This window comes from Syngnathus floridae, chromosome 10, assembly GCF_059516105.1.
Source record: "Syngnathus floridae isolate MCC-2025c chromosome 10, RoL_Sflo_1.0, whole genome shotgun sequence".
Classification (NCBI taxonomy): domain Eukaryota; kingdom Metazoa; phylum Chordata; class Actinopteri; order Syngnathiformes; family Syngnathidae; genus Syngnathus; species Syngnathus floridae.
The window spans coordinates 13,388,371-13,458,940 of NC_142422.1; the positions used below are offsets into that span (position 1 = coordinate 13,388,371).

The following is a 70,570-nucleotide window of genomic DNA, read 5'->3' on the forward strand; positions in this document are numbered from 1 at the left end:
TAGCGACGATGAAGACGAATTTTGAACTCTATGTACCGGCAATCACTTTATAATTATAATTTGTTGTTTCTTAACTAAAAATAAACCAGTTTCTAAGAGTGTTCATTGTTGTTAGTCTCTCTCGGCGCGTAATATTACAGGGTCATGAAGTAAATAATATTTAAAATGGCGTATAGATCGCTCGCTACAAACTCGCGAATTTGAACAAATTTCGTCAATAAATTTCGCATATTTCTGATTGAATTTTGAAGTTTAATATAATGCAACAATTGAGCTCGACTTATACAAAGGATATATCATAAAATCGTAAATTTCCGTCGAGTTTTAGGGGGTCGACTTATACACCGAGTCGACTTATACACCAGCAAATACGGTATTTGTCATTTTTCACATGTCCTGAGTGTTGTTAGTCACCTAAATCAGCCATGTCCAAAGTCCGGCCCACGGGCCAAATCTGGCCCCCGGTCATATTTCATACGGCCCACAGCTTCGGTCTTATAATGTATTATTCATGGCTCGCCTGCACTGTCAAACTGAATTAAAAAAAATCATGAAACTTGAAACTGTAATTCCTCCTCCTACTACCAAAAGGTGGCAGCACCAGCCCTCTCCGCTCATTTCTGCCATGGCGACTGCAAAGAAAACGAGGAAAGTTGACATTCAGGGCCATCGCTTTCAAGAGAAATGGGAATTACAATACTTCTTCACTGAAAATCAAGGCAATTGTGTTTGTCTAATTCGTAAAGAGACTGTCGCCTTGTTTAAGGATTTCAACCTAAAGAGACACCATCAGACTAAACATGCTAACACATACGACAAGCTAACAGGGAGTGACCGCGCTGATAAAGTGAAGCAGCTCCAAGCTGAACTGGCATCACAACAACGATTCATCACGTGGGGCTGTGAGTCAAAAGTAAATCAAAAGTAAAAATTACTTAATATTAAATATTACGAAGTGGCCATGTTAATACTGTTGAAGTTATGAACCTGTAGATGTGACACAAACTATTACTTTCTCAAAAATATTGTAAATGACAAGAGCAAATTCACTTGTTTTAAGTTTTAATAATAACAGACAACTTTGCATTACTTATAACTCCTGTTTAAAATGTTCATGAGGCAAAAATAATTTCAAACTCTTGTAAATTATTTCATACAGTTTGTTCAATGTTATCTGACTCTTCAGATATGAATGAAAGGCAGAATTTGTGTTTTTAAAGTTGTTCACATCTGCTTGAGTGGATTATATTTGGTTATTTTGTCATTTAAAAAATTAAGACAATTGGGACAATGAAATTTGTTTCATAACAGTATGTATTTGCATGAAATTTCTGTAGTTAAAAAATGTCTGAAAAAAGTATTGGCCCCCGGGCCTCTTCACTATCAAATCTGGTGCTCCTTGCAAAAAGTTTGGACGCCCCGACCTAAATGTTGAACAGAAGCTGTGATGTACCAAAGTCAAATTCCTTGTTTGGCACGCTCAAACATGGCGAATAAAAACTCTTGAATAATCCAGTGCGCCTTATGGTGCGGAAAGTACGGTAATTATAATTTATTTTTTATTTTAAGGAAAAGTGATGCACTTTGAATCTGTTCTGTGACAGACTAAAAAAACAATGTTATTAATAAAGTTGTTCTTTATTGTAAGTTTTTTGTTTGCTTTGAGGTTAATAACATGGAGGGGCGTGAAATGTTTTCTTCTCCCTAGGGGGGCATCACAGAAAATAATTGAGAAGCACTGCCCTATAGTGACAAATAAACCTGTTTGCGTTTTGTGCTCACCAATGGTGTCCAGGAAATATGCTGAAGTGATACATTTGGACCGAGAGGTAAGCCCGGGAAGTAACCAAGTTCCACATGCATCTATCTTCACTTTAAACAATTAAAATCACAATTGGGGGTCAATTACTGGCAGACTTTTGCTATGCGTGGCAGGACTCAATCCCTATGACGAGATTACATATTGTATAGTACAGTGGTGCCTCGAGAAACGAATGGCTAAACTTGTATCTCAAGGCCACCACTATATATGTATATTTTAAGCAATTAAAAAAAACTCAGATTAACAGATTAAGGGTTACCACACCTTTATTAATTTTATTAGTCCTCACTTATATTATTTTAGTATTGTTCAACAGCATGAATTGTTGACAAGCCTTATTTTCTTTAAACACAAATTTTCTAGGAAATCTTTTTTTTTTTTTTAAAGCATAATTACAGTTACAAAAAAACAAAGAAACAACAACCTTTTGTCTGGGCCTACAGAGTCCAGCCCTTTAGCCCAGGCTGGTCTTGTCGTTCTAGTGGTTTCCGTACGAAAGCGTTATTGATCGGGGCCTTCGAGTGAAGTCCCAGCATTAGTTCCAGCAGGGTGACCAGACAGCGTTCTGTCAAAGACACTCTCGCGGGGATGATCGTGGCTCAGATGTGCGCTCTTTGGATTTTGATCTCCTCGACATCACTCATATTGAGCGACACACTGTTGTGTCTTGTACCCGTTTGACTTGCCGAGCACTGGAAGCTCTCATGCGCGCACACACACACATCTGAAATTATCATCTGGGCTGCTGCGATGACTTGTCGGCCAAAGCCGGAAGCTAATCGACCATGTCATCTGCTGACCACTGACCACAGCATTCACAAGTTGCGGGGTTATCTTCTTAGGACAATCCGGGATTCCCCTATCTTATCTTAAGAGGACGCGTTTTGCTGTCACCAAAGTTAAGACGCAAAGATGAGTTTTTCTTGTCTGGCTTTTCCACTTCAAAAATATTACAGCAAGGTGACAAAATTGTATCCGTGCGGAAAATGTGGCCAGCATTCAAACTCGAGGACCGCAGCAAAGAAGAGATTGTGTATGATAAACTAAGGGTGAGATTCTGAAGCAAAACAAAAAAACTCTTTCAACTCATCTTGGTTTCCCAGTCCCCAAAAATTACCGTAAGACAAACTTTACCCACAGGGAGACTGTGGGCAACAGGAATAATAAGGTGCGTGTTAAGTACAACACTGTACTGGCCAGAGTTCCACTTTAGAACTGTGACGTCTTCATCCAAGAAGAAACTGGGCAGCAGAAAATGGAGCCTGTAGTTTTATCCTGCAGCGACTACAAAGTTCTCATAGTTTAGAGCTCAAAGTTTGATTTGCAAACTAATTCGATTTTGAAAGAACAAATTTTGCAGCAGTCTCCGAAGTTTTGTCACACACCTCAAAATAATGAAAAACTTGCTGCTGCAGGTTTTCCCCTCCTTAAGCATTTTGAATGGATCCCTTTTGTGAACGCTCAACTGGCCTTTATTCCATTGCGACTCGGGTTAAGCGGGGCTTACCAGTGTCCCTTTGTTGGTTCCGCTCTGCCTCGTCCTAACTTGTTGCTTTCTGCTGCCCTACACAGTAGCACCTGGACGTGAATTCAAATGCAAATCAAAAGCATTTGTGGTCTCAACTCAAAAACCAAGGTTCAAGGCTTACTGTCAGTGGCGCTTGCTGCCATCTAGCGGCTGCTAGAGGTATCACATGAAAGCAAAAGCCTGCCATTTTTATGCACGTCAATGTGGTATAATAAAAAGTCCACCTACACACCTCGGCGATCGTCTTTGTCCACCACTGGTGGCGCCCCGCCGGCCCTCAGGAGCCGGCGGCCTTCCTCGTAGTCATCTTGGTCTACGCTGATGAGCAGCCGCACGCCCTCGGAGCCTGCCGCCTCCCTCAGCGAGTCGGTGATGAAGACCCCCTTGAGGGCCTCCAGCAGCGCCCCGCTTAGGTAGTCTACCCAGAAGGCTTCCAGGTTGTCAAGCTCGGTGAACTTGATGTCGCACACAACGGCGCCCAGGTCGCGGGCGCGTAGCAGCGAGTCAGCCTGCCGGAACAGCTCGAACTGGCGCTCCAGAGGTTGCCGCTTGTCCGAAGACACGCCATTGCGCAGCGCTGCCTCGTGCTCCAGGTACTCGGCACGCACCCTCAGGCGGATGTCTGAGTAGAGCGTGGTCATGGTGAGGGAGGACAAATCCGGTAGTGTGGAAGGAAGGCAATCGAAACAAAGGGGAAGAGAAACAGGCACAGGAATCAGACACATCATACTGGCAACCGAGGCTGCCATTTTGCACGGCACAGTACCGGCTTGGCTCTGCTCAGTTTTACACAAATCTTTGCACAAGCGTCGAGAAAACATGCTGTATCCAATGCGCTGTGTCAATCCACAGCAAAATTATTACATTTGGCTAAAATGAACTAAGATAGTCAACACATTTTGAAAATAAAAATTATATTTTACCTTTAAAGTAACTTAGAAGTATAGCAAAAATGTTCTTTGCTGTAGTCTGAGTCAAATAATTTCATGCAAAAGCTTTTGTGGTTTCTTTCAAATGGTTTTCTTTCACTTTTACTTTATGACCGTTCAAAAGAAACCCTAATAAATAAATAAATAAATAAATAAATAAATAAATAAATAAATAAATAAATAAATAAACCATTGTCTTACGACCAATCTGCTGTACCAGTGAGTGACCGGTAGAGCCTTACGTACGGAACCAAGGCAGACTGTGAGAAATTTTCCCTGTTTTTTAAAGTGGATTTGCGTCAACATGGAGAGCAGAGCCAAGTTTGGCTCGATCGTACGCGGTGGGAAAAACTGAAGCCTTCATTGATCAATCACACAGCAGCACCAAATCACAGAAAAGTAACTGAATCCAAGAGCAGTTTCTCCCAAAAAAACGAGCTTGCAACCGAGTAAGCAGAGCACCAACTGGACCGGAACGTACACGTGGTCGTTCTCGATTGAGCTTTTGCTAAAAGCGGTACAAAGGTTGCCAAGAACCAGAAGAAAAAAAAAGGCGCACTCAGGTGGAGCAAAGTGGCTGTTTTAGCCAACCGGCAACGATAAATACTGCTGCCACGGAACCGGTTGACTTGGACACGGTGCCAGCTGCACACTCAGCAAAACGCCTGGTAGACTTAGCAGCGTGCAGCTCAGGAATTGTCTTGCTTTCTTTCTTTCTTTCTAGGTTCAAGCTCAAGTGTAAAATCTGCTTGGAAGAGAATTGGCGGTCATGCAACAGCGCAGCGAGGAAGATCAGAGGATACATACTGTACTGAGCACGAGCACCGCCGACAGACAGAGCGTCCCCCCCGTGTCGCTATTCCAGAAGTGCGCAGTGGAAAGCGGCTGCTTGGTGACTTTGGCTGCAACAGAAACTCATCTCGCCCCCTCCAAAGCGCGCTTTAGTGTGGAACAACACTGGTGGAAACTCTTCCACCAGAAACAACACATCCTCCACGCTTAGTATAGGGGAAAAACAGGACAATTTAGGGCTGCGACTAAAAATGACTCAAGAGGTCTGTCAAGGAATCGATGAATCGGCTTAAAAAAAAAAAACGCTCAGAAACGAGACATGATTTCAGAAAAAGCACACGCGTCAATTGATTAAGTTTTAGGTACAGATTCCGTCCGTAACGTGTCAGAAAAAGCAGCAAAAACGGTTGAGTCTTGTTTTCCAAAGCAAAGCAGATGCAAATCTCTTTACTGAATTAATGAAGGACAATTAATCTGCTTTCGCGATGTCTGACAATATCAATTGGTGAGAAGCGGGAACAAATTATTTCAGAAATAGATTTCTAAGCACTGTTTTCTGATTAATCTCATTTTGTGTTCTACTGCCACTAGCTGTCGATTGAAAAAGACATCTCGAGGCTGCCAGACGCGGCTCACCCGTTTTCAGATTCGCAAGCTGAGCCACCATTGGTCGTCACCGCAATGTCATTTTTGCTCGACGGCGAGTGACAAAATGGCTGCCCGAGATGGATTTGCCATTTTGTCTGCCTTATTCAACTTCCACAAATGCAATTAGATTTTGGAGTAACAGGTTTAGACCAGTGGTGCTGCAGTTCTGACTTGACTTGCCTACAAACAATGTATGATTTAGTTCGTTTGACAATCCTGACTTGAGTTGCCTCTAAATAATGTACAATTCTAAAAGTAGTTTGTTTGACAATCAATGAATGGCTAAAGGTTCAAATGGAGGACAAAGGTCCGTTTGAAGAGTTGGAACGCCATCATGGAGTCTGGTTAATCATTCTGCCGCTAACGAGTGTTTAAAGTAAACAAGGAGCTCCCCTCATCTGTGTGGGCCCGCGCGAGGCTCCAGAGGGGCAACGTTTGCAAAATGCCAACATCTGAAAGGCAAATGTCAAATTCGGGCATCGATTCTCGCATCGCTTAACATTTGTGCAAAAGAGCAAAGCGCTTTAACGAGGGCTGTAATTACACCGATGGAAAAACAATTTGGCGCGCTCACAGTGAATCCATCGGAATGAGTGCAAGACGGTCACTCAAACGTCTGATGCAAATTCTATCGCTATCAGGATCCATTCGATGATGATTCGGATTGGAGTTACTTCTTGCACGAGTAGCAAGAAAAGCTAAACAAATGCTACCCTGAAGATCTAAAATTATACAACATGAAGGGTCACAGGTCAAATGGAGAGAAGAAAGTGCTTTACCGTACAGAAGGACGTGAGCAGCGCTTTTAGGAAAGGCGTCAAGACCTGTGTGAAATGTTAGGACAAGAAGAGTGCACCCATCGCAAACAGAATACAAAAATAAACATTTGACTTTGTCCAGAGCTTGACCGTGGAAAACAAACAACAACAACAAAGTTACTTCAACTTCGTTTACAAGGAGTTGCTTGGCCCAGCAGCGTCAACTTAATCGCTCCTCATTTCTGGTCGGCGAACGAACAAGAGAGCCATGAGGCAAAAAGCAAAGAACTCCCTGCGCTGTGCTTCGCACACTTTTGTGCATTACGAGTTCTCCCTCTGATCGTGCGTGATGGAACGCTTTTGTCGGTCTGTTTACAACTGCAAAGACAAGGGGAGAAGGAGAGAAAGAGAGAGACAAGGGGGTTGAACATGTGCTGACCGGCCGCTTCACTAGCATAACAAACCCAAGCAGTCGCCGCCGAGGGTGGAACTTCGGGGCGGCTGACATTAGACGCGACTTTGCTTGAGGTTGCCCAAACAAAATTTTTACCGTCTGTCGCTGTCACATCAAGTCCATTTGAGCACAATTTAGCGTGGCAAACACAAACAACTGGCGTGGGGAATTCTGGACAGAGACTTTCTGCGTCAAGACATGATGTAAAATAGGCACAAAGGTGAACAACATTTGTGTGGCACGTCCAATTTACAATTCCCACTTTAATTGGCCATTCAAAAGTCAAGCCCCTTTGAACGCGGTTGCCGACCAAAACAGCAGCAGCCATCAAGGCACGGAAACCTTCAAATATCGAGTTGTTGGATTGTCTCGTATTTCGGCGAACTATTTCTAACAAATACCTGATGATATACAGGACTGTCTCAGAAAATTATAATTATAATAATGGTAGTTCTTTATTTTCTGTAATGCAATTAAAAGAACGAAAATGTCATACATTCTGGATCCATTACAAATCAACTGAAATATTGCAAGCCTTCTATTATTTTAATATTGGTGATTATGGCATACAGCTTAAGAAAACTCAAATATCCTCTCTCAAAATATTAGAATATCATGAAAAAGAATATCCATCCATCTTCTTCCGCTTATCCGGGGTCGGGTCGCGGGGGCAGCAGCTTTAGGAGGGACTCCCAGACTTCCCTCTCCCCAGCCACTTCATCCAGCTCATCCCGGGGGATCCCAAGGCGTTCCCAGGCCAGCTGAGAGACATAGTCTCTCCAGCGCATCCTGGGTCGTCCCCGGGGTCTCCTACCGGTGGGACATGCCCGGAACACCTCCCCAGGGAGGCGTCCAGGAGGCATCCTGATAAGATGCCCGAGCCACCTCATCTGGCTCCTCTCAACGTGGAGGAGTAGCGACTCTACTCCGAGTCTCTCCCGGATGACCGAGCTTCTCACCCTATCTCTAAGGGAGAGCCCGGACATCCTGCGGAGAAAACTCATTTCGGCCGCTTGTATCCGAGATCTCGTTCTTTCGGTCACGACCCATAGCTCGTGACTCCCCTCCGCGAGTCGTCACCTTATCGTGGTGGAGGGGTTTGCGTGCCCCTATGATCCTAGGAGCCATGTTGTCGGGGGCTTCATGCCCCTGGTAGGGTCACCCATGGCAAACGGGTCCTAGGTGAGGGGTCAGACAAAGCACGGCTCACCCAAGCCCCTTATGATGAAAACCATAAATGGACTTTGTTTTCCCTCGCCCGGACGCGGGTCACCGGGGCCCCCCTCTGGAGCCAGGCCTGGAGGCGGGGCTCGAAGGCGAGCGTCTGGTGGCCGGGCCTTCGCCAATGGGGTCCGGCCGGGCATAGCCCGAAATGGAAACGTGGGTCCCCCTTCCCATGGGCTCACCACCTGTGGGAGGGGCCGAAGGGGTCGGGTGCAATGTGAGCTGGGCGGCAGCCAAAGGCAGGGACCTTGGCGGTCTGATCCCCGGCTGCAGAAGCTGGCTCTTGGGACATGGAATGTCACCTCTCTGGCTGGAAAGGAGCCCGAGCTGGTGTGCGAGGCAGAAAGATTCCGACTAGATATAGTCGGACTAGCCTCCACACACAGTTTGGGTTCCGGTACAAGCCCTCTCGAGAGGGGCTGGACTCTCTTCCACTCTGGAGTTGCCCACGGTGAGAGGCGTCGAGCAGGTGTGGGTATACTTATTGCCCCCCGGCTGGGCGCCTGCACATTGGGGTTCACCCCGGTGAACGAGAGGGTAGCCTCCCTTCGGGTGGGGGGACGGGTCCTGACTGTTGTTTGTGTCTATGCATCAAACAGCAGCTCAGAGTACCCACCCTTCTTGGGGTCCCTGGAGGAAGTGCTGGAGAGCGCTCCTTCTGGGGACTCTATCGTTCTACTGGGTGACTTCAATGCTCACGTGGGCAATGACAGTGAGACCTGGAAGGGCGTGATTGGGAGGAACGGCCCCCCTGATCTGAACCCGAGCGGTGTTCTATTGTTGGACTTCTGTGCTCGACACGGATTTTCAATAATGAACACCATGTTCAAACATAAGGGTGTCCATGTGTGCACTTGGCACCAGGACACCCTAGGCCGCAGTTCGATGATCGACTTTGTAGTCGTGTCATCGGATTTGCGGCCGCATGTTTTGGACACTCGGGTGAAGAGAGGGGCGGAGCTGTCAACTGATCACCACCTGGTGGTGGGTTGGCTCCGATGGTGGGGGAAGATGCCGGTCCGACCTGGCAGACCCAAACGCTCTGTGAGGGTCTGCTGGGAACGTCTGGCAGAATCTCCTGTCAGGAAGAGCTTCAACTCCCACCTCCGGCAGAGCTTTTCCCACGTCCCGGGGGAGGCGGGGGACATTGAGTCTGAGTGGACCATGTTCCGCGCCTCCATTGTTGAGGCGGCTGACCGGAGCTGTGGCCGTAAGGTCGTTGGTGCCTGTCGTGGCGGCAATCCCCGAACCCGCTGGTGGACACCGGCGGTAAGGGATGCCGTCAAGCTGAAGAAGGAGTCCTATCGGGCCGTTTTGGCCTGCGGGACTCCGGAGGCAGCTGACAGGTACCGGATGGCCAAGCGGAACGCGGCTTCGGCGGTTGCTGAGGCAAAAACCCGGGCGTGGGAGGAGTTCGGTGAGGCCATGGAGAATGACTTTCGGACGGCTTCGAGGAAATTCTGGTCCACCATCCGGCGTCTCAGGAGGGGGAAGCAGTGCAACGTCAACACTGTTTACAGTGGGGATGGCGTGCTGCTGACCTCGACTCGGGACGTCGTGAGTCGGTGGGGAGAATACTTCGAAGACCTCCTCAATTCCACCTACACGCCTTCCATTGAGGAAGCAGGGCCTGGAGACTCTGAGGCGGATTCTCCAATCTCTGGGGTCAAAGTCACTGCGGTAGTCAAAAAACTCCTCGGTGGCAAGGCCCCGGGGGTGGATGAGATCCGGCCGGAGTTCTTAAAGGCTCTGGATGTTGTGGGGCTGTCATGGCTGACACGCCTCTACAACGTTGCGTGGACATCGGGGACAGTGCCTCTGGATTGGCAGACTGGGGTGGTGGTCCCCCTCTTTAAGAAGGGGGACCGGAGGGTGTGTTCCAATTACAGGGGAATCACACTCCTCAGCCTCCCTGGTAAGGTCTATTCAGGGGTGTTGGAGAGGAGGGTCCGTCGGGAGGTCGAACCTCGGATTCAGGAGGAGCAGTGTGGCTTTCGTCCTGGCCGTGGAACAGTGGACCAGCTCTACACCCTCGGCAGGATCCTCGAGGGTGCATGGGAGTTCGCCCAACCAGTCCACATGTGTTTTGTGGACTTGGAGAAGGCGTTCGACCGTGTCCCTCGGGAGGTTCTGTGGAGGGTGCTTCGGGAGTACGGGGTGCCGAGCCAACTGATAAGGGCGGTTCGGTCCCTGTATCACCGATGCCAGAGTCTGGTCCGCATTTCCGGCAGTAAGACGGATTCGTTCCCAGTGAGGGTTGGACTCCGCCAAGGCTGCCCTTTGTCACCGATTCTGTTCATAATTTTTATGGACAGAATTTCTAGGCGCAGCCGAGGCGTTGAGGGGGTCCGGTTTGGGGACCTCAGCATCGCGTCTCTGCTTTTTGCAGATGACGTGGTGCTGTTGGCTTCTTCAGGCCGTGATCTCCAGCTCTCGCTGGAACGATTCGCAGCCGAGTGTGAAGCGGTCGGGATGAGGGTCAGCACCTCCAAATCCGAGTCCATGGTCCTCGATCGGAAAAGGGTGGAATGCCCTCTCCGGATCGGGGATGAGATCCTGCCCCAAGTGGAGGAGTTCAAGTATCTTGGAGTCTTGTTCACGAGTGAGGGGAGGATGGAGCGTGAGATCGACAGGCGGATCGGTGCAGCGTCGGCAGTAATGCGGACCCTGTACCGGTCCGTTGTGGTGAAGAGAGAGCTGAGCCAAAAGGCAAAGCTCTCAATTTACCGGTCGATTTACGCTCCTACCCTCACCTATGGTCATGAAAAAGAATACTAGTAGGGTATTCACTTGAATTGTCTAATTAACTCGAAACACCTGCTAGGGTTTCCTGAGCCTTGAAAAACACTCAGCTTGGTTCAGTAAACTAAATCACAAGTATGGGGAAGACTGCTGATCTGACTGCTGTCTTGAGGACCATCATTGACACCCTCCATTAGGAGGGTAAGACACAAAAAGAAATTTCTCAAAGCAAGGTGTTCACAGAGTGCAGTTTCAAAGCACATCCACAAAAAGTCTGTTGGAAGGGAGAAATGTGGCAGGAAACGCTGCACAACCAAGAAAGATGACCGCAGCCTTGTGAAGAAGAGTCGCTTCCAGAATTTGGGGGAGCTTCAAAGACTGAAGGTGGAGTCCAGGTATCAAATGCCACTGTTCACAGACGTGTCCGGTCAAGCCATTTCTGAACTCAAGACAACAGAAGAAGCGTCTGACTTGGGCTATGGAAAAGAAGCACTGGACAGTTGCAGAGTGGTCCAAAGTCCTCTTTTCAGACGAAAGCACATTTTGTATTTCATTTGGAAGTCAAGGCACCAGAGTCTGGAGAAAGGCTGGAGAGGAGCAAAATCCAAGTTGCTTGAAATCCAGTGTGAAGTTCCCACAGACAGCGATGGTTTGGGGAGCCATGTCAGCTGCTGGTGTTGGTCCACTGTGTCTCATCAAGTCCAGAGTAAACGCAGCTGTGTACCAAGAGATTTTAGAGCACTGCATGCTTCCGTCTGCTGAAAAGCTCTATGGAGATGATGATTTCATTTTCCAGCATGATCTGGCACCTGCCCACAGTGCCAAAACCACCAGTAAATGGTGTACTTGACTATGGCATTACTGTCCTCGAATGGCCTGCCAATTGCCCTGACCTGAACCCCATTAGAGAATTTGTGGGGTATTTTGAAGAAGAAGCTGAAAGACACCAGGCCCAACAATGCAAATGAGCTAAAGGCCGCTATTGAAGCATCCTGGCCATCCATAACACCTCAGCAATGCCACAGGCTGATTGCCTCCATGCCACACCGCATTGGTTGCGTGCAAAAGGATCACCAACCAAGTACTGAGTGCATTAATGGACATTTTCAAATGTTTGATTTTGTTTTGTTGTTTTAAATCTTTTTTTTTTTACTTGGTCTGAGGAAATATTCTAATATTTGGAGTTAGGATATTTGAGTTTTCTTAAGCTGTATGCCATAATCAGGAATATTATAATAATAAAAGGCTTGCAATATTTCAGTTGATTTGTAATGAATCCAGAATGTATGACATTTTTGTTTTTTTAATTGCATTACAGAAAATAAAGAACTTTAATCACAGTATTCAAATTTTCTGAGACCGTCCTGTATTTCTACATTTCAAATCTCAGAATAGTCTTGATCCGCTAGCGTCGGTTTCAAAGGAAAAACCTACTCGACGAATGGAATTACGTTTGCTTGGCTTTTCACAATTACTTGGAGAATGTGTTGCAAAGCAAGAGAGACGGCCGAGTTGGGCAGTGAGCAGCGACAGCATTTCGGGGTACACAGACACCCACCGCTTGAGTTGCGCCTCTTTTACCTTTCAGGCATGGGCCCAGACTGTTTTGTTTTTGTTTTGCTCTTCAGTCTGCCTGCCTGAGTCCGTCATCCTATTGAGGCACAATCATGAGTCAACCTGCTGGAATCAAATGCGCAGTCAGGACAGCAGCAACATGTTCACAGTCACATCACTCGCGCCCTGGAAAAAAAACTCATCCGACTTTTGTCATCAATCGAGGCGGGAAACGGTGACCATTGTTTCGAGTCTGCGAGGTGAGCGGCAAATTCAATTGTGGCAATAGAGCAGCTTTGCACAAGACAATGTGGCTTCTTTACTTTTCTTTTCGCGGCCGCTTGTGTGCAAACGAAGAGGATGAAAATCAAAGTTTGAAGTTGCATTTCGGTGTCCTGGATTTCTGCTCTGACTTAATTGAAAACATCTACAGCGGTACGGGGAGTTACTGAGAGGCTCAAATAAGTTCTGCGCTGATCGCGCCGGCCCTCGTTTGCTCGTACTCCCGTTATTGGGTGGACAACAGACGTTGACGTTGGCCACTTGTTGGGGTAGGACTCCATCCCAAGCCTTTCCAAAAGAAACCAAAGGATGCGACTAGCGCTTCAGAGTTCAGAGGCAGCCCCAACGCGGTGGAAAAGAAAAGGAGTGGAAAATGAAATGCAGGTAGACGGAGCCAAACTAGGGATGGGCGTTTGCTTTTTTTATACGACACTGTGAATGTTCTGAACTCCTGAATATTCTTAAAAGACAAACTAGTCTGGCCGTCCCCAATCCCGACACGATTTGTCCCATGCAGAACAGATGAGCAATGACACTCAACGACAAGCTAAGCGAACATGACATTCAAGTTTCAACTTGCCTTGAATTGCACGCCACCGCAACATTCAAATGAGAGATGTAATTGAATCATGAAGTGCGTCCGACCTTGAGCGTGCTTTGGACGGAGGCGAGGCCAAACAAAGCGTTTGAAAGCACTCACGATTGCGGATCGGCTTCCTGACGTACAAGTGCGCCCGTTCAAAGACAAGAAGGTCTTAGACCGCAAAAGTTTGATGTACTTCATCACGGCCGCAGCATAGCACAGTTTGGGGGCGCGCCATGGAGAAGGCAAAAAGAAAGTTTCAAAGCAAATGTGTGAGATTGGAGCAAAATGATAACCATGGACTATTAGAGATGGAGCATGCGGCTCTTACTGCATGACGCTTTTTGAGGCGGCGTCGGCAGTGGCAGCCGTTGGCACGGCCTGCCGGTCTTCTTGGGCTTGCAACTCCAGCCGTGCCCTCTCTTTCTTCTTCTCTGCCTCGGCACGGAGGCTCCGCTCGCCATGGGGTCGTAATCTACCACGGAACGTGCAAAATGAGTTAGCCCCTGGATTTAACTAGCAAGTTGCATTTCGATGCTACGGAAGAAGATTAGGACTGTAAAGAGAAAAAAAAAAAGAGGGGGTGACAGGATTCTGCGTTTTTTTCTCACTTCAAAGTGAGAATTCTGACTTTATTTTCAGAATTCTCCCTCTAAAGCAGTCCTTCTCAAATAGTGGGGGGGCACGGCACGTTGCCAAGGAGGGGCTCGTGTGACACCAGGGAACATGCTTTTCTTTTGGCTGTACTAGATTAAAGGGTAATTAGACATTCACTGCAGTAGGTGGGCGTGGCGGTATCACTGTAAGAGTGTGCGCAAGGAGTATTCGCTCTACAGTGTAGAGCGCACGGAACATACGCTTACACATCACAGAGCAGGCGATAAAAAGTGCAGTGGGACACCATGGAAAAATATTTAACAGGGCTGAAAAGAACGGCGGAGAGCGACGGAGATAAGAGAATTGAGAGTCACACGAAATCTACAGTGCCTTGCGAAAGTATTCGGCCCCTTTGAACCTTTCAACATTTCAGGCATAAAGATATAAAATTTTAACTTTTTGTCAAGAATCAACAACAAGTGGGACACAATCGTGAAGTGGAACGAAATTTATTGGATAATTTAAACTTTAACAAATAAAAAACTGAAAAGTGGGGCGTGCAATATTATTCGGCCCCCTTGCGCTAATACTTTGTAGCGCCACCTTTTGATGCAATTACAGCTGCGAGTCGCTTGGGGTATGTCTCTATCCGTTTTGCATATCGAGAGACTGGAATTCTTGCCCATTCTTCCTTGCAAAACAGCTCAAGCTCAGTGAGGTTGGATGGAGAGCGTTTGTGAACAGCAGTCTTCAGCTCTTTCCACAGATTCTCGATTGGATTCAGGTCTGGACTTTGACTTGGCCATTCTAACACCTGGATACGTCTATTTGTGAACCATTCCATTGTAGATTTGGCTTTATGTTTTGGATCATTGTCCTGTTGGAAGATAAATCTCCGTCCCAGTCTCAGGTCTTTTGTAGACTCCAACAGGTTTTCTTCCAGAATGGTCCTGTATTTGGCTCCATCCATCTTCCCATCAATTTTAGCCATCTTCCCTGTCCCTGCTGAAGAAAAGCAGGCCCAAACCATGATGCTGCCGCCACCATGTTTGACAGTGGGGATGGTGTGTTTGGGGTGATGAGCTGTGTTGCTTTAACGCCAAACATATCGTCTTGCATTGTGGCCAAAAAGTTCGATTTTGGATTCATCTGACCAGAGCACCTTCTTCCACATGTTTGGTGTGTCTCCCAGGTGGCTTGTGGCAAACTTTAAACGAGACTTTTTATGGATATCTTTGAGAAATGGCTTTCTTCTTGCCACTCTTCCATAAAGGCCAGATTTGTGCAGTGCATGACTGATTGTTGTCCTGTAAATTGAATATTATTTATTGCTGTTACTTACCGTAATTTCCCGACTATAAGCCGCGACTTTTTTCCAAAATTTTGGACCCTGCGGCTTATAGTCAGGTGCGGCTTATATAAGATTTTTTTCGTGAATTTTGTGATGACTTGATCACTTTTACTCTTAACACTATTATATACAGTAAAAGCTACAAAACAAACTGACGACTCGTTTTCAAATCAGACGAGTAAAAACTGGTCAAATATTAAAAAAAAAAGCTATTATTAAAAGTGAAGACAATTTGCAATTCTAGTAATGACACACGAATTTGATGCACAAGTTGTCTTCGCGGGCCACATAGAATGATGTGGCGGGCCGTATCTGGCCCCCGGGCCTTGAGTTTGACACCTGTGCTCTAAACCCTTTCTCTTACTCTGCCATATCACTCAGAGATTACACAAAGCAGTGGCGCTGTTTGGACAATCTGCATTGTAATTGTACTAAGTTCATCTTGTTTTTCCTTTTTTTAATCACTTCACTGGTTTCTTTTAAATCAAACAAGTTGTTTGATAACAACTTGTTTGATATAAAAGAAACCAGTGAAGTAATCTGCATTGTATTAAAACCCAATCAAACAGCATTTAAATTCAATTCTTCTGACATTTTGCTCACCAAAAACAAGTTGTAATGTGAACTTTTAATGCATTTTATTCAGAAGGTTACTTTGAACCTTAAACGGCGGCATGGCGTACTTATGGATTTTTACGGCCTCCGGCCTCCAGGGCGCGCTCTAGCAGGAAGCAAGAGCGAGACAGGCGAAGAAGAGATAATGCGCCGAAGAAGACGTGCTAGTTTGTGTTTACATTTCGCGCATCACGCGATCAAGACGGACATTACTGAAAGGAAGCCTTTATACACAAACCGTCATCATGGGGGACAAAAGGAATGCATATGATGCCGCTTTTAAGCCAAAGGCAGTCGATGTTGATGACATTATTTTGTGTCTACTCTGGAGCGTACGTATGGATTTTTACGGCCTCCGGTCTCCAGGGGGCGCTCTAGCAGGAAGTAAGAGCGAGACAGACGAAGAAGAGATAATACGCCGAAGAAGACGTGATCGTCTCGCGCATCACGCACACACCCGCATTCACACAAAGACAGGAAGCTTTTATACACAAACCGTCATTATGGAGGATAAAAGAAATGCATATGATGCCGCTTTTAAGCAATACGTGTCGCTCGCTAGTTTAATATAATTTAGCGCTTCGTGCATGAATAAGATTAGCATGAACAGAACCTCTTCACACTCGAACAAATGCATAAAACCGACGACGAAAGAGACTGAGAAAGTGTGAGGCGAAGGATATCTAACGCTATTCCAATCGGACACTTAGGAGGAAGACTTCGATTTTTTTCAGTGCACAGGAGGAAGATGAAGACGACTCTTTTTTTACTTTTACTGGTATGTTTTTTTTAACCAGCCCTGTTCGTGCTGTGCTACCGTGTTGCTACCGTGTTGCTGCTGTGTTGCTGCCGCATCTCAGTGACTTTGCTGTGTTAATTCCGTGTTGCTGCGGTATTACTGCCGCGTCACAGGCAGTGTTTGGAAAGAAATGTTAAGGTATGTTATTAAAGCTTTAAAAAAAACTTTCTGTGTCCAGTCTTTCTTCGCTAATAACTCGCGCACACTTCCGCGTTGCTGCGGTACTACTGCCGCGTCACAGGCAATGTTTAGAAAGACATGTTCAAGTATGTTATTAAAACGTTAAAAAGGCTTTCTATGTACTGTCTTTCTTTGTAAAAAACTCGTGTGCACGTGCGGCTTATAGTCCGGTGCGGCTTATGTAAGAAAAAAAAAAAAAGAAATATCCCTAAATTTTAGCTGGTGCGGCATATAATCCGGTGCGGTTTATAGTCCGGCAATTACGGTAATTTAATATGTATGTTTATTATTATTTTATTTTTTTTAAGCATAAAATGGCAGTTGGTCAAGAATGTTTATAGTTTAAATAATTTTTTTAATTTCAGGCAAAGTGATGCATATTGAATCTGTTCTGTTATAGACTAAAAAACAATGTTTTTAATAAAGTTATTCTTTATTGTAAGTTGATCTTTAATTTATTTTGTTTCCTTTAATGTTAAGAAGGGTACAAGCATGGGGGGGCGCGAAATGTTTTCTTCTCCCGAGGGGGGCATCACAGAAAATGATTGAGAAGCACTGCTCTGAAGTGAGAATTCCCACTTTAACGTGTCAGAATTCTGACTTTATTCTCAGAATTCTGAGAAAAATAAGTCAGAATCCTGTCACCCTCCTTTTTTTTTTTTCTTCTTTACCGGCCGTAATCATCCTCCGTACGATGCTGTTTGGTCCACTTTGATTCATTGAAATCTGACTGTAGCGCAAAGCTCTCAAAGTTCTAGATATCAGCATTGTTGCTCTTCATTCAGCCACAGACTGCAAACGTAGCAGTAGTGTAGTAACAGTTTATGATGATGAACGTAACTGAGAAAAAAGCAGGTCGACGAGGTTCCTGGAACGCTAATTAAAGCTTTGGGGGAGCTGGTCGTACCTGTTCTCACGTGCTGTGTGGAGGGAGGAAGAGACATTTCTGCTTGTCTGTAGGAAGGCAACCTATGGCCAGAAGTGCACAGCAACTGTCTGGGTTCCACCCTGCATCGCTTGTCAGTTCTCTCTGGAGAGACTGGAAAGTCAGAAAAATACGTGGTGGTTATTCATCAAAGTGGGCAAACACAGACTGACACATTCAATAAACAGTTACATGGTTAATGAAAACAACAGAAAAGGCAGGACTGCACAATTTTGAAAACTTGGAATTGTGACCCCCACCCCGTACCAATATTGCAATTACTATTCTACTTCGCATGGATTTTTTTAACAAACACGAGCAATACACTAAAATAATAATTATTTTTTTTTTTAACCCTTTTTGAGGTGGTGCCATTGGTCTTGGGGACTCACCAGTTCTTCTCCTCTTGTGGGACACAAGAGACAGCAAGTCATGTCGGGTGAGGACTCTGAGAAGCTGCAGAAGCGGCTCCAGGTTGCCTTCGCTCATATACCCTCGCCTCTCCAGCTCCAGCAATAATTCCAGGCCATTCCTGGGCTTGAAGCAAGCCACCGCAGGCCACAGGGAGACCCGTGACTGCATGCGCCTCCAGGCTGCCAGGAGCTCGGGACTCGGGGCTTCGCCAGGGCCGAGCGTGTCGTCTTCGTCAGGCTTCACCGTCCAGCCAGTGGGGTCCAAGGGGTGAATATAGGCGCAAGTTTCACTCAGAAGGAAGGAGAGCACGTCGATGTCGGTTTCTGTCAGCTGAGAGCCGACAACTTTGAAGACCTCGTGGAGGGACAGCAACCCGTAAAAGTTGAGACATTCTGTTTCATCCCAGTCGAGTGAATGCCTCAGCGCGGAGCTGGCCATGGTGAAGTCACCCGTACCCTGCGTTGAGACAATGAAGGGGAATACATATATACGTTAGATAAGCTCATTTTCCATTTAATTCCATCAATAACAATAGAGACATTAACTACTGAATTTCCATCCATCCATCCATTTTCTGAACCGCTTAGTCCCCACGGGGGTCGCGGGCGTGCTGGAGCCTATCCCAGCCGTCATCGGGCAGTAGGCGGGGGACACCCTGAACTGGTTGCCAGCCAATCGCAGGGCACACAGAGACAGACAACCAATCGCACTCACACTCACACCTAGGGACAATTTGGAGTCTTCGATCGGCCTACCAAGCATGTTTTTGGAATGTGGGAGGAAACCGGAGTGCCCGGAGAAAACCCACACGGGCCCGGGGAGAACATGCAAACTCCACACAGGGAGGGCCGGAGGTGGAATCGAACCCGCACCCTCCTAACTGTGAGGCGGACGTGCTACCCAGTGCTCCACCGAGCCGCCCCACTGAATTTCATTTTGAAAAATCAATTGTAGACAGAAAGGTCTACTCGAGGGCAGCAAGGACATATTTACATACGACAATTGATCATTTGAAGAGTTTATGATGTTTAGGTCGATAGATTTTATTTAATCACGCTTTAAGCAGGTGTCTTACTAAGCTAGCAACACTAACAACGATGTGTTCCAACGATGGAAACAGAAAACCTCTGTGTGAGAAGGAGTTGGTCGTTCGCCAGTCGAGGGTGTTGACAAATATGAGTCACTGCGAGGGGAAACACAAACATTACAACGAGTTATTAAATGACGGACTCTTACTTAATACTACTCTTTGAATAACTAATAACTCGACATTTATCGAATATAACCCTCAGTAACTGTATTGTGCTTACACGGCATGAGCTTGAGTTAGCGCAGCATAATTATGGTGATCGCTACGTCACGCTAATTAAAGTACCTTCACAAGAATAGGCTACAGTCAAGAATTAACGCTTTCTTGTCCCATGAAGCAACATACATTAAACTGTCAGGGCGTTGAAAAGACGATATTAAGACAAGCAACGGAGTAATATTCACCTCCCTTCTTACGTCGAGACAGTGCCAACTTCCTTACAGCGAAAAAGAGGCCAATCATAGGTTAGAGACGTCGCATTTTATCGCTGATTCAGTGTCAGATTTGTAATCGTCATCTGCTTGCAAAGCGGCAGCGATGGCTGATCCCGAGTCGGTTCATGAAATATGTCGTACACATCGAATCTGATCTGGTGTCAGATTTATTCAGTCTCGTCACATTTTAAGCAGAGGAAACGACTCTTGGCTGATCTCAAATCGGTGCCTTAAGATGAGGACGACGCTTCTTATTTGTTCTTGGTGTCAGTTTATTTTCAGTCTACGCGCAGTCAAGTGGAAAAAGGAAGACTTCGGGGCAATTTTGTAACCGTTTACATATTAGAGCGCCTTTCTTTATGTAACCTAAACAAATTTATGAGTACATTAAAATCGTTTGTTTTCAACAACAACAACAACAACAACAACAACAACAACAACAACAACAACAACAACAATCAGACGTTGATTTGTAAAGCCTATCAACAAAACAACGCTAAGAAACTGGCCAATCACATCCCCCAAAACAACGCAATAGCTGACCGCAAGTCAGTAATCAGAATTACACAGCTGCCGGGGCTATTTTATCTATTTTGCTGGTCTGGCGTCAGTTTATTTCACCGTATCGTCGTCGTCATCATCATCATTATAGTGGAGAGGATTTAAACCACTGCTAGCTGGTCTCAGATCCGCTATGACTAGGCTGTGTTGTGCGGTTTGCCAACTCATTCGTTGGAAGAAACAAGATACGTCACTTCCGTCAACACCCGGAGGTACCACGGACAATTCGATTGCGTGAGAGACTTTCTTTTGTTACAATTACTCATCCAAAGTACTCTTTTTTATGTTTGTTAGGGTGAAACCCAAGCGAAATGGACGTGTGTCGTTATGTTGTTTAACTATCGACGTATTTAAAACAAAGACGAAGAAGCGACTGGTAGCAGATTAGCTACTCGATTTGTCTTTGGCTCTTTTTAAAGTTATCGAATCGTGTTATACATGTAAAATGCCCTTCGTGTCGTGATATGCAAAACATTTGTTTTGTGACGTGTCGGAGTCGCCTATCATGCAGCTGACAAATATTTTCCGGTCCACTGACAACACACTATTTCCACTGTTGGCTAACTTCCACCACAGTAATAACCTAGTGCTAAATGTGAAAAATGGAACACAACAATCATTGCAATGTCACGTTTTTATTAACCAGGCCACAACTAACATTCTCAAGGGTGAGAACTGCGAGGTGGAAATGGAGAGCAAAGCTGGAGATGTTTTTAGTGCTGAGGATGCTCATCCGACGGGCACGGCTGGTGCAGCTGGGATCCTTGCCAAGTAAGACGTTTATTACTAATACTCCACAGAACAATAAGTCAATTTTTCACAATGACCCCCCCCCCCCCCCCCCCAGGCTCGGCCTCCCAAAAGGCTTTTCAGTCAGCATAGCCAAAGAGTGGCTGGACCGGAGGCGGGTGTCCATCCGACCATGGGCCAGCTTTGCAGACCAACGCAAGTTCTCAAGGCCGCGCAACTTTGGCGAGATGTGCCAGCGTGTGGTAAAGAACGTGGACACGTACAATAGCAACTATACCTTCATCTTCCTTGGACTCATCCTTTACTGCATGTAAGTGCGGTCGCCAAGGTTTGTTCCATGGCCGGCTTAATTTCTGTTGTATACTGCGGTGATGATGGCTATCCGGCTTGTTTACATCTTCAGAATCAGCTCTCCCATGTTACTGATAGCGTTGGCTGTTTTCATCGGTGCCTTTTACATCATCTACCTTAAATCGCTGGAGTCCAAACTGGTGATCCTCGGTACGTAATTGGGCCAACTGACACATGGCGAGGCTCCGCATTTTCTTTGCCTTTATCTTTAATCTGCACTCTTGCTTTTTTTCTTTCAGGCAAGGAGCTGACTGTCCCGCACCAGATGTGTCTGGCCGGAGGCATCTCCTTACCCGTCTTCTGGTTGGCTGGAGCCGGAGCTGCCGTCTTTTGGGTTCTGGGTGAGTCCTTTATAACTCAGATCTTTCCAGTGGTGAACTCGCTGCCCATTATTCCTTGACCAATGAACTGCCGTGACAATGCCAAAGTCTCTGAACAAGTGAACTTCACAATCTATAAATACCTTATTTAATTCTAGATTGAAAAGTTCTTTAAACGCAGTTTATCGTGTCCAACACAATTGTGTGCCGCCATCCAGTGGTCAAAAGTAGAATTACATCCACTATGCATGGAAAGAAAACGTACGATAATTCTTTTCCCCCCTCTTAGGAGCGACCTTGTTCGTGATCGGCAGTCATGCCGCATTCCGAGAGCTGGAAAGCTCCAACATGGAGGAGCTTCTCATGGAGCCCGTGTGATATACGGCACCTTGGTTACAACGTCTTGCTGATACACGCGTATGATCATAATCATCGGTTTAGGCTACATGATCATGAAATGCCAAATTTGACTTCTTTCCTGTATTGAAACAACTCTGTACCGTACAAAAGTGCTATTTAAAAGCTTCTGAACACCTTCAGTCTTCTATTGATTCTGTTTTATACATATATAAATTCAGTTGAGCTTGTTTCACTCAGGCTGATGTATTTTGACATTTAATATACTCTATTAATTGGGTCATATTTGAGGTTTGTGTTATAAATAAAAGTCTGACCATATCAGCAGAATTTGTTTTTTTTTAAGTGTATCATTGGCTGGTCTCAACTACTGAATGTATAAATGTGAAATTTTAGCCGAACTTGCATCTCCGCAGAACAGACCGAGCGATCACATTTCCAACCATTCCGTTTCTGTTTGTTGTCTATTTAGTTTTGTCATTACTCTCCTTTGCAGTGGGAACATTTGCTCATCTTCCATCTCTAGCTTTTTACTCCAAATGAACCCGCCCCCCTGACCTGCCTGACCCATGCTACAGAAGACTCCCTCGCTCAGGTTACCATGGCAATGACCTTGACCACACACCCCATGTGTGTCTCACACACGCTGGCTCATTCACTGCGGCAAAGGCGCGGATCGATATTCTATTAAATGAAGTGTGGTTGAAGGTGTGGGAGGGGGTGGAGCGTGAGTGAAGTCGCACTGCAATGAGATGGAGAGCAAAAAACAGGGTGACACAAAGCCAGCACGTGCAAGAGATGTTTGGGTGCTTGTTAAATGTTCTGTTTTAGGAGCTGTAATTCATATGAGCCTCATGACGTAATTATACAGAATTTTAAATAATTGGAATTGTATTTCACACTGCATGAATTGAGATGCTATTTTGCTGCTGCCTGCATTGTGTACCTGAGGTAGCATTTGAAGCAAAAATTGAAGTCACGTTCCGATGAGGTCCTTGCCGTTATAACAAAATGTGTTTGTTTGCATAAAACATGTGATTTATTGCTAAGGAATACTGGAGACATTTTAAAATCCTCAATATGTTAATATTATTTTTTTAAAGGTGGATCCAATTGAGAATATTAAATTTTTCGTTTTCCAAAATATTTTGAAAACGTATTTATTTTCAGTTCAAATACAGTAGTTTTTTAATATTAACAGTTGTAGAATGAGCTAATTTATATTTCTTATGTATTGTTTTATATGTATATATATATATATATATATATATATATATATATATATATATATATATATATATATATATTTAAATGTGTACATTTATTTCACTTGCATTACTTAAAATACTGAAATGTGTAATTGTACAATATTCTAACATTGTTGGACAGTCAGCGGTTGCGGTCCTCTTCCCCCTTCCTGGGTGTGCCTGGACATCGGCAGACTCGTCCCAACGGGTGGGCTATAAGGGGCCTCCGCCGTATTGGATATGGCCATTGATTTAGCCATAAAATTGGCACATATCCTTAAAATGTAGTTAGAATGAAAATAAAATCCCAAGCAACGAATCAGTAATAATTGGGTGCGTTCTGGCATGATGATACTTCCCAGAGGAGCACCTTGACAAATCGCTTCACTTCGAATATGGCTGCGCAGTCAAATTAGTCGAGATGGCATGCGTCTATGCACTTGTCTGTAAATATTGTCTATGATAATAACTTGCCAGCAGTTGCTGCGCAGGGCGCCAGTTGGGACTGGAAGCAGCAGTGCTGTGCAAATACAATACAGTTGCATGAAAAGTTGTGTTCAAAATAATTGTATCAATAATAATAATCACATCCGTCCTGTCTGCTTCCGCAAAGCTGCATTTTCAATAAAGAGGCAGAAAGTTCCAGTTTGTTGTAATACTGTGCAACTTCTCGCACCTAATCCGCAATCTAGAAATACCTGGTTTCTTGGGCAACTTTTGTTTTCTCCAAAGAAAGAGCCGCAGGCAGCATGAAGTTGTATTAAATGTTTCTAGCTGTTTTATTGGTGTTGCTTTCATTTCTTTGTCACACATGTTCTTTCTTACTTTGTTTGGATCTTTTCAATTGATGTCGGACGTCAACCTTAAAGCAGCCAGCCTAAGACGCACACACGCGCACACATGCGGACCAGGACAATCATCCTCATCCTACATAATCATCATTGCAGCACACACCTACGCCACTGGCATCCATTTTGAAACAGAACAGGCCAAAAGTACCAGAAAAAGGGCTGTTTACTAATTAGTTTTTTTTTCTTCAACATTTCTCATCTTTTATTGTATGGGTGCCATTTTAAATTCAGTATAGAATTATATAGATTTCCTAGAGCACACAGAAAGATTGTTGATTTACGGGAGGGTGGCGGTTTCATAGTGAGAACAAGAACAATGCTGTCACACAGTGTACACAAACGAGAGACAAACAGGGAGAGGAGGGAGACCAGAGGTGCGGTGTGGGGTGCCTCGATGTCCTCCCCCACCACTCCATCATGATAATAATAGATTTAAAAAAAAAAAAAAAAAATTTGTAAATCAGTCCCCCTACTTGACATATTTCAAACAATAAACACAACTACAACACTGTGGCGCAAGTGGGAGTCAGTAAGTGTGGTGGCATTTGTGTGTGTCTGTGTGTGTGTGTGTGGGGGGGGGGATTAGCAGGGTGGCCCTTTTTCAGCTGAGTCGGCTCCTTGGTCTCCTCCTACATAAGACAATATGCAGCTGCCGTTTGGTAGATATTATATTATTATACTGGTTTATGTACACAGCAGTGAAAGAACACATGCAAAGACTACCATAAGGGAGGGGGCGGTGACAGGGGGAGGGGCAAGTGAGGGAGGGCTGGAGTCAATGTATGTCGAAAGTTGTAAAGGTGCTTTTGCCGTTTTGAATCTTTGGGGCAGTTGAGATGACAATTGCTTTAAAGCATTGTTGTTTTCTTTGTCTTGGACAGGGGAGGGGCAGGGCAGTTGGAGAGGGTGAATTAAGTGGGAGAAGATGAGGGAGGAAGGGGGAGGGTTTGGAGGGGGGTGATGATCAACAAGATGCTCCGACGATCAATAATATGTCTCCTTCTCCACCCAACCTGCATGATAGAGGAAACAACAAAGACAACACACACACTTTGCTGTTACTTCAGTAACTGTAAAATAACGACAAGACACAAAAGTGCTCCCAAAACACTAGCATTGAAAAGATTCCCCCAAAAAATCTCAAAAGGAAAGCAAAAATAAATATTACAAAAATACCAATATATAAAAATAGAAATTGCATATCAAATAAATTAATTAATATCAATAATGCAAAGGTTGTACACGACATCTAGTTCAAATGAGAATGTGAAACGAAACTGACCTCCAGGGTTCCGGCGGATGAGGAGCTTTCGAATTTCATCATAAACAAAGATGAGGAAACTGTACGGGAAGGCGCAGAACCACCAGGAAGGCCTGCACACGCACACACGTTTAGTTAACATTGCTGCAAAATGGCCCAGATGAATTTCTCACACTCTAGATTTTGGTGGCTTCATTTAACCGAAGGGCTCATCAGAAGGGCACTCAACTAATCCATTTTTAATCCAGTCACGATTTTGGCTGCCGTGATTCAACTAACCTGATCGCCTTAAAATGTCAGCTCGAATCTGCAGCAAACCCAATCAAGATTTTCTCAACCACCAGGGGGCGAACGTATGTTAAAAATCAATAAAACAAACTGCAATTTGGCCCTGAATACGGTGGGGGAAAGATAAGAGGAGGCTACTCTTACTTGAGGGGGTACATCCTGAGGGCCACATCCATGCCCGGGCAGTAGGACAGGAAGGCAGCCAGGGCCGTCTCCTCAAACAAGCCGAAGATTAAGATCTTGTTCCTGGGGGGGGGGGAACAGTGAGGACACTTTTTAAAGCGGAATCAGGCCGGGCGGGGGCGGGGCGGCGCCACACTGACTTCATGCCCTGCTGGAAGACGGAGTTGCGTCTGGTCTTGCAGATGATGACGTCGGCCCACTGCACCACCACAATGCTGACGAAGAAAGCCGTGTGGCACGTGAACTCCACGATCTTCCTCTGCTCATATGTCTGAAGGCCACGCGGAAAGTCAGTCAATCTTGTTTTTTGTCCTTATTTTCTCAAATCTTTAAACTCTGTACCCATTGTTGCCCGTAGCTGTCCTCTAAGTCGTTGCAGGCGCGGTCGTCCCAGTCCAGGCGGATTCCCACTAGGCGACTGGGCAGGAAGCCGTTCTCGGCCAGGATGACAAAGTAGGCGAAGAAGCCGCCCAGGGCCTGGATCATACCTGAAGAAAAGATTGAAGCGCTCGCTCTTTCACACAGATGGACTTGACACTTAACACTTGACCAAATGTGCAGGAAAGCGGGCGGGACCCACCGATCTGTCCGTAGGCAATGCTGATGAGGCGCTCGTTCACCAGCTTGTCCCTGAAGGGGTTCCTGGGCTGGCGCTTCATGATGTCGCTCTCCGCCGCTTCGTAGGCCAGCGAGATAGCTGGTACCTGGGAGACCATTCAACGTTAGCATGGAAACATGACCGGAAAATGTAATTTCCAAAGTTTTGCTGGGAGTTGAATTGGGATGAGAGCCAGCGAAGTGGGACCACACTCACCATGTCGGTACCCAGGTCAATGCAGAGGATGGTGATGGTGCCCAGCGGCAGGGGAATGTTGACAATGATGAAGAAGAGGAAGGGCGTGATCTCTGGAATGTTGCTAGTCAACGTGTAGGCGATGGACTTCTTCAGGTTATCAAAGATCAGACGGCCTGAAAAAGTCAGGACATAAACGACCGCTGCCCAACGACAATGACGGACGCGTTCGCTCTCACCTTCTTCTACTCCAGTGACGATGGAGGCAAAGTTGTCGTCCAGCAAGATCATGTCAGCGGCTTGTTTGGACACGTCGGAGCCGGAGATTCCCATGGCGACGCCGATGTCTGCCTTTTTCAGGGCAGGGGAGTCATTCACGCCGTCGCCCGTTACTGCCACGATAGCACCCTAGGAGAGGTGAGGAGCATGTGGGATTGTTAAAAAGCGCGCTGCTGCCATCTGCTGTCTCATTTCAGTACTGCGCCAAGTCATTCGCCACATTGGCTGCGTTCCTGCAAATGCACTTTTACTTCTTTCTACTTCTGTACTGCATTTTCTTCTTTTCCAGTCATAGTCACTACCTGGGCCTACTCCTACGCATCATACGTCTTTCCAAAATATAGCACCTGTCTCTGGCAGCCTTCCACAATGATGAGTTTTTGCTGAGGGGAGGTTCTGGCAAAGACAATTTCAGTGTGGTTCCTTAAGATGTCGTCCATCTGATCCTGGGAGAGCTCCTTCAGGTCAGTTCCATGGATAACGCAAGCCTTGGCATCCCTAACCAAACGGAGGACAGAAGCAGTGTTACAAGTCTTCCACATCTCTTGGCAAAGGAATCTGCACCCGAGAGACTCACCTGGGGTTGACTTGGCTGACGGGAATGTTGAGCCGAGCGGCGATGTCCTCCACCGTCTCATTGCCCTCGGAGATGATGCCCACTCCCTTGGCAATGGCCTTGGCTGTGATCGGATGATCCCCGGTGACCATAATGACCTAAAACAAGAACGACTGTCATGGAGCAACTTGTGGGAGTGAGCAAGGGCAGACACTTGGGCCGCTTGGGGAAGAAGGGGCTCTACCTTGATACCGGCAGATCGACACTTGCCCACGGCGTCGGGCACGGCAGCGCGGGGAGGGTCAATCATGGATATGAGGCCCACAAAGCAAAGATTGTCCGTCTGGAAGTTGACGTCATCCGTGTCGAAGGCGAAGCCCTTCGGGTACTGGTCCTCTGGCAGCATGAGGTGGCAAAAGCCTGACGTGGAAATCAAACGCATCCTGGCCATTAACAACTGCAGAAAGACGCTGTTCAAACACTGCAGGTGATGACGACTTTGCACAAATGGGGCATTGACGCAATTTCACCTTTGAAAGAAAAAAAAAAAACTGGCACTGGGTTCCTGGTGTGTGTCCTCACCCAACACTCGCTCTCCCAGCCCTCCCAGCTCCATGTAGGCATTCTGGAAGGCCTCCTTCAACTCCTCGTCCATGGGCTGCTCTTTACCCTGCAGCAAAATGGTGGAGCAGCGATCCAGGATTCTCTCGGGGGCTCCCTTCATCACCAGCAAGTAGCGGTTGTCGTTGGGGTCCTCTGTCTCATGTACGGAGAGCTGCGGCCCGACGACAGGAGGGGAGGTTGAGACAAGAGGCCTTGGCCTGGGCCGGCCCGGCTCGGCCTCTTGTCGCAGTGTCCATCGTAACCACTTACTTGGTACTTGTTGGTGGAGTTGAAGGGGATCTCAGCCACCTTCTTGTTCTTCTCGCGCATCATCCGGACCGAGCCGCAGGACAGCTCAATGCACTTGAGCAGGGCCGACTCAGAGGCGTCACCCGCCACGTCGCGCTTGAGGATGGCCACCGAGTCCTGACCCGCCTTGAACTGGGCGCGGTTGCACAGGGCGGCGATACGGGCCAGCGACTGCCACGTCACTGAGCTCTTGTCGAACGAGGCACCTGCCGGCAGAGAGGAAAACCACGTTGTGCCTTGCAAGCAGGGACCTCCCAACATCAAATCAACATCGTAATGCGCTAGGATGCAATGTGCACTTTTTCGTCATTGACGATGATCGACTGTAAAAGTTTAGTATAAGCAAATGTTATATTCTGATCCAACGCAAAGATAATCAGTCTGTTTTTACAGAGGACAAAATAAATCATATTGACTGGCGAGAAGATTAAATTCTGAGCATTGGGGCAAATTTAATTTGAAAAAATATCTCAAGACGCAGTAAGCAGAAAAAGTTTGGTTTCAAAGTCGAGCGGCATGCCTGTCTCACTCACCGGACTGGTCTTCGGTGGTGTCGGCCTCGTGGATCTGGTTGTCAAACCACATGTGGGCCACGGTCATCCTGTTCTGGGTCAGAGTGCCGGTCTTGTCAGAGCAGATGGTGGACGTGGAGCCCAGCGTCTCCACAGCTTCCAAGTTCTTCACGAGGCAGTTCTTCTTGGCCATGCGCTTGGCGGTCAGGGTCAGACACACCTGGACGCACTGAGCCGTCAAAACGGGCCAGCCCGGCCAGCACCTATTAAAGCGCACTCGGCGGCCGGACGGATGCCACTCACGGTGACGGTGGCAAGCAGGCCTTCGGGCACGTTGGCCACAATGATGCCGATGAGGAAGATAACGGCCTCCAGCCAGCTGTAGCCCAGGATGAGGGCCAGGATGAAGAAGGTGATGCCCAGGAAGACGGCCACGCCCGTGATGATGTGGATGAAGTGCTCAATCTCCTTGGCGATGGGAGTCTTGCCCGTCTCCAGGCCGGACGTCAGCGTGGCGATGCGACCCATGACCGTGCGGTCTCCGGTGCAGATGACGATGCCGCGGGCTGTGCCTGAAGATGCCAGAAGGACCTACTTTGGAACGTTTGCCTTTCTTTGAGGGCCGAGCGCTAATGAGCCGCGAAACGGGCCGAACCGCGAAAGGCGTTCCCTGTGGTTTTGCGTACTGCTTGTCAAGCGCAACGCACCTTCCACACAGTTGGTTGAGAAGAAAGCCACATTTCGTGTTTCCAAGGGGTTGTCGTGGGTGCAGTCGGGCGACCTGCTCTGAGGCTCCGACTCGCCCGTCAGGGAGGAGTTATCCACCTAGAGCGAAAGAGCGAAAAAATGGCTGTGAGTTTGCCAGGTCTTGTGTAACGCCAGCGCCACCTAGTCTCTACCTTGCAGCCGTGCGCCGAAACCACCCGGATGTCGGCGGGGATCCTGTCACCCCCCTTGACTTCAATCAGATCTCCGGCCACCACTTCTTCCGCGTTGATCTGCACCTTCTCACCCTCTCGAATCACCAGCGCTTGCTATGACGCAAAAATACGTCAACGCTCGCGTGAAGGCAAACAGAAAGACGAAAATATGACTTTTGGCCTGGAGTCTACCTGGGGCACCATGTTCTTGAAAGACTCCATGATTTTGGAGCTCTTGGCCTCTTGGAAATAGGAGAAGCAACCGGTGATGATGACGACAGCCGTGAGCACGATACCAAGGTACAACTGCACAAACACATAGATGGAGAATGTCACGCAAAAGGACGCCAGACAGCACCCCATGACGTTGAGACTCACGTTGTCTCCGGCGGGGTCGTCCTCTGTGGCAGCCTGGATGGCGTAGGCAAGGAAGCAGAGGATGGCGCCGATCCACAACAAGATGGAGAAGCCGCCGAAGAGCTGGCGACAGAACTTGACCCACTCCGGTGTGGTGGGAGGCGGGGTCAGGGCATTGGGGCCATCCCTGAGCAGAAACTCTGCCGCCTTGGCATTGGTCAATCCCTGCAGGGGTTGTCGGACAAAAACACAAGGCAACAAGACTTATTTGGCAAAAAAAAAGAACTTGCAGCTGGTAAATTTAAAGTCATGAATAAGCTGTTGTGTACACTAAGCATCTTTTCACAGCAGCTCTTTTCATGAAAGTGCTATCAAGAGAAATCTTTGCTGGACTGACATATTAGGACGTCATCTAGTGGACAAAAAATAATACATATGATTTACTTTACCTGAACAATGTCTGTCTGGAATTTCCTGCACACCTCTTCTACGGACATCTTGTGTTCCGTCTGGGAAAAAAGTTAAAATAAAATAAATAAATAAATAAACAATGAGGAAAAAAGTAACAACATGCTACAGAGACTTAGCTTTAGCTTGCCTAATAGTTGAGGATGCAGGATGAATAAACTATGATCAAATTGTTCCAATGAGCAGCGAATGATTTCAACCGGGAGACTTTTAGCAAGCTCTCACTGAAAGGGCCTCCATGCATGCATTTCACCTGACACAGCCAAGTGAGTGCGCGGCAGAGTTGCAACTTTCTGATAGCAAATCTTAAAATACTTTTTTTTGGGGAGACTTCGATTCTCTTCCCTCAGTCTCCACGCTGGACGTGACAGACACAACGAGTTAACTATAAGGACACAAGATGTCTAGCACACTTGTTTTTACTCACAATGGGTACTTCCTTCTTCAGGTCGTCCATGTCCTTGGTTGCCGTCGCCCCCCCTTTCTTCTTCTTGGGGGATCGGTCATCTTTGTCCTGTGTGGTGGCAACGCGGTAACTGTCTGACCGGCCATACTACAGACATACACATAGGTTTTATACATGCCTTACAACTAAGAGCGTTGTGTTAGAGGGTGTTGGGGGAGGTGGGGACGCTTATCACTCACAGAGGGGCTATGTTTGGATAGGTGACGACATCACCACGTAGTAGGGACGGGCTTTCTTGTCAAGCAGCGGACGGAGCCAACCATCAACAGCGCTTTCGTTGCCTTTCGACCGCTTTGCTGTCGGAAGGACGACGTGACAGCCGAGGGAAATCGGGCTCTTCCAGGCACCGACGTTTTAAATTGAGTTCATTCAAATCAAATCTTGCTGAATGCCCATCCCTAGTACGTAATGTGAAGCGGCCTAGAGAAGCAACTTTGGAAAGAAAGTTTAGGCAACGAGGAGCATTTACTCTCCCTTGTGATCAAGTAAGAGAAGGCCTGATTGGATCTGAAAGATTATCCAGAGTTACAAGGAGTGTGTCAAGTGTGATTATTTTTTTGTCAACAATCCGATAAAAGCAAATCTGAGGTCAATCACCACAATAGAAACAACGAGGAGAAGTATTTGCAACCCAAATGTGGTCACCTAATAAGCTAGCGGCCCAAATTCTTACTGTTTTTCTCTCAGACTTATTGCTCACCCCTGAGATAAAGAAATGCAGCTGGATATCGCTGCTTTAATTCCTATTGCACATGCCAAACATGAATCACAAGACTGTGTTGCAACTGGTCGGGCTGCATGAAACCTATGGTGATGAAGAAAATGTTGGGCTTGACTTTGTCATCCAGCCTTCACATTGGCCACATGGTTGATGTTCCCGCCCCAAAACTCACAGCTTCCTGCCGAGTTCGACGATTAGTAAATATTAACACTTTGCTTCTCCTCCCGACTGAACTGTGTGAGGACACAATCATCCTATACATAAAAGACCTGCCTTTCCAGTTTAGTCGACATTTGAAGTCCAATTAAGATTGATAGCAACTCCGGGTGGACCCAAACAAGCTCACCTTCTGTTGGAGCGTGTCGGCAAAGAGGGAGCGGTTTGACGTCTACGTAAACACGCAGGTAAAAGCCGAGACCTGTCAACGTGCCGCAGCGCGGCTGAAGCAAGACCAGACAAGTCTTGCAAGGTGGGAAAGTAGCAAGACGCAATGGAAAAGTACCCGTGCAATTGCGACACAAACTCTCACAATCTCACTTCATCCCAAAACCAAACAAATGGCACATTAGTTGTTTTTTTCCAGGCGCTAAACGTGGTTCGACTTGATGCTGAAACCCTCTTGACAAGCGATGGCCAAATGGATTTAACGCTACACGTGAGCTCTTTGACTATATCATAACGAGATGCGACCAAATGCAGATCTCTGCCAAGGATGCAACCGACATTGAAGAATACAAACAAGACCGTGCCGGGGGCTGAGTTCATATAACACGCCAACAAACAACAAATGACTGTGAGAATTTTCCATAAGTCTGTGATGTTTTGTTGCAAAGTTGCTGGTGAAGGCAAGGTGGGGTAAAAATGAACAGAACCAGAAAGTGTCACTTTTGTTTGATTCCTCCTTTTTGACGTTAACATCACAATTCAAATTTGTACAAGAAATGTTCCCACGTCTGGAATGAACCCGTGTTTACAAAGTAGTTAAGTCATGTCTGTGTGATAAATAGATCGGTCCAGCGTTGATCAGTTATTGTTTTTTATCCTGGCGTAAAGCCGGTTTGCAAGCCCTCAGCGGCAGCGGCCATATTGGAGTTGCATCAGCAAGTGCGTGTGGGGAATGTGAGCGAGGCAGGCCGCTGACGAACATGCAATAGGAGACGCAAGTGGGAGGTGAGAAGCCGGGCTAGAAAAAGAGCGAAGCAAAGCAGGTGCCATCGGGGGTGGCCGCTTTGTAATTCTGACCCCCCCTAGCCCCCCCAATTAGATTTTGAGCGCAACCTCTGTCCACTAGCTCTGTGTCACCCTGTGACCCGCAGTGACCCCACACTACCTCACTGAAGGTGTGCGCGGCCGTCAGATGTGGGCTCATGAGTACAAGCATACAAAGGCTCTTTCTTTGATGACTCACCCTCGAGCGCGAATGTGTGCGTAAGATATTGTTTGAAAAGTGTCTTGAGAATGTGCGAGTGCTTCTGCAATAATTGGGACTGAAGCAATGATGGCTGCAGTGAGAAGCATACCAGACTACCTGGCTGCAAAACACACCCTGTTCGCTGACAAACTGCTTGTGTGTGAACGTGTGACAAAGCCTAAATGTGCCACTACAAAGAAACTCTGAGAAATCGTAGTTGCGTAAAAAACTATTGGGATATAACGAGGGTAAAATAATAGAGCAACTAAGTGTAAACCGTGACTGGAATTCACCGTCTTAACCGTGAGCCAGAACAATTACCGCAAGAAACCCGACAGTCTACACCGAGGGTCAGCGACTATATTCGTCAGGGTGCCATAATGTTACCCTGGTGGTCGGACCTTCAAAAATTAAATTTAATATAAAGTCCATGTTGCCATGACATTATAATTTGATGTTTATAGATTTTTCTTTACGAAACCGAAGGTGTTTTTTAAGCGTTTATACAAGTCAGGCTTTTCAGTAAAGAGACATTTTTTTCTTCGATCCTTATGACGACGGAATCCTCCAGTTGTAACGACCACCATGCTCCATTATATCGTCGCAGCTACATGAGCAAAAGCATGTTTTACTACAGACTGCAAGTGTTCGGAACCGCAGCTATGATAGTCGTTACGCCTTCCATTTTGCAATCCGCAGTGGCAAGAGCGGAGACGGTTCCCTGATAAGCAGAGATCTGATGGTGGCGCTCACCAAGCCGAAAATCTGGTTAACATTCAACTACAAAACGGTGCGCCCAGAACCACGAGCCAAAAAGTGAGCATTTTGAAAGGGCAATGATTACACCGAGACTGTGTTTTGCCACAGGTCAGGTACACACGACTCCCCTAGTGCAGTTATGTGTGTAAAACGGTTTTGTTATATGGACCCCGTCAAAGTCGGTTTTGCTGGCCATCAAGAGATAAAAGACCCTGCCGCCGGTATCTGGTGGTGTCAGAGACGTAACTGGGACAACGGGGGTCTGGCTCTAAGATTAGACACTGGCTTCTCCCTCCCTGATGCGTTCAAAGCAATTCCAGTGGCCTGGTCACTAAACAATTAAGTTTGGCACAGTTGTTGCAGTGAAGGCCATACTACAGATGTGAGTGTGTATGTATGTGTGTGTGTGTGTGTGTGTGTGTGTGTGTGTGTGTGTGTGTGTGTGTGTGTGTGTGCGTGCGCGTGTCCAGTGGCCAAGCATGTCTCTGCATAATGTGAAGAGATTTTGAGTAGCTCCAAAGAGGAAACAGAGACCCACGTCTGGAATTACAGCTGCTCCTGCAGAGAAAACAGACAAACGGAGCGACCCACAGCGGTGACATCATCGGGCATTCATTGGCTTCGCGCTCGCCATTTGATTACCCTCGACCGCGTTACTCGTGTACTTAAAAACTCTCTCGAAATGCCAAAATGTCAATGCAGCAGGCCTCGCTGTTGTTCTGCTTGCGCAAGCCGACATTTTACCAGCGTCGCCATGGTGACCAACGCCAGCTCCCCCGATGGGATGCGGGTCAAGTAATAATTGATGCATGTGGAAGTGGACACTGCAGTCCGTGCTTGTATGCGACGTGTGTGTGAGTCATTGGGCCGCTTATGCGGCAGAAAGAAGAAGAAATTACTTTTGTTGTGTAGAAATGCGGAGCAACAAGCTCGCGAGCTGCCGCAGGTTTCATTTTTTCACTTTTGAGTTTGCGGCGTGGCACACCTAAAACAAGAAGTGCAGAGTGCGAGCAACGCTACTTTTTGTCCAATCTCACTGAGGAAGTAAAGACAGACACAAAGCAGAAGGACAGCCACCTCTCTTCCTCCTACGTGTGCTGATTTATGTGCCGTTTGCTTGACTTGCACTCGATTTAAATCAACATCTTGCTTCTTCATCGCAATGACAGCGGGGCATTTGTCGATTTCTTGAGCGACATCATCGCAATCAGTCGTTGTTTACATTATAGTGGTGGCTTGGCCTGGGATATTAATTCATTGCCGATGATAAGTTAAAAAAAACGGTGCCCTTTGGTATATTTGACTTGATAACTTTTAGCGCAAAGGTTTCAGGAAATGTTTGTTTTGCGGCTTGGCTATCAAGAGTCTTCAAGTGTGCACGCGCTATTAAGGCACGTGCTAGCAAGTTGAGAAATAAGTTTTACACCCACACAATGCGTGTCATAGTAAAAGGGACTTTTGATCAAAATGTAAACAGGCTAAGAGATGAGTCGGCCCATCTGGTGATCCTGTTAGCGTGTGTAGATGTCACTGCACGCATGCTTGCAGAGAGATGACCGACCTCGCAAGGTCATCAGGCCATCTGCCGTTCCTTGGAGCAGGACAGCGTTTCCTCTGAGACGAAGGTGAGGGGCTCGAAGGGGGGCGGGGTTAGCAGTTGGGGTTAGCAATACGCTGGATTAGCCCACCGGGTTAAATTTTTTACGGCGCTGAACACATATGCACTTCAATTGGGCTGCTAGCAAAGCGGTCATGGCGATTACGATTTTGGACGTTTTCATGACATTTGGTAGCTTGTACTTGGGGACTGCTTTCAGATCGGTTCCATTCTGAGCTGCACCTGTCCGTCTCCGCTCCGCCGTCTGCCTGCACACAGATACGATCTGAGGCCGTAACTTTGCGCGTATAAGGATTAAGATTGTTAAAACGGGACGGAATAGATGGAAGGCATGTTGGCACAGCAAGGTCACCTCTGTATTCCTCGGTGACACCCGCAAATACTTTTCCAGCCTCACGAAGATATCATGTCAAGAAATGTCACCCGCTAGTGCAAAGCAAGACAGTTTTAGGAATGCACCGACTGGTCTTACTATTGAGGATGAGGGGCAAACTTGAACTTTGATAGCGAATAAATGCTCCAATTTCCATAGTCTGCATGGGTACATTGTTTTGCATGGCTACGATGCTTGGTGTTAAAACACATTGAACCATTTAGCACGCAAACATCTCTGGGACAACGCCTAAATCCGGCAGCGCTGTCTGGCAACGCAAGGCAGCAGATACGGTAGCCGCTGTGTGCGTGCCTCACGGAGAAGTTACACTTTACAAAGAGGAGCAAGACAGCGCTAGCGCTGACCTTTGAAGAGCAATGCATTGTTAGCACAGACGCTAACTGTCGCCTTTCTTTTGGCTGACTGTCCTTCAGCAAAGGGCAATGCCGTGGGAGCCATCATACTTATCGAGAGGGAGGTGTACGAGGGCTTGACTTTAAGATACTTTTTTACTTTTTTTTTTTGCTTTAGTCAGCTAAAGCACCAGGATGTAGTCTTATCCTTGTGCTCGTTCTCCTATGAAGGAGGTCCTCGATAGGTGGACTACGGTGTTGATTCGGACCCCAAGGACTTGCTAGATGGACCTATTTTTATATTAGCAGATTACTTTGACAAAGGTTGGTAATTTAAACCCGAGTGGATTAACAGTGGTTTTATTTTAACCCAGGCAGCTGTCTGCCATTTTTTCTGGTCATTGCAGTCCAGTTGGCGAGCATTCTCATGTATTGTTGCTACTTCCAAGTGACATTCTACAGCAAATCGAAAGCTGGTGAGTTGGTAAGATAGGTCATATCGGCATCGAGCAATTGACCATGAGATTAGGTTATCACATTTTTAACTGTGTTTGGAAGCGGTAATAGCTGGGAAGTACTACGTCCAGCAGTTCTATCCTGTGACTGGATGAATCAGTTGTTTTGCATTGTGCTAGTTAGTGCTCGTGTTTGTTCTCATTTTCAAACACTTGCGCAGGTCTTTGAACTATCTGGATTATCGTTTTGGTCCAGTGCGTCAGGTGCAGTGGGGAAGGAGGTGCAGCACTCTGCAGCAAAGCAAGGGCTGGGCCTCTGCAGAGGCCGCACGCATCCGTCTCTTCAACGAGGACCCACTTCCACTACCGTGCGCCTGCCCTCTTCATTAGCGTGGGAGGGGGCAACGCTGCATCCATGATGACCTTCTGACAAAGGTTGCAGTAATACCACTTCTACCTTCATCACTTTGATGTCCAATTTTGGGGTCAAGCAGGGACCACACCCAATGGAGCTGCTTCACCTGAACCCCTTCCCCATCCCATCTGTCCTCCCCATACATTGCACCGCAACTAGGAAACAAAAGCCACGGTAATGTGAGCCCCAGGGGTCATTATCCTGTAATAGGATATAAAGCCAGGCAGCCCCTCCCTCCGATACAAAACCATCTCGCGACACCTGCACTGGTGTCCTTCCTTTCTCGCCGTCCAGGCCGCCGCCCACCTTCCAACATCCACGTCAGGGACGTCAAGGTGAAAAGTGGTCCCAGCATGCACCAGCGCAAATAAAAAAAATAATTCATCCTAGTCTTTTCTTTTTACACGTGCTTCATAAACGAACGTGCTTCATAAACGAACACACCGTCACACATCTTGAATGCCAGCCTATCGCTGCGCTGGGAATTTCCACAGGAGAGGCCCCACCCCCGCTTTGACGCAGCACGCGCATCGCATGCGATGTGCCCCCTGTGGCCTTGGGAAAAGGACAGCTGGCGCACCACATAAAACGGCACCATCCAATGAGAAGGACGTCAAACTCGCTTCCACAGTGTTCAGCGTATCTGCTTTACCCCAGTGAGATGAATGCGCGCACCCACTTTTTGACGCAGCGGCCCGTCACCTCCCTCTGCAGGGACACTGCAACGTGCAAGGGAAGAGGGGGACCTCGTCGTTTGCCTGCTGTCACTGCAATGACGCTGCCAGTCCCCTTCTGGCTTGCAGCGTCACGCCACTGCACCGCATCCCGAATGGATGCAGTGGTACACGCACGCACACATTGCGCAATTGCTTGCATCTTCATTTACATACACTGATTTTTTTTCTTCCTCTAGTGCTTTTCTCAGCAAATTACACGCACAAACCTAACAGTACCCATCTTTAGTTTTTAATTCTCACTATGAGTGCGTATGTGAGTGTGTGTGTGTGTGTGTGTGTGGGGGGGGGGGGGGGGGGGGGGGGGTTAGTTCTGGCGATTAAGGCGTCTCTGTTATGTCACAAATTAAAGGGGAAATAAGCTGGTGAGGCGCTTATGCCCGGTAACCGCATTATGACGCACGGGTCACCAAGGTTGCCGGGCGTTGAGACAGCATGGGGACATGATGTGGGGCTACAGTGGAGGGCGCAGGAAAAATGCTGGAACAGGTGGGGGCGACATGGAGGTCATGGCAATAAAGCCACCCATGTCCTCCTTTTGCTCCGAAACCAAATGAAATTTGTGTGAAAAGGTGCCTGAAATGCATAATCCCAAGACATTAAGGCCTACTTAAAATGGCTGGCAAGGTTACAGGCAAAAGTGAGGCCTATGATGAGACACACAGAGGACACTGGGCCTGAGTCTTCTGGGGGACTTTGAGCAACACTTTCCATTATTAAAAGGGTGGTGGCTCGTGTGCGTGAGTCAATGAAAGCTAATAATACAATCGCAGGACAGCCATCTACGATACGGCTCGAGACAAGATAGCATACCGGAGTGAGAGTGAAAGCAGAATGGTGGCTGCAATTGGTTTTGTCGCAGTGTGGCTGGAGGAAATTCCGCATTACAGTCAATGCGACTAAGCCATGCGCGGGATTTCCACTCGGGGAAAAAATTAAATGACAGCACGTTTTCATGTCGAGCTACCACCACCTCAACACACCCTTTCTTCTTTCACCTCTCCCCTCCCGAGCACCTCCGGTTCTATTTCCACGACACGGAGGTGGCGGACTTGCGCTCGCTTCAAAGGCCGCTTCGGGTGCGTGTCAGTGCGGGATGGTGGTAGAGGTGGGAAAATGGAGTGACGAATGATGGGCTTACCCCCATGTTGGCGCAGTCACAATTCTTCTTGTCCTCCTCGCTGGTTCGTGCCTACTCCGCTGGAGCGCCCTTAAAACGTCTTGCGGCGGATGGGAAGGGGAAAAAGGGGGGAGTAGAGAGAAAATGGTGCTACGACCAGTCTTGAGGCAAGACAACGGGGAATGCAACGGAGGCTTAAGGTGAGTGCGTCACCGAGAAGGTGCCGTTCCTCAAACGGCTCTCACAAATTAAAGCTCGGAGAAAACGTCTAGAACCAGCCTGGCCGTGGTTCGAGTGCCTTGTTTTTAAAAGAAACGTCTCGCTCTCATGCAGAGCATCAGGGGTGGACGTATCACTCGCCCGAAAAGACCGGCGTAACTAACTAGCGAGCCGCACTACCCTCCCTTCCGGGCGCCTGTATCCCTCCGCGGCCCGATAACAGCTGTAACAGCTTGCCGCAGTACGATTTCTCCTCGCGCTGGACCGCTCCGCATGTGAAAGAAGCGCCGCCTGGAGCGAATGGCTAAAAAGCAGGGTAGCTGATTTAAATACGTCCCGCCCACCAGCAGCACCGTCGCCAATGAGCAAGGCTCCAACATACAGCTCCTGGTCCGCTGTCCAATGGCGAAACCGAGCGTCTCTGACGCTCTGCATTTCGCTGACGACCAATGGGCGCCAACGTTGGGTTCCCGCCAGCTAATTGGAGGCGAGTTTAGCCCCTCCCATTTTACTGCAGAATTCGGCGGCTGGGTCGCTAGCTGCTCGCTGGTGTCATGCCCACTTGCCAAGGTTTTAACGTCGAAACACGAAATAAGGTTAGACTGGTTTGTTCTTGTGTCGCAGACATTGTGTTCTTTTTGGCAAGTCCAAGTTACGTGGTGAGAAACTAACCCTATCTATGTGTGTGTTCATATTACAGTTGCATCAATGCACTTAAGCAATAGCAGAGGAGCCTCGCACACTGCAGAGTCAGCATTTACGCATACATTATTCATTGCTGTCGTGCAGGGGCGGGTGAACATATTCTCTACATTCCACTTTTATTACGTCAAAAATTAAAAATATATATCATGCAGCAATGGGAGGACATGTCTAACAGCTGTCAGACACGTCATCTGCTGAAAGGTAAAAAAAAAAAACGTATTACAAATGTACGTCTGGTTATGAGCTATGGTGCTTATAATCTTAGTCATCGTAGCTGACATATGCTGGGATGCGATATTTGCATATAGACTTAAGGCCAAAATGCAAACATAACACCTTACTATCCTTAGCTAGGGCAATCTAAGCTAAAGAGACATGATACATGCTTTTAGTTGGAAAATTGGAATAGACGTATCGCTAAAATGCAAACGTTACAAGGCCAAGTTACTATCTGCAATACAACCAAGCTCAGCCAGCTAAGCTAATGAATACAACCAAGCTCAGCCAGCTAAGCTAAAGTTTTTTTGCATTATTTCTGTTTGTCATTTCTATACGGTGCATGCAAATGTTCAAAGGCACTTTGCACGTAGTAGTGCCTGCTTGAATCCCAAGGTCACCTACTGTAAACGAGTGAGCGTTTGTTATACATCGTTTTAATATACCTTACACCACCTTGGCTTTCACATATGAATGTGTTTAGTGACAAAGGTGCGCACACATTATCTCAAATGTTTAATGGTGGGAATTGTTAGATTAGGCCTCTTAGGTACATATAATTAGCTAGATAGCTTGAGCTATGCTGTTTTCTTGCTGTGACCGTTCTCTTGCTTTCACTGGCCTTCCCTTCTCGATGACACTCTTTGCACATATATTAGTTAGTTGGTTTCAGTTAAGACCACAAGGTCAGACATCACACAGGCGAGGGAGAGTCACCCCCTTGTTGGTGGGTGGCGAAGAGTATAAGAGTAGTAATCCCGGAGGTGGGGGTTAGACCTTCTTCCACAACCCAACAGAGAAGGCTACGCAGAGTGTACTCAATCTTTCTGACATACTTGAAATAGTTAGACTGGGAAGGCAGCCTTCTGGTAATGACTATTAGCATCGCGAGCAATATAGATACAAGAAGTAGGTGAAGATAACAGAATCACTGCACATATGAACTGTCTTTGTCTCCAAACTGGAATCAAACATTCACCAGCCATGCTGTCGTGAGGGCTCAGCGGCCAAGGTAGCATTTGGGAGCACAACTTTTTGTTTTGCATTCTGCAAATTGACACATGCAAAGAGGAAGACTATAAAGAAAAGAGCGGCAAGCATGAGTCACGTTTCTTCCCTGCTGTGTTTCTTTCCCAAGCGACGGAACAGTGCAGACGTGCAGCGAGGCTTCATTCGTGCGCTGCTAATTTGCAAGGGAAAAGCAGAGCCCGTTCTCACATGAGAGCCCGGAGCGATGCGCCAACACGCCGCTGCGGTTTGACGCGCTTAAAGGGACCTTGTCGCTCATAGTCGTTTCCAGTCTGCTTGCAAAATGGCTGCCGCTCTTTTGTGAACGCATCTTGCTGCGTCTGTTTCTGAGAGGTGGGCTGATGGGAAACAAAATGCACCCCAGAAATCTTGGTTGCCATGGCAACACAAGTCAGATGACCTTGTCTGGGGGCTTATTTTGCTGAGTCAGAAATTAAAGGATGAGGGAAAAGGGGTGCACTGTTTCCTATTCTGTTGTGGTAATATGATGCTTTTCAGCTAAAAGGTAGCACAACACACACACACACACACACACACACACACACACGCTGAGACGAACAAAGGCTATGGAGAATTTTTGGAACTGTATGAGACGCAAGGCGTGAATCAGGCTATAGATAGAGGTCTGAGTGTCATGCAGTGCAGAATCACAGTGAGCGCAGGGCCGTATTTAGAATCATTGATTACGGTCGCTCTTAAATCTGACCTGCCCAGCAGTTATACGAGCAATTTTGAGCTTTGCGAGACAAATATTAACCTATTTTTTTTTCATATAACCATTGGCTCTTGCATGTCAAATGCCGACGAGTATGAATTCCTTTGTTCCAAAACACACCAGCGGGGACATGCCAAAAAAGGAAACGTGTGCACACTTGCACGGGCATACTTTTGATTACAAAGGGCCGCTCATACGGGGGAGACATCTGCACGAGCTAGCGTGTGTGAAGGTGATCCCGGCTAATCCGCTTTTCGAAACGTCTGACATAATCTGCTCATCCGGCGCGGGAGGAAGGCGGGGAAATGAGGGGAGGGGAAAAACAGACTCGGGATCACCGGGGATGGACGATGAGGTTAAGGAGAAAAAGGGAGGGATGGAGAAATGACAGAGATGAAGGAGTGAGTCAGGTGGCCAGTGATGGAAAATTCCTGTGGGTGTTAGCGTGGATAAAAGATAAGAAAGCAGGATTGAAGTATGACTGCGCTCTAAGTCATCCAGGTACTATCGGGCCGATAGAATCCACACTTGAAAGAAGTCAGAATCAGCAAAAATATTTTTTTATCGTTATTTCCTTTATATTATAGTTTACTAGGCTGCTATCATCGTTCAGCACATTAGCAGTGGCGCACTTGAAACCTTTTAAGATAGCATGCTTTTTTGTCAATGGTCTCTCCTCATTGTGTCGGAGGAGCAGGTGGCTGGCGGCTCATTGTCGGCTTGCAGGCTGGGCTGTTTGCTTTTCAGGTCTGCTGAGCTTAGAGTGTGTCAACATCGCTTAGCATAAAGCAAAAGGACATCGCAGGCACTCCGAAAACATTTTACCTCACTGCAAACGCGAGCCATGTGATGATTGAGCTGCCACGCAGAGGGCAGTCAGGGGTCGATGTCATTCAAACAGTTAGGGTGCATAAAAGCACACAAATAATTGAAAGAAATACTTCAACTATGAACGTCATTTGCACGTGGCGACAAACTGATGGCTGATTATGTCAGCACGCACACATGTAGAGTCGCAACTGGAGGAGCAACGACAGTGATGCTGCAGTGGCGGCCATGTGCTCGGTATGCGAGGAGGAAGTGGCCCTTTAAGAGCTGGCATCCAATCACGCGGCAGACGGTGGAATGCTGGGAGCCGGCCGTCCTTGGGAATAACCTTGCGAGTGGCTAGAGAGGAGACGGTGCATGCCACAGATAAGGAAAGACATGCGCATATACATCCTACATCTACGCATATGTATATATGCCCAGATGCAGGAAGCGCATGAATGAGAGCGAGTGAGTAGTTGAAGGACGCTAAGAGGATTTAAAGTTCAGCCGCTCCTCACTGCCTGTTCCCTTCGTAGCTGTCCTCCAACACCTCAGAAGAATTTCTCCAAAACCAGGATGAGGTCATCTAGCACTAAGTGCATCAAAATGGTCATACGTGCTTGAGTCACAGGCCGAACGGAAGGATTGCGCATGCTGCCATCACAACTATGAAGCAAGAACAAGCGTCAGCTTGTTTCAAACTCACATTTCAGTGGCGGTTCTAGGGGAGGAGAACAGGGCACAGCCCCCTCAACTGTGTCCATTTGTTCATGCTTATAATGTTGCTGAAAGCTCAAAGTTTAACTAGTTTCAAACTCTTATATACAGGACAGTAGGGTAGTGATGGGGAAAAGTCTTGATCGTACCAAAGTACAATCCAAATTTTGAATAGAAAAAACCTATTACTAAAATAAAATGTTTTAACATGAGAAAAGTAATAAATTTCTAAAGACTAAAGTCAACATTCTTTAAAAAAAATGTCATAATAAGGACAATAGCCAGTGTATTTGTTTGCGTACATTTTTCAACATTTAACAGTTGTTAGATGCTACTGCACATCGGATGGAACGTGTACAGGTCATCTCCATAAGGGAAACGTTTATCCTTGAGTCGATTATGGAGGGCGCTGCCCCATCATGTCACAAGACCCTGGCAAGTGAAGGTCGCCGTGGTGACGATAAGACCCTCTTGCCTCTCCCCCATCTATTCATCACACTGCTCATCACATTACTCATCTGTCACAAGCCACGAAATGCACGCACATCAAATTAGACACACACGCGCACGGATCACCACAATAGGTACACTTGCACATGTTATGGCATCTGGTGCGTCTTTATTTTGTTTTTGTAGTTTGTTTTGTTCAGAATTGCACTGTATTGTACCGGAAGGTGTTACTAATATTTTGAGTTCATGAAGAGGCTAAACCTTTGACAGTACATCCCAGTATGATGTTGTGCAGTGGTAATAATACTAATTGTCGAGTTGCAATAATAAACAACTTGATGAAACATAATATTTGTCATTTCTATAAAGCTCATACTATACGTACGTACTATGTATATGTACAGGACTGTCTCAGAAAATTAGAATATTGTGATAAAGTTCTTTATTTTCTGAAATGCAATTAAAAAAACAAAAATGTCATACACTCTGGACTCATTACAAATCAACTGAAATATTGCAAGCCTTTTATTATTTTAATATTTCTGATTATGGCTTACAGTTTAAGAATACTCAAAAATCCTATCTCAAAATATTAGAATATTTCCTCAGACCAAGTAAAAAAAAAAGATTTAAAACAACAAAACAAAATCAAACATTTGAAAATGTCCATTGATGCACTCAGTACTTGGTTGGGAATCATTTTGCATGGATTATTGCATCAATGCAGCGTGGCATGGAGGCAATCAGCCTGTGGCATTGCTGAGGTGTTATAGATGGCCAGGATGCTTCAATAGCTGCCTTTAGCTCATTTGCATTGTTGGGTCTGGTGTCTTTCAGCTTCTTCTTCACAATACCCCACAAATTCTCTATGGGGTTCAGGTCAGGGGAATTAGCAGGCCAATCGTGGACAGTAATGCCATGGTCAGTACACCATTTACTGGTGGTTTTGGCACTGTGGGCAGGTGCCAGATCATGCTGGAAAATGAAATCATCATCTCCATAGAGCTTTTCAGCAGATGGAAGTACGTAGTGCTCTAAAATGAGAATTTACTCTGGACTTGATGAAACACAGTGGGCCAACACCAGCAGCTGACATGGCTCCACAAACCATCGCTGACTGTGGGAACTTCACACTGGATTTCAAGCAACTTGGATTTTACTCCTCTCCAGTCTTTCTCCAGACTCTGGCGCCTTGACTTCCAAATGAAATACAAAACTTGCTTTCGTTTGAAAAGAGGACTTTGGACCACTCTGCAACTGTCCAGTGCTTCTTTTCGATAGCCCAAGTCAGACGCTTCTTCTTTGAGAATAATTGTCAATTTTGGCTATGTGAAGCCCTTTGAGACTGTTTGTGATTTAGGGCTATACAAATAAACTTGACTTGACTTGACTTGACTTCTTCCGTTGTCTTGAGTTCAGAAGTGGCTTGACCATGGGAATACGGCTTTTGTAGCCCATTTCCCGGACACGTCTGTGAACAGTGGCTTTTGATACCTGGACTCGAGCTTCAGTCCACTGTCTTTGAAGCTCCCCCAAATTCTGGAAGCGACTCTTCTTCACAATGCTGTTAAGGCTGCTGTCATCTATCTTGGTTGTGCAGCGTTTCCTGCCACATTTCCCCCTTCCAACAGACTTTTTGTGGATGTGCTTTGAAACTGCACTCTGTGAACAGCTTGCTCTTTGAGAAATTTCTTTTTGTGTCTTACCCTCCTCATGGAGGGTGTCAATGATGGTCCTCTGGACAGCAGTCAGATCAGCAGTCTTCCTCATACTTGTTATTTAGTTTACTGAACCAAGCTGTGTTTTTCAAGGCTCAGGAGTTAATTAGATGATTCAAGTGATTAGTTGAATACCCTACTAGTATACCTTTTCATGATATTCTAATATTTTGAGATAGGATATTTGAGTTTTCTTAAGCTTAATGCCATAATCTGCAATATTAAAATAATAAAAGGCTTGCAATATTTCAGTTGATTTGTAATGAATCCAGAATGTATGACATTTTTGTTTTTTTAATTGTATTTCAGAAAATAAAGAACTTTATCACAATATTCTAATTATTTGAGACAATCCTGTATATGTGTGTACCTAATGAAGTGTCAAAAAACAAAACAAATATGACTCAACAATACTATTTGGTAGTTCTGAGGGAAGACGATCTGTTGGCATTGTCATGGCTGGATTATTTCTTTTTATAATATTACTTTGGATTATTGCCAAAGGCCTGGCAAGTGAGAGGAAGTTGACATCTACTGAATGCCCCCCCCAGGATTAATGTCCATCCATCTGTCTTGAATGTTGGCTACGATTTAGGTTCGTCTGCTCCTGGCTTCTTCTTATTGCTAATAAATGCACACAAGCGCATCAGGCTGAAGAAGAGTGGTTAGTCAGCAGAAAACAAAAGCACAAAGCCGTCAAATCGAGCTGTCGTCAGTCCCAGTTAGCTACAAAACTGATGCCATGAAACCAAAAAATAACAATTGTGCTATGCATTTTATGGCAGTATGTTCTTTGAATCTAACAAAGGTATGCAAGCTTCATGCTGCCGTATAATGCACAATGCCACAGTTGTGCTAATGCAAATTAGCAAAAATGTTATTGTCATTAGAAACCTGAAACATTAGGTGCTTAAATGTTCTCTCCTTTTGAACGATTGCAAGCGGTATTCCATAATGAATACCCATTGCTGTCATCTGATTTATGAGGTCTTGTGACACTTTTGCCTTTTCTCTCTCTCCTCTGCAAATCATCTTCACTTAAGAGTCTATTTTTAGCTCCTCAGCCTACATATCTGCATCTTCCATATGCATCTGGTGGACATCTTGTGCTGCGTGTGATGTGAAGAAAAATGTTGAGGCGATGACGAGCCCCAGCCCGTAACAGCTGATTGCCCCTCTTCCCTCCACCCACCACCACTGTCCTCTGAGCTATCCCATGATGCTCCCAGGAAGGAAAGCTCCCAAGGTTATAGACGGCAACCAACACGGGAGGGCACGCACGCACACACACACAACTTATCCTTGACAATGCTCGGGGACGTGGGGTGGGGATGAATTTCAGATTTCCATTTAAAGTGCGCCACATGTTACGGCACCCTATGAGAGGTCATCGCTTCACATCACAAGCGCAAGATGAGTGACAAGCAAGGACGCAACGTGCGGTTATATCACACGCAACCAGCTCTTTCATTTTGCTCTTTTACTTTGATCATCATAATAATCATGAATTTCATTCTTTACTTTTGGATCATTCTCTGGTACGTATTTTAAAATGCACTGATAATTGATGCATTTATTTACCGTATTGGCCCGAATATAATACGACCCTGATTATAAGACGACCCCCTCTTTTTCAATGTTTTTGAACACCAAATTGAATTTTTATACAGAAAATAATTACATCTGAAACAAACGATTATAACAATATATTTGAGAGAAAAAGCATGTTATTTTGCCTCATTCAAATCATGCAAAAACTGTCTATCACATCTTAATATTTGAACATTTAAATGTGTAAACTAAAGTGCAATCACATTTGTAAGTGAATGGCTTCTGGTTTTTGAAATGTAAATAAACCAATGTACTGCGATAAAACAACAAAATTGCAATAACTGCATTGACCATCAAAGTGAAGTCTAACTAGTCTTGAAACAAATCTGAATAAGAAAAAACATTGCAATAAAATAACGCAAACTGCTACCGCTATTGTTGGGGAGCCTGAGGACCTATACAGTCCTCAGGCTCCAGGGGTGGGCAAACGTTTTGAGTGGCGGGCCGAATATGGTTCTAAATCCTGGTACTGAACCAGGAGCAGATGGATGTAGTGTTGGTGTGAAGTAATAGAAATGACATGTAAAGGTCATTGCATTAAAGCATGGATATTCAAAAAAAGCTTTTTGAAAACAAATGCATTTATTAACAGCATTAAAAAAATATTTCACCAAAAAACTGCTATCCGTGATTCTCATTAAATACGACACTGTTATTATGAATAATAGTTTCCATCACTTCAGCGCTTGCAGGTCAGATTTATGAAATATGTTTATCTAATGAGGCGAAATCAAATCAGACGGCTAACATTCTGACCAAATTCATCATCTTGAAGAATCAGTGAAAGAATACATCTAAATAAAGTAATAAGGAAATCAATAGTATTGTTGGGCTCCATTTTTTGCTAGTGCATCATGGTCTGGAGTAAAATTTGTTGTGGTAATTCTTAGGATAGAGCCGAGGTGTCGGTCCGTTAACCTAGATCTGTGACGGACTTTGTTGACGTTCATGTGGCTGAACGTCTGTCTGCTCACACACGTAGGTCGAGCCAAATTGTCCACTCTTGTTTTTTAAACACTCGGCACTCAATGCCCACCTTTCTTTTCCTCGGGCCACTCATTTTAATGGAAGGATTCCAGGGGAAGGTTTGCGGGTGGAATTAGCTTAAAACTGTATCTGAAAGCTCAGCGCGCGAATTACGAGAATGCTGACGTCACGGCCCACACTCGAAATTCAGCAATGATGGAAATAGAGCGCGCGGTGCGCCGGGTCCGTACTACTTAGTACGTACACGCACTTGTGAGTGTGCACCGAGCTCTCTGACATCGCTTCCGGGAGTAAATGCGCGGGCGGGCGGTTCGGTAAATGAAATACTCTCGGCAACACACCAAACATAAGTCATTGATCGAAACAACAAAATACATTTGCTGGCGACCGTTAGTCGCCGTGCCGCTGCGTAACGCAAACGCAAACTTAAAGGAGCGCGCCAGAGCTGTCAATCAAACGGCGCGCACACGAAGCAAACCGCGATCGGACAAACGGCACAACAGTGGACAGTGGTAACAATGAAATGTATATACTCACTTTGTGTCAAAGACGCACACGATCACAGCAACATAGTCAGTCGATTATGAGCGCGCCGGAGCTGTCAATCAAACGGCGCGCACACGAAGCAAACCGCGATCGGACAAACGGCACAACAGTGGAAAGTATTAACAATGAAATTTATATACTCACTTTATGTCAAAGACGCACACGATCACAGCAACTTACTCAGTCGATACCAGCAACCTTTAAGTTACCGCTGCGCACAAGTGAAAATGGGTATAATGTCTAGACCCCCACTTTTTCAGCCTTATTTCAATGCAAAAAAATATCGTCTTATATCCGGGCCAAAACGATATAAGAGCATGCAGTAATTGCACATCTGCTGGCCCGATAAGCCCCTAGGCAACAGCGCAAGTCTGCGGGGTCCAGCTGTTTGCGGCGGTCGTATTAGCCACATTATTGTGTGTACTTGCTCGCTGAGCTCAATTAGGATTAAGTGGCGGTATATTAAAATAGACCCACGCGGTCGGCCGCCCACGTCAAAAGGTTAATCTCCCTCGAGCTGCCTGACAAAATGGGGACGAGATTTATAATACAACGAATGCTATTTGTCCTTAGAATCTTTCCAGGGTGGACGGGCTTCTGATAATCATCACCCAGAGGAAGACCAAAAACTAAAGCCAAGCACTTGCATTCAAACTTCTTCAATACAAGGCCGCTTTGTTTATAAAGCACACACAAGGTGTGTCACATGGTTAAAAATGCAACATGAAAAAGCTTTTACAGAAGAAGCAAAGACATAAAAAATAGTTTGTGCTCATAGAATGTACAGCGCAAGAACAAGACTTTGGGAAAATGATCAAAATCATCCTGCTGGACTTTACAAGTTAAGAAGCAGTTTGCCTCCCAGCCACTGAAGAGCAGCCTTCGCTGTAGCCGCCTAGCAGGCTGCTGGCTACTGGGTCAAGCCCCGACCCGACGTGCAAGTACAATTAAATCAAGGCTTGAGTACTGGACTCAAATAGGAGTACTGCGGCTGTTAATCGTTAATAGATTTTAAACATGGAAGAAAAAAAAACATTTTTCTCCCTGCTAAAAAAAAAAAATGAATTAAAGATTTTTATTTGGGGGGTGGGATGTTTGTTTAAAAAAAAAAATCTAAATTTAAAGATCCCCTCCGTGGGTCTTTTTAAGAAGGGGGACCGGAGGGTGTGTTCCAACTTCAGAGGAATCACACTCCTTAACCTCCCTGGTTAGGTCTATTCAGGGGTACTGGAGAGGAGGGTCCATTGGGAGGTTGAATCTAGGATTCAAGAGGAGCAGTGTGGTTTTCGTCCTGGCCGTGGAACTGTGAACCATCTCTCAGGATCCTCGAAGGTGCATGGGAGTTCGCTCAACCAGTCCACATGTGTTTTGTGGACCTGGAGAAGGCATTCGACCATGTCCCTCGGGGAGTTCTGTGGGGGGGTGCTTCGGGAGTACGGGGTGTTAAACCCACTGCTAAGGTCGGTTCGTTGTCTGTATCGCCGAGGCCAGAGTTTGGTCTGCATTTCTGGCAGTAAGTCAGATCTGTTTCCAGTGAAGGTTGGACTCCGTCAAGGCTGCCCTTTGTCACCAATTCTGTTCACAACTTTTATGGACAGAATTTCTTGGCGCAGCCAAGGTATTGAGGGTGTCTGGTTTAGTGACCTCAGCATTGCATCTCTGCTTTTTGCAGACAATGTGTTGTTGTTGCCTTCTTCAAGATCTCCAGCTCTCACTGGAGCAGTTCGTAGCCGAGTGTGAAGCGATTGGGATGAAAGTCAGCACCTCTAAATCTGAGACCATGGTCCTCAGTGGGAAAGGGGTGGAATGCCCTCTCCCGGTCAAGGATCAGATCCTGCCCCAAGTGGAGGAGTTCAAGTACAAACCAGATTCGGTTGAAGTTGGGAAATTGTGGAAAATGTAAATAAAAACAAAATACAATTTGAAAATCCTTCTCAACTCATATTCAATTGAATACACTACAAAGACAACATTTTTAATGTTCAAACTGATAAACTTAATTGCTTTTTGCCAAATAATAATTAACTTAGAATTTCATGGCTGCAACACGTCCAGTAGAAGTTGGGAAAGGCAGCAAAAAATACTGAGAAAGCTGAGAAAAGCTCATCAAACATCTATTTGGAACATCCCACATGTGATTAGGCTAATTGGGAACAGGTGGATACCATGATTGGGTATAAAAGGAGCCTCCCCAAACATGCTCAGTCATTCACAAGCAAGGATGGGGCAAGGTTCACCACTTTGTCCACAACTGCGTGAGAAAATAGTTGAACAGTTTAAGAACATTTCTCAAAGTAAAATTGCAAGGAATTTAGGGATTTCAACATCTACGGTCCATAATATCATCAAAAGGTTCAGAGGATCTGGTGAAATCACTGCACGTAAGTGCCATGGCCGGAAACCAAGACTGAATGACCGTGACCTTCAATCCGTCAGACAGCACTGCCTTAAAAACCGACATGAGTGTGTAAAGGATATCACCAAATGGCCTCAGGAAAACAGAAAACCTGTCGGTAAATACAGTTCGTCACTACATCAGTCAGTGTGGGTTAAAACTCTACCATGCAAAACAAAAGCTGTTTATGAACAACATCCAGAAACGCGGCCGGGTTCTCTGGGCCCGAGTTCATGAAAAACGGACTGATGCTGCTGGATTCTGTCCACAATTTAGGGAGCGCGTTATCTGCGCCTCACGGCAAAAGCCATTGCCAATTACCTGTCATCCAATTTACTCACTGCGTGCTCGTTTGATTTCTTCAGATTTAGGAAAATGCTAAGACACTGAAGCAGAAATTAGACTTACACAGGTTGGTTGAGTTCAATCACAATTCTTGTTCAGACAGCTCTGTTTTCAGGAAAGTACAATACAGCGCTGGGCCCTTCAAGAGCGGAAAGTCTCCATTCAGAAAAGGCAACGTCCAAGGTTCTCTGGTTAGTTTATATCAGCTGCACATGCCAGTGTGGGCCAATTTTGATGGGTGATGAGTCTTTGGGGTGGGGCAAGTTCGCCATGGGAGTGGGTGCTGGTTATGGGCGATTCGGTGTGTGTGGGGGCTGTTGTCTTCCTTCCCGTCTTTCGGCCTTGGTGATCATCTTTGGCCGAGTCCTTGGCTGGCTCCCTCTGGCACCTGCTGGTTTTATCTCCACGTGACCTTCCTGTGAACATTCTTCTCCAATCTTGGACATATACTGACGTACCTCATTCTTTCAATTTTGTCATTTTTTACGAAATTATGTTAGCTTTTGGCTGTGACATCATTAATCTATTGCTGTTCTTTTGATACATCATGTCTTTGCTTATTCTTAGTTTAATCATGCTTCCAACCGTATCTTTTCTTTGTTAGGCAAACTATTTCCCTCTGTGCAGAGCGTTCAGTAGTAATCAAAAACTGGCGTCTAGCATTAGTCAAAACATAAGATACAATCAAGTACTGAACGGTCAAGACGACTCTGGCCGTGTCCATGATTTAGAGAAAAAACATCAGGCATGCATTACACAGTTCTTTAAGGGTCATTAAGCTATTTAGGCAATATATCAAAAGTCATTTGTTATTTCAAAGTGCTCAGAAATATATATCAGATCATAAAGTTATAAAAACCTTTCTCATCACCACTTATCAAAAATGTCTAGTTATGTCTTTATTGATTTGGTGTGTAGGTATAATTATATGCTTAAAATGTTTCTTTTATTTATTGAATATGTGAATATACTTGTCTGCTTATGTACTTTATTCAATGAGGTTTGAGCATATCTGTTTTTGTAGCTAGGCAGGACTTTTTGTATTTTGACCCCATTTCCTGCAATGCACAATGGAAAAAAGTGTTTTGTGGTCTGATGAGTGCACTTTTCAAATTGTTTTTGGAAACACTGGCTGTTGTGTCCTCCGGACCAAAGAGGAAGCGGACCATCCTGACTGTTGTCAACGCAAAGTTCAAAAGCCAGCATCTATGATGGTACGGGGGTGCACCATGGGTGACTCACATTTCTGTGAAGGCAACATAAATGCTGAAAAGTACATACAGATTTTGGAGCAACATATGCTGCCATCCAAGTGACGTCTTTTTCATGGACGCCGTTGCTTATTTCAGCAAGATAATGCCAAGTTACATTCTGCACGTGTTACAACAACGTGGCTTTGAAGTAAAAGAGTCCAGGTTCCCCCCTGGCCCGCTTGCAGCCCAGACGTGTCTCCCATTGAAAATGTGTGGCGCATTATGAAGCGTAAAATACGACAGGGAAGACCCCGGACTCTTGAACAACTGAAGCGGTTCATCAAGCAAGAATGGGAAAGAATTCCACATGAGAAGCTAAGAGAATTAGTCTCCTCTCTTCCAAAACGTTTATTGAGTGTTATTAAAAGGAACGGTGATGTAACGAAGTGGTAAATATGCCCTTTCCCAACTTCTACTGCACGTGTTGCAGCCATGAAATTCTAAGTTAATTATTATTTTAGAAAATAAAATAAAGTTTATGGATTTCAGCATTAAATATGTTGCCTTTGTACTGTATTCAATTGAATATAGGTTGAAAAGGATTTTCAAATCATTGTAATTTATTTTTATTTACATTTTACACAGTTTCCCAACTTCAACCGAATCCGGTTTGTATCTTGGGGTCTTGTTCACGAGCGAAGGCAGGATGGAGCGTGAGATCGACAGGGAGATCAGTGCAACATCTGCTGTGATGCGGACTCTGTACCGGTCCGTTATGGTGAAGAGGGAGCTGAGCCAAAAAGTGAATTTAACTGTTGAAGTCTACGTGTATGTACATGTATGTTTCGCTACTAAGAGAAGTTCTAGTAGCTCTAGCGATAGTTGAAAGTTTAACATGGTGCGCAACTTATTTTTGTGTGAATTTGTTTTCCTTTTCTTGTTATGTGTATGTAATTTGTAGCAGTATATAGTTCATGTTAAGTTGTAAGATAAACCAAAAGTAAGTCTAACTTTGAGGGCACCGTGCGGTCACTTCCTTGTTCCTGCTAAAGAATCGGGAGTCTGACGCAGTGCAGCAGTGTGATAGAAAACAGTCTGACCACATACGAGTTACAGTGAAATTAAGAAATTAAATACCGTATTTTCCGGACTATAAGTCGCTCCGGAGTATAAGTCGCACCAGCCATAAAATGCCCCAAAAAGTGAAAAAAAAGATATATAAGTCGCTCCGGAGTATAAGTCGCATTTTGGGGGCAATTTATTCGACAAAATCCCACACCAAAAACAGTCATGAACGAGCAACAACAGCCTAAACGATAGCAACAACAGGCTAAACGATAGGTATGCTAACGTGACAAACACAAACAAAGAGCTGAGAACGGGCCTGACATAACATATAGAGTGATTAAGGACAACTATTACATAAATAACATGTTTATAAAACCATCAGTGTCACTCCAATTCATTAAATAGCAACAACAGGCTAAACGATAGGTATGCTAACGTGACAAACTCAAACAAAGAGCTGAGAACGGGCCTGACGTAACATATAGAGTGATTAAGGACAACTATTACATGAATAACATGTTTATAAAACCATCGGTGTCACTCCAATTCATTAAATAGCAACAACAGGCTAAACGATAGGTATGCTAACGTGACAAACTCAAACAAAGAGCTGAGAACGGGCCTGACGTAACATATAGAGTGATTAAGGACAACTATTACATGAATAACATGTTTATAAAACCATCGGTGTCACTCCAATTCATTAAATAGCAACAACAGGCTAAACGATAGGTATGCTAACGTGACAAACACAAACAAAGAGCTGAGAACGGGCCTGACGTAACATATAGAGTGATTAAGGACAACTATTACATGAATAACATGTTTATAAAACCATCGGTGTCACTTCAATTCATTAAATCCATCGATCGTTCTTTGTCAACAATGGGTGCGCACGGTGAGGACGCTTGCATTTATATTCCACAGGCTCATATAACGATAGATAAACTATATTTCAAATAACTATAATACAAGCCAATAATATTATCAAACCATCCGTGCATTTTAATTCCATTAAATCCATCGATCAAATTCCTCGTCCTTTGTCAACATCGCCGCGCGTGCGCCCTGACGTCAGCCTCGTCTTTATTCCACAGATCTACTATATAACTATATTGTAGCGTTAACAAAGTACAAGGATAGACGTGGGTTTGGTAAACGGCTCTTTATTAAACAAAACAAACTTCCAAGCGTGTGGCGGCGTGGACTTCCAGACAGACCGGGCGTGCGTAATGGCCATGTCCGAGCCCCGCGCACCGTTCGCTGACAACCACTCGGCCGAGCGCCGGCCCCCGACTCAGTAGAATAGGACCGGGCGTGCGTAAAAGCCATAATAGTTTTTCAAACCTTCTATGTCACTCCAAATCCTTAATTCCTTCAAACTCTTTGTCCTCCGTGTCACTTAGAAATGATCACCGCTAATGATGTCCTTGTGTGGGCACGTTTGTATGTAAACAACCGCCGCGCCGCGCTACTGACGTCACTTGAAATAGTAATCCATTGGTACATCACGGTTCTCCAAACTTTCTTTCTGCTGCTCGATTACTGTTTTCAGCTGCATATTTTACAACTTGAAGTTTGTAACTTGCAAAATATGACTTTCTTTTTGGTGCCATTTTTCTTAACCCCACCCAGTTGATGAGTCACGGCCAACGGTGAAATTTAAAGCGCCCTCATCCAGTTTCGTCTGAAAATATATATTTTTTCAGATGTAGTTTTTTGTTTTGTTTATTTGGTTGTTTTATCAAAGACAAACTATGCTTTATTGTCGATTTTTTTTTTTTTCATATACCAAGACACACAAAGAGATTGAAATTACGTTCCCACTATCCCTCGGTGAGATAGTACACATATCCATACAAGCAACACAAAAAACCCAAGAAGGCATAAACAATGAATAAATAAGAGTGTTGAATAAATGTTAAATAAACAAATAATAAATAATAATAATAAATATAAGAAGAGCAAACAGACAGTGGACTTGGATATGGTGCTTTAAAGTGTTAATTGCTTTATTTGATGTTTTCTCTATTTTTTATGTTTTGAATATGTTCAAGATAAAGATATAAAAGCATGTGAAGTGATCAACTATACTAAAAATAACATGGGAAGTGGTCTACTATACTTGTAAGTGATGTCTTAATGATCAAGTAAAAATTTGTGAAAAAAAACATATATAAGTCGCTCCTGAGTATAAGTCGCCCCCCCACCCAAACTATGAAAAAAACCGCGACTTATAGTCCGGAAATTACGGTAGTTCAAATCAAGTACCGTATTCTCCGGGCTATAAATCGCAGTTTTTTTTTTCATAGTTTGGCTGGGGGTGCGACTTATACGCAGGAGCGACTAACGTGTGAAACTATTAACACAATATCATATAATTTCACGTTATTTTCACACTAAACCGCAAGAGGGCACTCTAGGCCTGTTGAATAATTGGAACTGCAACTGACAATGAGTCTGACATAAGCCACGTAGAAGAGGAAGCACTGCATTGTCTACCTCCGAAATTAGCGGAGTTGTTTAAAAGTGACACAGAGGATGAAGATTTCATTGGATTTGGTGATTTGGAATGAGATGGATGGTTTGGTGAACTTGTTAGCATGATATTTATGCTATAGCAGTGGTTCTTAACCTTTTTGGAGGTACCGAACCCCATCAGTTTCATGTGCGCTTTCACCGAACCCCTCTTGTGGGGGGGGGGTAATGACATACCAGCAAATCAGTGTGACTTCTGCTGTTGCCTTTGCAAGACCAGTTCAGATATGCGTTATCGCGAATTTACACAACATTCAGGTGTGTTCGGCCATCCGGGGGGGGAGATAGCATACCAGCTCTGCCGAACCCCTGAAGCCGAACCCCTAGGGTTCGATCAAACCCAGGTTAAGAACCACTGTGCTATAGTTATCTGAATATCTCTTAATATGTTACATTCGGCACATTCTCAGTTTATGTGTCATGTCACGTTGCCATACCGTACAATTATTCAGCCTGTTGTCGCCTCTATTCTATTTTTATTTTAAATAGCCTTTCAAGATGACATGTCTGTTCTTGGTGTTGGATTTTATCAAATACATTACCCCCCCAAAAATGCGACTTATACTCCAGGGCGACATATATTTCTTTTTCTTCTTTGTTTTGCGTTTTATGACTGGTGCGACTTGTACTCTGGAGCGACTTATAGCCTGGAAAATACGGTACCCCGTGGTATGTATGTTTTACTTTTGTATTTTTGTATGTATGTTTTGTAAACCTAAGTTTATGTTATTGTACACCATTTTGTTTGTCTCACTAGTTCTACGGTGTGGCTGTGGTGTAAAAGAAAGCTAAGCCCACAGTAAACATCAGTACTAAAGAACTCTGTCTCCTTTGTGAACAAGTTGGCATAGCGAAACTCTCAATTTACTGGTCGACCGACGCTCCTACCCTTACCTCACCGGGATCTTGTTCTTTCGGTCATGACCCATAGCTCGTGACCGAAAGAACAAGATCCCGGATACAAGCGGTCGAAATGAGTTTCCTCCGCAGTGTTTCCCATAGGGATGAGGGTGAGAAGTTCAGTCATCCGTGAGGGACTCTGAGGGTGTTTTCACACTTGGACCCTTTTAAAAGAACCAAAGTCAGGCCTCTTTAAGTGGACCAAAAAGTGGACCAAGAGGAAACAAACTCAGTTCTTTTTGTGTTCACATTGTGAGTGTATTTCAAAGAGGACCAAGTTCTCTTTCTGGTTCAGTTCAGCCTTGATGGGGCCTCAGTACTCTTTCTGTTCACACTAGGTCCTCTAGAGCGCTCACACTCCCACTGCACTGCATTCTGGGTAGTTTTCATTCTCTCAGGAAATTCTTGAAATACTTTCGCATTACGGTGGGTCGTAGATAGTTGTGATTTAATGCTGTCGTCGTTCCGTTTCGTCTTCTCCCCAAACTATGCCGCGTCCAGGTGCCGTGGCAGAACTTTGAACGGCACATGCTTCTCTACGTTTACTATTAGAACCACGGTCACGACCACGACTTGCTGCTGCCATACTTTGGATTCTCTGTTCTCTACAGTTTTGTTTTTGCGCCTGCAGTCACGTGACCAATCTACGGCAAGCCAAGGAGGTTACAATACAGTGCAAAAAGGCGAAGTGAACCCAGTGCGCTTTGTGTTCACAATGCACAGATTAGGTGAACCGTACCGTTGACTTTTTAGCGGACCGTACTGGTCTCAGTACGGTTGGCGTGTTCACATATGCACAAAAAATGCTGAGTCATTGATCTGAGTTTGTTTAGAGGGCTGAAAGGGACCAAGTGTGAAAACACCCGAAGTCGAGCGGGTGCTCCTCCATGTTGAGAGGAGCCAGATGAGGTGGCTCAGGCATCTCCTGGACGCCTCCCCGGGCATGTCCCACCAGCAGGAGAGCCCAGGGACGACCCAGGACTATGTATCTTGGCTGGCCTGGGAACGCTTTGGGATCCCACGGGATGAGCTGGACGAAGTGGCTGGGGAGAGGGAAGTCTGGGCGTCCCCCCGAAGGCTGCTGCCCCTGTGACCCAACCCCGGATAAGCGGTAGAAGATGGATGGATGGAAAATTTAAAGATGGATCGAGGTCCTGTTTCAGACCCTGTACTGGATATGTTATGTTTTTTGGGACGAAAAGCGGTTTGAACTGCCTGGGGCCAAGTAATGCTGAGGAATATTGAATAACAAGGTAGTAACGTGATCCCGGCACACCGTGCTTGCGCTCTATGTTATGTTGCTTCATGATAACCACACTCATGTTTAACACTGTTAGCCCAGGTACCATATGATCATTATCAGGGTCTGGAGTTGATTTGATCATCTCTTTCACACCTCTCCTGACTCCCTCCTTCCCCCAGTGCGAGGGCGTTTTCTCAACAGAATCACTCACCACAGCGCCAGCGATCATCCCTCTGCCGTCCTCTCCCTCTCCTCTCGTACACCGCGTCCTTCTGGCCTGGTGTTGGCACAAATAGAAGCAGGAAGTAGGGAAACAAAAAGAAATACAAAGAGGTTAGGTTGTTTGAGGCTATTAATTTTATGGCCAAGTCGCAATGTTTTGTCACACGCCACTGTTAGCAGCTGTTAGCTAATTCCAAACAAAAAACACAGAACATGCTGATAGGAGGTCATTGAAATACTTGATGCTAATAGCCGCAGGTTGTTCATGATGGGCATCCCCTAAAAACATTTACAATACCATTTGCCTGTAATAGCTTCAAGTCCAAATATACTCCAAATTATGATCCTGGAGCACTTTAACCTTTCAAAATTTTCATAAAATGTGAGGCGGGATGTACGGCTTTTTCCAACTATCCTCATTTCCATCCTATCGTTAGACTATAGTGTGCATTGACATTGTTGCACTTGCTCACTCACTTTACAAATCATAAGCTAATGACTAGCAATAACCATCAACGTCGAGAGAACCAACGTGAATTGGCTTCTGAACGTTAGCAGAAATGAGTTCAATCATTTGATAACTTTTATGATTTTAAAAATACCGTATTTGCCGGTGTATAAGTCGACCCCCTAAAATTCGACGGAAATTTACGATTTTATGATATATCCTTTGTATAAGTCGAGCTCAATTGTTGCATTATATTAAACTTCAAAATTCAATATGCGAAATTTATTGACGAAATGTGTTCAAATTCCGGGAGGCCGTGCGCATGCGGCTGTTTATAAGCACCGCGGAGGAGATCGCGGCCGGCGAGCTCGCGCACGCCGCCCGGCACCAACGGGAGGCCGGAAATAGCTCCAAGCCGAGCGGATCGGCACTTTATAAGCACCGCGGAGGAGATCGCGGCGCCTCATTGGACTTCCAGCGGCCGGCGAGCTCGCGCACCCGCCCGGCACATCCGGGAGGCCGTGCGCACGAGCCAAGTGGCCGAAAATAGCCCCCGCCGAGCGGATCGGCTGTTTATAAGCACCGCGGAGGTGGTCGCGGCGCCTCATTCGACTTCCAGCGGCCGGCGAGCTCGCGCACCCGCCCGGCACATCCGGGAGGCCGTGCGCACGAGCCAAGTGGCCGAAAATAGCCCCCGCCGAGCGGATCGGCTGTTTATAAGCACCGCGGAGGTGGTCGCGGCGCCTCATTCGACTTCCAGCGGCCGGCGAGCTCGCGCACCCGCCCGGCACATCCGGGAGGCCGTGCGCACGAGCCAAGTGGCCGAAAATAGCCCCCGCCGAGCGGATCGGCTGTTTATAAGCACCGCGGAGGTGGTCGCGGCGCCTCATTCGACTTCCAGCGGCCGGCGAGCTCGCGCACCCGCCCGGCACATCCGGGAGGCCGTGCGCACGAGCCAAGTGGCCGAAAATAGCCCCCGCCGAGCGGATCGGCTGTTTATAAGCACCGCGGAGGTGGTCGCGGCGCCTCATTCGACTTCCAGCGGCCGGCGAGCTCGCGCACCCGCCCGGCACATCCGGGAGGCCGTGCGCACGAGCCAAGTGGCCGAAAATAGCCCCCGCCGAGCGGATCGGCTGTTTATAAGCACCGCGGAGGTGGTCGAGGCGCCTCATTCGACTTCCAGCGGCCGGCGAGCTCGCGCACCCGCCCGGCACATCCGGGAGGCCGTGCGCACGAGCCAAGTGGCCGAAAATAGCCCCCGCCGAGCGGATCGGCTGTTTATAAGCACCGCGGAGGTGGTCGCGGCGCCTCATTCGACTTCCAGCGGGCCGCGCACTCGCGCACGCCGCCCGGTTCAAATTTTCTAAGTGCAACGCACAATGAGATGCATGAGAAACGGCCTTGGTTACCATCACATTTGAAGCGATGAATACGAAGTTAAATTTTATGACTCGGTGTATAAGTCGAGGTCGATTTTTTTCGGTCGATTTTGGATCGAAAAAGGTCGACCAATACACCGGCAAATACGGTACTTTAAAGAACATATATGGAAAATCTACCTTTTTCGCTTTTAAAATCATTTTCTTGTGTATCTGGAGTATTCAGGAGTGTAGAAAAGTGTAATATATCCCTCCAGGTGCTGCAGAGATACTGTTATGACCGTTTGTTTTTTACTCTGTTCAGATTTCTCCGTTTCCTATGACGGTTTTCTATCTATTACATCACATTCATTGGGGCGGGGCAAACCAAACATGGTAATGGATGTTGCCACATGGAAACTCGAATAATAAACATGGCGGATTCGCAAAGCCGCCATGTTTAAGACGAATCCGCTTTGTCATAACATGACACAAATGACCCCCCGCCCCCCCCAAAAAAACAAAATGACCCCACCCCCTCCCAAAAAAATGACCACACCCCCCTTCAAAAAAAGGTGTCTTCTTTTCAGAAACCCAAATCTGGTCACCCTAGTTTACAAGACGTTCATAAATATTGTGAGGGGATTTATTTTATTACGTGTCATGTATGGTTATATGGACAAGTCTTCTGCCGTTGATATGTATTAATCAATAAAAAAAATTGTGCGGCAAATAAACGCTACCTTGTTTAAAAAGAGCAAAAAAAAAGAAAAAAGTAAACACTACCTTGGCTAAAAAACTACAAATGTTGACCGGAAAGGGAGGCACACATCTTGCAGCCTGAGGGGTGTGAAGTATCTCATTTGCATTTAAAGAGACCGCACCAATACGGCTTGCTAAGAACAAGTAGAAAAGAGGGATGGTATCAAAACGAGGAATTTAGACAAAAGCATCGCTATTCCACTTTATATAGACCACAACTAAATGAGTGAAATAAAAACAGTAGAATTTACTACTGTGTGATACTTGGGCTTTAAGGTTTTGTCTGTCGGAGTGTTGGTCTGCAACGGAAGCCCTACATCAAAGGGAAGATTCCTGCACAATGTATTTGAGATAGCAAGGCCATATTGAGTAGCTGTCCTCAAACATTCCGCTTGGTTATGATAAAACCGCTACTTAACCAATCGCAACTTTGTAGCTCTTAAAATAGTTGTCCAAGGTCATTGGTGGGGTCCTGGGCCTTATCATGCTCAAGCAGGCCTGTATTTACGAAGATGTGTGTTTGTGTGCATGTATGTGGGTACTCACCCACCAAGCAAGCAGCAGACATCCAAACATGCTCATCACGGTCATACACATGATGATGGCTCCATCATGTATGCTTCCACATGGTTGATTGTTTGTTTGTCCGGTGGCGGTGAGCCAGCAGTTCTCCAAGCACCTCCTTTCCTGGATGTCTTTCCTTCCTCCCTTGTGTCCAGCGCAGTTCTTTCCATCCTTCTTCTCTTATGCCACTATTTTTAACTGGCTTAGAGGCGTAGAAGCGAGCCGATGTTTATTCTCGGCCTTCGGCGGTTACCTGCCTCGCAAATCAGTCAGTTAATCACATGAGGCAGAATGTCATTAAGTTGAATAGGCCACACTGGGACCTTTTTGCGAGGCAAACCTAGCAAATTATCAAATTTTAGCGCCATGCTTGGCCCACAATCTCTCTCTCTCTCTCTCTTCTTCAGCTTGTCCCGCTGTAGAATGTTGCCTCTTGAACCTTCCTGCGAAACAGCACTCTGTCTTCTGCTATTCTGCCAGCTTCTGTTGTTGTCGTCCCCAACCAATCCTGTATGTCTTGCTCCCATCTTCTTGTTGGTCTTCCTCTTTTACCCTCCATCTTTGTTTCCAGAATGTGTTTTTCAAGTGACTCATGGCGTTTGATATGCCCAAAATATTGCAGTTTCATTTTTTTCACAGTCTGCAGCAGGGCTGTGGAGTCGGTCGGATTTTTGTACCGAGTCCGAGTCCGGCCTCTTGACCACCGAGTCCGAGTCCGAGTCCGGCTGTCCATTTTTTCTGTTAATTCATGTGACTGCTTAGTCTTTATTCAAGGCTAATTTAGATCAAAATCAAAATAATGATATAAGCTGGGTGACATAATCATCCTTGACATTGGTACATAATGTAAACATTAGCCTAAGTGCAACTCAACGTGGCCGCATTGATCGTAAGCAGGGCTGTGGACAGTATTCCTACGCGCATTCTCAGCAGCATGATGAAATTAAAATTGAACGTATTTTTTTTTTTATTGTCGGACTCGGTGGACTCGGTCAAAATCAGCCCCGAGTCCGAGTCCGGCAAAAATGACCGAGTCCGACCGAGTCCGAGTCCCCGAGTCCGAGTCCGGCAAAAATGACCGAGTCCGACCGAGTCCGAGTCCCCGAGTCCACAGCCCTGGTCTGCAGCAGTACTGGTGATGCAACTCCCATTCGTGTCAACACCTCGCCATTTGATATCCTATCAATCCACGATATCCGCAGGATCCTTCTGTAGCATTTCATTTCGAAGGCGGTGATCTTTTTGCTGTCAGTACTGTTGATGGTCCACGCCTCACAACCGTAAGTTGCAATTGGAAATATTGTACTTTTTAGAATTCTCATTTTTGTGTCTATACACTGTCCTTTCCAGAGCTTCTCCATCTTTTTCACTTTGGCAAATGCCATTGCCAGTCTTCTCCGTATTTTTGGGGTAGTTTTTCCATTTGCTTCTATTCTGGCTCCAAGATGCTCAAAATGACTGACCCTTTCTATTTCTTCATCACCAATCGTTATTACCGCCTTCGCTTCACACTTGTCCGTGTCCATAATTTTCGTTTTCTTCACATTCAGATATAGGTCTTTCTCTTCGCTGTGTTGTTTGACCGCCCTGATGAGATTTTCCAGCCCTCTTGGAGTAGTGGCCAGCAGTGCAGTGTCGTCGGCATACCTTAGGTCTCTGATGGTCAGCCCCTGCATTCTTGCTTTGTTGTATTCACATCTCCTATGGTCGTGTTCCACTTCCCTCGTGATTCCTTCAGTGTAAAGACTAAATAGGTGTGGTGAAAGTATGCACCCTTGTCTCACTCCCTTTTTTACTGGGAACCATTCTGTTGTTCCACATTCGAGTTGTACAGCTGATTGTTGGCCCTTGTAGAGTGATTTAATCAAGTTAATCAGATGTGGATGGAAGTTCATTTCCTGGAGAGTTAGCCAGAGCTTTTTATGATTGACACAGTCAAAGGCTTTTGAGTAGTCTATGAAGCATGTATGAAGATTTACATTCACTTCCCGATGTTTCTGAATCATCATTCGTAGATTGAAAATGTGGTCTCTCGTTCCTCTGTTTTTTCTAAATCCTGCTTGTGTTTTGCTAACTTCCTCTTCCAGTTTACTTTCCAGTCTTTTCATGATAACTTTTAGTATTTTACTTGCATGGCTGATAAGCGATATTGTTCTGTAGTTGGAACACAATTGTAAGTCTCCCTTTTTTGCCCTTTTCCAGTCAGTCGGCCACTGTTTTTTTTTTTGCCATATCTTTGTGCACAATTTATGGTATACCTCTACTCCTTCTTCTCCACTTGCTTTCAACATTTCTGCTTGTATGTTGTCGCATCCAGGACTTTTTCCTTCTTTAAGGGATTTGATAGCCCATGCGATTTCTGATCTGAGTGGTGGTAGTTGTGGTTCTGTTTCTGGTTCTATCTGGTCCAATACTTCTTCTGCATCATTTTGTGCGTACATCCCCTCACAGTACCTCCTCCATCTGTCCACAATTGCCTGATTCTCGGTCAGTGTGTTGCCGTTTTCATCCTTAATTATTAATATAATTTAGTGCCCATCTGTGTAGGAAAACTGCTTCCAATCAGAGCTCGTTTGCTCAAACACATGGAGTTACTCAATGGACGAGCCTTGAATTTTGACCAAAACGGCTGCTCCAAACCACACTGGCCAACTTTTGTTCAAGTTTGGGCTTGGGTACTTCAGACAGTGTTATTTTATCACTCTTAATTTGTGGTTTTATTCATTGACTAAAGGGCAATTTCTCTCCTAAAAGAATGGTGTGTTTTGGGGGACCATACCTAGTTTGCAGGTAGACATGTGGCCGAGAACATGTAGAATTTATTCAAGCCTCCTTTATGGTCTCAGTGCAGGAAGTGAATCACACTGGTCTAAAAATTTCATGTCGCCGTAGGATGCGCATCTTAAGATAGAACTGGATGAGTCAGACGAGCCAAGAGCAACCATGTTCAGCTTATGCGTAAAGCCCTTTTACAGAGACATCTGCTGTCCGTTTGTATGTTGACGTTGAGAAATTTTAAACAAAACACACCAATCGATCATTTTTAATAGTTCTCGTTTGGTTTTCTTCGTGGGAGACAAAGCTTCATGTTTTAGATATACACTGCCACCGGCTGGAAAAAGGTAGAATTACAAGTAGGTCCAAAATAATTTGGCCTAGTCAAGCATCTCTATGATTTCTAATAAAACTATGAACAGGTTTGGAAGATTTACTGCTATTAAAAAGTTATTATGCAAAAATGTAGCGTTTAATATTCTCTTCCTCTAAATCCAGCTAGCCTCAAATTAATGCTGGAACTTTAACTTTTATAATGACAACCTGGTAATCAAGTTAGCATTACAGCTAGCATAGCATGCGTCTTCTTCTATTACAATTATTACTTCCAAGTGTGGTTGTTTAACATGAACAACACTAAGACCACAACACTGAAAATACACGATCTTAGTATGTAAACAGACTTTACTTATGGTTCAACTTCACAAGTGAATGAAAAAGCAGGAATCACAAATTAAATTCAGCAAATTCCAGAAGACGGGTCTTTTTCAACCCAACAGTGGTTGTGTAGCGCAACTGTAACCCAAAGTTGTTGATTAACGGCAAAACCAAAACAGCCAATCCATGCATTTCGTTTCATGCTGTGAGTGGGACATCTCTTGCCCAACAAAGGTTTTGCTTTTATTTTAATCCGCCCGGGTGGTGAAACAAAGAAAAATATTTATGTCACAGTGGCAGTGTTTTGTTATTTGTTTGGTTTTATCATTTATTGAATCAACAAATCCTCTGAATCACAGAGACCAACTAATAAGAGATTTTCCTTCAAAAATTTAAAATGATTTATCTATTTAAACAGTACTTCAGCAAGGCCAGTTGACTTTAGAAAGACATCTAACCCTTCACTACAGTGGAAGAGACTGTATCAGATTTCAACGCTGCAATCCAGATGGACCCTGTCGTCCGTGTGGTCATGATGCGAGTTAAACTAAGAGTTGTGTTCTTCCAAAAAAATAAAGCAGACGTAACAGATACCATACAGAAACAAAACAATCATCTTCAGTGGTTTCGTTCACTCTGATGGAACATGAATAAATTATGATATCTACGGTAAAAAAAACTTCTAAATGAGATTTTGTACTTTTGCCGACTCAAAGTGGTGAAATTGACAAAAAAAAGGCCCAAAGTTCACATTCTCAACTCCCACAAAGGCACGCGCATTCCCATACAGCGGCGCATACGCTTATACAAACATGGCAGAAGACACAAAGCTGTCCCCACGGTCGACGTTGGGACCCTGACGGTAGTCGTGCGGCTCATTCCCGCTGCGCTGGTAGAACGGCGGCGCTTCGGCGTCGGCGGGATCGTCCCACCCGGAGGGTGCGGCGGCGTGGTAATGCACCCGCGTCCCCTCACCGTCGTTGTTGTCATCCTCATTGTTGGAAGCATCCAGGTCCTGCGAGAGGAGGTAAAGCTGTCACCGCTAATGGAACCAACAACTCCAAGCTGGCAGCAAAGTTAAGGTCCAATGAAAGTCAACAAATGCATGTGAGGCTCAGGGATTATTTTTGTCCACTTGGGGTTGCCGCCTGCACATTCACCAGTACTCTATCTGTGACTGTGACCAAATGTGTGTGAGACAAAAAGACTTGTTGCGGGAAATGGGTGCGGTTGACCGCTAACTAGCTAAGTTAGCATGTTGAGACACCCGGCAGGATGCATGTGTCCTTGTAAAAAAATCTCGGTTGTAGTTTGCGTTGCCCGAGTTAGGAATGTAGTTTTATTCTCACTGTGACTGGCTCTGCATCCTGGGTTCTGTATTGCTGGTTATACAGGAGGTGCTCTTCGGCATCTGCAGCATTATTGGCGGTCACCTGACACACACGTACACACGCACACACGCACACACGCACACACGTACACACACACACACACACGCGCCCACACACACACACACACACACACACACACACACACACACACACACACACACACACACACACACACACACACACACACACACACACACACACACAGTCATTTTTGAAAACAAATCATACGACACAATGTTCGTCCATCTAATTTGTCCATCTAATCATGTCATTAAATTTGAATTTATGATACTCATTGGACTCTAACAAGAGGAAATCAAAGGAAGCCTCACCGGCCTAATGGCGGTGTTGTTGCTCTTCTTCGGCGGCGGGGGCTTGTGCTTCGGCGGGCCACTGCAAAACAAGACACGCTGATTGCTTTGAAAGCAGCTCGCAGAAAGCGCTGGTCAAGCACTTACTCTGCATTGAGCTTGCCAGCACGATGCTTGCGATACATGGCGACGGCTGTGCCGATGATGGCCACAATGAGGATGACGCCGATGATGGCGCCAATTATGCTGCCAGTGGTGGGTCCTTTCTCGGGGAGCCGGGTGCCTGAGTAAGGGTGGAAAAATGCTCATTGAGATTAATTTTGGATGCAGAGGGAGCTTATTCATGAATCTCTAAAGCCTCTTTTTTTTTTTCAGATCAAGTGTTCGCTGACTGCCAAAGTTGAATCGGGTTTATGCGCCGGTATCCTAAACCGGGTAGCTTATATGGCACTGTGTTTAATTGTCCCTCTGCTTTTATGATTAAAAGTCATCTCCACGTTTGTTACACATCAAATGTCATTTGTAGACTAGCTATAAAAATGTGCTTCATTAGCGTACTCTTATTGAAAAGTTGATGGGTTTCAGCGTGCATTAGGTTCCACTAAAACGACCATGCACGCGCATACAAGTGTAAAGACATGAAGTCATGATGCAGCCTTCTTCCCAGGGGGTTCTGACTAAAGAGCAGACAAGACCTGATGAAGATGACTGGGTCAGTGCAAACTGGCAGGAGATGATTTGCTGTTTTCCTGCTTGTCTGATTAGATTTCTGTTCTAATAATGCAGGTTGAAAAGCGTGAAGTGGTTTCAGGTGCTTTGTTCCTAAGACACGCTATTTGTGGACCTCAATGATTGTATGAGCACAAAACATTTTGCACGGTTTCATTGACGTTTATGCAAAACCATTTACATATCTTGGCGAGATATGTAAATATAACAACAATATATAACAACAAAACAAAAAACAACAAAAAAGGTGAATGAAAACGGCAATTTACATGTATGCAATTATTTTCTTTTAACGCTGGAATTTTCAAATACAGAATATATTATGCAAATACAAAAAATGAAATGTAAATTTCAAAATCACAACATGTCATTATTAAGTGTCTGTCACGCTCTTTAGCAATGTAAAAGCAAACGTTCTGTTGGAAGACGATCATTGAAGCAGTTAGTTTGCATACGAGCGCATTCACGTCTATTCATTACGCGTAGTGTCAGCCACCATCCACATGGCGGTGCTGTGTTTCCTCAAATCGAGCCCAAATGCTCCCTGTGGAGGATTTGTTTTGTGGATGTCAGTGTGATTGCTCCTCATTGCAACAATTTACCCCCCCCCCCCCCCCCCATCAGCAAACTACCAGCCTCTATTTTGGCTGCCGGGATGCCTTTTCACCCACCCCTTCATCTCGCCAGGTATCATTCTATGGTGGGAAAAAGCCTGACAGGGGCTCCCGCCTCTGTGTGTGTGTGTGTGTGTGTGTATGTGTACGTGTGCATCTCGACAAAAGGGGAGAACGTCGCGGCACTTGGACCGAATCAAGTCGTGATGTTTGTGGACCAAGTTCACATTCCAAATGAACGAGTGAAAAGGTCAGCGGTGCTCCTTTGGGCAGATCAATGTAAGGAGCAACACATGTATACCTTCCTATCCGTCCTCCACGCTCTGACCCGTCACTCAACCATACACTTGCGTGCTCCCATGAGGCCCAGAGGGGGAGAGGAGGAGGTGGCTGTGGTATAGGAAGTGGAGATGAGGCTGGACATCAGAAATGATAGCGGATTGCAAGTTGAAAATGCTGCCGGTTTGTTTGACGCATGGATGTCAAGGAAGACTTCAACTTTGATGACCTCCAGCATCACAGGATGCCACGGTCAGTTTTTTTTCTCTCTTAGAATTCCTCGATTCGATAACTGGTCACATAGAAGTTCTGAATCCCCTCCCTGATAACCAACCAACCGAGTGAGTGACCAAACGACCAACAAATGACTGAAAAAAAAAAGACTGTGTCCAAAGAAGTCCAGTTGCCTCAAATAGAACATTTGTAGACCAGCATGACTAAAAATCTTAACAAACATAAACATGAGTCAGGTAGTCCTATTGTTCATTATTCATCTCTGCTATTGGCTAGATTCTAGCCGCTAGAACATTGTTAGTTAAGCTCCACCCACAAGCTGTTCAGCTCACACCTCGCCGGACAGCGTGAGAACACATCTCTTTGTTACACTAGACTGGATTAATCAAACAAAAGTAAGTAAACTGCTTTTATATTTTTTGGGGTGATCATTAGAATGTGTAGAACATGTGCATATGCTTATTTTGTTAAATATATACCCCAAATGTAAATTATTGCATGTAGTATATGTGTTGCAGATATGCAACACTGGGAGAGCGTGGTAGCAAAAAAGGCCCTAATTGTGACCTGCCTAGTGTAGTGTAAATCAGCATGGATCTAGTTTATATTATCTTCTAATATATTTACACATTGTGTGTATTTGCAATGTTTGTAAACAAGGGTGTAGAGGATAAATCTAAGTAAACTCAGTTTATTAACCTCTTTGTCCAGATTCCAGTCTTTGTTGACAGCCTTACATTTCGTCAACAACTTGACAGTACCAGAGACTGAAAAGAAAAACAAACTTTGGAAGATCAGACCTTGGCTTGATTCATTCAGAGAGAACTGCCTGCAGGTTATACCAGAAGAGCACAACTCTGTGGATGAGATGATGATTCCTTTCAAGGGGTGATTCAGCATCATCAAACAGTACATGCGAAGCAAGACACACCCATGGGGCTTCAAAGTATGGGTGAGAACTGGAGTCTCTGGCGTGATGTGTGACTCTGATGTCTACCAAGGAAGCAACAATGGACTGCAAGCCAAATCAGAACTTGGCTTGTCTGGTGATGTTGTGCTAGCTTCAACACTGCCAGAAGGTCACAACTACAAGGTCTATGCAGACAACTTCTTCACCTCTGTTCCACTGGTAGAGAAGCTCCTTGATCGAGGAATACATTACGTCGGAACAGCCGGGCAGGTGTGCCTACCCAACTGCAACCTTGAAGACGACAAGAGTTTGAAGAAGAAGGGCAGAGGGCCCTTTGACCACAGAGTGGAGGTGAAACACAACATCTCTGCCGTCAAATGGTATGCCAACCGAGCAGTCACACTTGTGCCGTCCTTTGCTGGAACTGAGCCTGTGGAGAAGATCCAACGCTGGGACAAAGTCAACAAGACCTACAGAGAAGTTGAAAGGCCTCACATCGTGGGCATCTACAACAAATACATGGGAGGTGTGTATTTGCTGGATTCATTCACAGCCAAATACAAGTTCCCCGTGAAATTTTGCCACTGGTACATATGCATCTGATGGTACACCATCACCCTTGCTTTGGTCAACGCCTGGCTCATCTACAAGCGGGACTGCAAGGCTCTCGGGGTCTGAGACTGTTCCAGGCATAGCTAGCATCCTCTCTCATTCTGAAGGACACAATCAAGACTCCAAAGAGGGGACGGCCATCTGCAGGCAGTGGCAGCTCAGTGACACACACTGTGACAGCAGGCCC

General features: G+C 45.6%; 4 protein-coding genes across 24 annotated transcripts in view; 1 reads left to right on the forward strand and 3 right to left on the reverse strand.

Moving 5' to 3' along the window:
* Positions 1-2,070: 2,070 nt before the first annotated feature.
* dedd2 (death effector domain containing 2) lies at positions 2,071-20,398 on the reverse strand. Of its 18 annotated transcripts, none has more exons than XM_088386467.1 (6): positions 20,343-20,398; positions 19,291-19,380; positions 18,176-18,653; positions 17,766-17,897; positions 13,648-13,791; positions 2,071-3,972 (listed from the first exon to the last, which is right to left on the reverse strand). In XM_088386467.1, exons 3-6 carry the CDS (start codon positions 18,633-18,635, stop codon positions 3,575-3,577), a joined length of 1,134 nt encoding a protein of 377 aa, XP_088242593.1. In that variant the 5' UTR covers positions 18,636-18,653; positions 19,291-19,380; positions 20,343-20,398; the 3' UTR covers positions 2,071-3,574. The 18 variants fall into 18 exon arrangements, with proteins under 18 accessions (XP_088242593.1, XP_088242599.1, XP_088242600.1 ...); XM_088386473.1 differs by having other exon boundaries at positions 19,273-19,380; positions 20,343-20,361; XM_088386474.1 differs by lacking the exon at positions 20,343-20,398 and adding an exon at positions 19,692-19,837 and having other exon boundaries at positions 19,323-19,380.
* On the forward strand, positions 20,359-22,384 carry rabac1 (Rab acceptor 1 (prenylated)). Of its 3 annotated transcripts, none has more exons than XM_088386483.1 (6): positions 20,359-20,516; positions 20,929-21,053; positions 21,130-21,342; positions 21,436-21,533; positions 21,623-21,724; positions 21,993-22,384. In XM_088386483.1, the coding sequence occupies exons 2-6, from the start codon at positions 20,971-20,973 to the stop codon at positions 22,079-22,081; spliced, it is 585 nt and encodes a 194-aa protein (XP_088242609.1). In that variant the 5' UTR covers positions 20,359-20,516; positions 20,929-20,970; the 3' UTR covers positions 22,082-22,384. The 3 variants fall into 3 exon arrangements, with proteins under 3 accessions (XP_088242609.1, XP_088242610.1, XP_088242608.1); XM_088386484.1 differs by having other exon boundaries at positions 20,399-20,516; positions 20,950-21,053; XM_088386482.1 differs by lacking the exon at positions 20,359-20,516 and adding an exon at positions 20,640-20,658.
* Positions 22,385-24,062: 1,678 nt separating this feature from the next.
* Positions 24,063-39,613, reverse strand: atp1a3b (ATPase Na+/K+ transporting subunit alpha 3b). 2 transcript variants are annotated; one of them, XM_088388382.1, is made up of 22 exons: positions 39,134-39,613; positions 31,115-31,201; positions 30,669-30,728; positions 30,241-30,444; positions 30,055-30,168; positions 29,842-29,976; positions 29,650-29,767; positions 29,246-29,514; positions 28,964-29,162; positions 28,392-28,636; positions 28,101-28,293; positions 27,763-27,938; positions 27,540-27,676; positions 27,310-27,460; positions 26,923-27,091; positions 26,705-26,859; positions 26,471-26,594; positions 26,233-26,378; positions 26,031-26,161; positions 25,852-25,953; positions 25,441-25,532; positions 24,063-25,171 (listed from the first exon to the last, which is right to left on the reverse strand). In XM_088388382.1, exons 1-22 carry the CDS (start codon positions 39,137-39,139, stop codon positions 25,143-25,145), a joined length of 3,042 nt encoding a protein of 1,013 aa, XP_088244508.1. In that variant the 5' UTR covers positions 39,140-39,613; the 3' UTR covers positions 24,063-25,142. The 2 variants fall into 2 exon arrangements, with proteins under 2 accessions (XP_088244508.1, XP_088244507.1); XM_088388381.1 differs by having other exon boundaries at positions 31,115-31,240.
* A 25,699-nt stretch (positions 39,614-65,312) lies between these two features.
* Positions 65,313-70,570, reverse strand: part of LOC148392609 (nectin-2) — a 74,041-nt gene continuing 68,783 nt past the window's right edge. Inside the window, exons 7-10 of the mRNA XM_088386704.1 lie at positions 67,153-67,288; positions 67,027-67,087; positions 66,653-66,736; positions 65,313-66,318 (exon numbers count right to left, since the gene is read on the reverse strand). Of these exons, the coding sequence (XP_088242830.1) occupies positions 66,106-66,318; positions 66,653-66,736; positions 67,027-67,087; positions 67,153-67,288 (494 nt within the window). The 3' untranslated portion in view covers positions 65,313-66,105. The remainder of the gene's footprint in view (positions 66,319-66,652; positions 66,737-67,026; positions 67,088-67,152; positions 67,289-70,570) is intronic.

Coding starts and splice junctions, on each gene's coding strand:
- dedd2 (XM_088386467.1), bottom strand. CDS start 18,635: ATGGCCAGCTCCGCGCTGAGGCATTCACTCGACTGGGATGAAACAGAA. Junction 13,792..17,765: donor CACACAGCACGTGAGAACAG/GTACGACCAGCT, acceptor GTTCCGTGGTAG/ATTACGACCCCATGGCGAGC. Junction 3,973..13,647: donor GCCTCAAAAAGCGTCATGCA/GTAAGAGCCGCA, acceptor CGCTCTACTCAG/ACATCCGCCTGAGGGTGCGT.
- rabac1 (XM_088386483.1), top strand. CDS start 20,971: ATGGAGAGCAAAGCTGGAGATGTTTTTAGTGCTGAGGATGCTCATCCG. Junction 21,343..21,435: donor GGACTCATCCTTTACTGCAT/GTAAGTGCGGTC, acceptor TTACATCTTCAG/AATCAGCTCTCCCATGTTAC. Junction 21,725..21,992: donor TGCCGTCTTTTGGGTTCTGG/GTGAGTCCTTTA, acceptor CCCCCCTCTTAG/GAGCGACCTTGTTCGTGATC.
- atp1a3b (XM_088388381.1), bottom strand. Junction 29,768..29,841: donor TTTCGGCGCACGGCTGCAAG/GTAGAGACTAGG, acceptor CTTTCGCTCTAG/GTGGATAACTCCTCCCTGAC. Junction 28,294..28,391: donor ACTCCACCAACAAGTACCAA/GTAAGTGGTTAC, acceptor GTCGGGCCGCAG/CTCTCCGTACATGAGACAGA.